Here is a 68,224-nt window from a genome sequence, read left to right as displayed (position 1 = left end):
CTGCTCTTGCTCTCTCCTCTTTCGCTTTGCACGTGTGCCTGTTTCAGTGTAATTTTCCTTGAGAGTGTGATTCAGAATTAATGCGTTTGCAGCGTAGTAGAGGGAATTGAGTTGTCCTCGTGATGCTGTAAATGAGCAGCGGCAGTTCCCTTGAGCTCAAAACAGCTAGAAAGATCTTTATCAGCTTTCTGAGTGGCTTGTAAATCATCAGAAGCCCAGTGAATGGCATATTACCTACCTGACGTCTGCAGTGAGTTGCTTGAGTGATGAGAATGTGAGCGCAACAACTGTGTGACATAAGTTCATTCACTTCCCACAAAGCAAACCAGAGCCAGGTTTGGCTGCCCTTGAGATTTGCTGAAACACGAACATTCCACCTGCAAAACACAAACCCAACCAACAAACAGCCAAACCCCATTAGGCTTGGGTCATTGACTATGGTGTGGGTGGAAAAGCCTTTCTTGTACTAAAGTCACAAGCTATGTAGTGCAGGTGGGAGTGAGAGCTACCTACTAGTTAATGATTTATGTTTGAGGAAAACAGTTCAGTCTAAATTATCTTATATTAACACTACTTGTTAAGGAGACAAGTTCATTCTGCAGAGCTTAGCCAAATCCTGCCCATAGCCTCACGTTCACTGCACAAACCCCTACTTTCACTGGCTCATGTTATGCCTTCAAGACCCGGGGCAACTGGGAGAGGAAAGTGGCAGCGCGTCAGGCTGGGAGAAGAGCTCATCTCCTGGGATCCTCCGGGAACAGCTCCAAGGCTGCAGTGTGCAGCCTGTACACCCTCCCATACACCCTCCGAATGTGTGCTGGGTAAAGCCTGGCTGGTGCTTGGGCGAGCTGGGCAAGGGCAAGCCATGGCTACCACCAGAAGCAATGACCCGCTCCAACCTTCAGTGGAGCTGCAGGGGAAAGAAATGCCTCGCATACGTCAAGCTCCTGGCACAGATAAATTAGCATTACACAAAATGTTACTTTGAGTCTTGTCATGCATAAACCCAGGAGGAAATGCAGGTAAAATACACGTATGTACCTCCAAGTATGGGCAAGTTTACAGCACAAAAACCGTGGAAGAAAATTGGCCTCTTGAGGATTAATTGTATTTTGCTTTGAAGTCTCTCTGCTACTGTATATATGTTACTGGCATTTATGACCAATAGATGTACCAGTACTATTGATCTTCATTCAACTTGCTTTCCAGAGGGGTTACATGATTCTGGAATGAATGCTTGCAATGATCACTGCTAAAACAGGCAATGATCAAAATAAACTGTAGTTCACTTATAATTTTTGTTAGCAATATCTTTTTTTATTTAAAAAAAAAAAAGCTTTAAAATAGTCCCTACTGGCATATTCAATGTAAATTGCTCACAAGTTGTAAAACAATACAAGAATTAAAAGCTCATTTTCTGCTACAAATGAAGTCATGGTTATAGGTTAAAGGGTCAGGACGAGGGACGTTGAAACCATACATTTTAAATTACAGTATTCCTCTTCTGAAAAGCAAAATACAACATATTTATTAATCTGGACAGCCTGCAAGTAAGAGTTAGGGCAGTGAATGTTTCAGCAGAAGCAGAAGTTCTGTGGAGCATCCATCGAGCTGGGCAGTAAGTCCTTCTCCCTGCACCTGTACTGGTTGCAGGAGAAACCATTGGTGTAAGGTGGTGCTGTATGTGCTATACCTTAAATTGTACTTACAGGCTTCCAGTGTCCCGTGCATCTCATTAGGTCACAGGCTGGCCAGGGCAGTGTGATTTTTTTTGAAAACTGATGCTGCATTCAAACACATGAATGCTGTCCTCCTATTTTATTGAAGTGACTGTTAGCACTTTTCTGTCTTTCAAAGGCCCAAGCAAAGCTAAAATGCATCGTACAGCCAGAGAGAGACTTGTCTCAGAGAGCCTGTACACTGAGAGCATTCCTTAGTACTTTTACATTATTTTGGTTTGTCCTTCCCTTGCCTCTGGCCATGCTTGCCTCTTCCTTGGCTCATCCGTCAGCCAGCCATTGTGTCTGCATCCTGGTAAGCATCAACCGTGCTTAATCCTGCTGGTGGGGGACAGGGATGCTGGAGGTCAAGAAGTGAATTCTTCCTCTTCCAGATGTTGCGTGGGATGTCTTCATTCCAGAGTTATTTATAGGCTACGTGGGCATTTATCTTTCTAAGGAGATAATCTCCTTTTTAATGTTTTGGGTTTCTGGTTGATTATTTTTGCCCATAGCAATGACATCATAATGAAAGCACTGAAGGGTAACTAACGAGCAAGCTCTTTTTTATTAGCTTTCTGGTTCAATTGTAATTTTATCCCTCAATAATTCTCTTTTTTCATGTATGGGAATGACTTCACACTGGTGTGAACTGAATGCTGTCACTTACACCATTGTAACTCACACCAAATCAGACTGGGTAATTGACAGTGAGCACAGCCCTGGGGAATGGCAGAGGGATATGCTAGAGCTTGCTGCAGGTCCTGCCATTTCAAATTTTCCATAGATATAAAAACACAATGAGAAATTTTATACACATTGTGAAGTAAACTTCCACTTGGCATCATTAGGGAGTCAATGAAGATCCCTCTCCTCCAGCTGAGGACATGTCTCTATGAGTTTTGTGCCTTCCTCACTGACCTGGGGTTCAGACTTGGGCTGATCAGGTGTTTCTGATCCCTGTAGGAGCCCTGGGATCTCTGTAGGGCTGCTGCTGTTGTTTTGGAAGGAGTCAGTTTTTCTGTCCCCCTCCCCTACTTGAATGGCAACAGATGTCAGAGTCCAAAGGGATTTTTTAAAATTATGAAATAGATTCAGGTTTTCTTGGGGATACTGATTTGAATAACAAATCTCTGTAATCTTAGCAGGCCTTCTGCCTCTTTGCATTTCACATAATCTACAAAATGAGTTTACTTGCAAAAACGTTTCTTAAAAAACAGTGATTTCTTATGAATCCTGGAGAACTCTGGTGCTGGACCTTGACCTGTGTTTGCATTATGTGTAGACAGCCAGGAAGCACCATATGTTTTGAGGATTTTGTCAAAACTAACCTTTGTAGCTATGATTTCACATGTTGAATACAGAACATTTGCGGCAAGTTGCTGATGAACATTCTCCAGACTAAGGTCCCAGTCTTGAAAAACATATGCACCAGCATTACTTTGAACACTGCAGAATCTCAAGGAAGTCAACATAATCCCTTATAGGTTACAGAGAGGAACAATTTCTGTGACTCTGCAAAGGCTTGGGTGTAGCTCTGTGTTTTAACAATATGTAGAGTCAAGTGCCTCTGTTGGCCTTTGAAGAACAGGGGTGAGGAATCATTCATGGAAAGACATCAATGAATGGCTTGAAATAGCAGAGGAAATTTTGAGGTGCGAAGGACATCTCAGGAAATCTTAAAGTATCCAAAGATAGTGCCCACAGAGAAAGAGATACTGCAATCATAGTACTGTTTATTTACTGGAAGCAATCTTTCATCTCTACTGGAAAAATAATACATATCTGTGTACATTTATACCACTGACACTGGGATTCAAGACTTAAAATAAAACTGGGCTAAATCCAGACCTGATATGAGGTGGTTAGTGATCCCTGACTTCAGCAAGGTGGTGATCACATTGCACTCTCTCTGACTGGGCCAAATACTCTACAAACTGGGAAAACCTCATCTAAGGTGAGAAGAGCCTAAGCCTAAGGACATAAGCATGTCCTTGTCAGGCTTCTTAAAAAGCCTTAAGACTATCAAAGCCAGCATGATACAGAGGCAATTTCAGGAGAAAAGTGATTCATCAGGACCTAAAAGAGCCTCCAAAACCGGGGGGGTTATGGGGTTTTTTTAATCCTTTTCATGAAGCCAGGCTCTGCCAGCAGGCTGGGCAATCCTTTCAGCCATTCAGACCTAATACTTTGCTGTAAGGGTGCCTACTGACATTGCAGAGGAAGGGGGGTACAAAAGCAGCAGATGGGTCAACAGCAGTGCCTGCATTTCCAGTGAAACGCATTAAGAGCTTGTTGTACAGATGGTGGGTGCCGAGGAACCTGGCAGGGAAATAACGGATCTGCCTTGCCTATGAGAAAAGCAACTGCGGTCAGGCAGAGCCTAGAGGAGACACACAGCCTACAAAGTGAAAAATGTTACGTAGTGCCAGAGGAGAAGTGGAGCTCACTCAGCATGTGCTTGCAGTGCATGACCACAATGAGATCACTTGTCCAGGACAAAGTCAAAAGGGAAAATGAGTGAATTCTGGGGTACAGGAGGGAATTGAAAGAGATTTAATATTTTGGGAATTTTTGGTTGCTGAAGTGTTTTGTAAAGATCCCTCTGCTACCCAGCTACATTCCTCAATTCTTACACCAAGGTTACTGCAAGGTTCACTTGCTGGTGTAAAAGTGTATCTGCCTTGTACCCAAACTCTCCCCCGTGTGGCTTCACCAGTTAGTTGAGTTACACGGGAGGGTGAGTTTTGCCAATGGAAACCACTAGAGGGATCTCAGGAGTTTGAGCTAAGAACCGGAATAGGTGAGATTTCCACCTCTGATGTGCACACTTCTGAACATCAGATGCACTCAGCACTGAAACAGGTGAGGAAAGAGGCAGCTGCGGGATCAGAGACATCCCCACACAAATACCTCTGGACCGTAACACTCCCTATGGCACTGGCCCTTCAGCACAGGTCACCGTTCTGGGCAGCCTTTCTGCAGAATCCCCAAAAGTCTAGTTATGACCACCAGCCTCAGACTTCATGCATGGCACCTGCTTTGGGGGTCAGCTATTCAGAATTGGTTCAAAGACTTAACAAAATGTGACGGGTGTAAATCACTCATGTCAGATGAGGAAACGCAATTTGCTTGTGCCGTGTTATCTTATGACTCCTTGACTTCCCCATGAAGAGCCACGCTACCACAACTAGTTGTAGCTTCTGTAAATTCTCCCTGAATACAAGATGCATGCACAGTGCTTTATAGACACACAGGGAAGATCTAAGGATACTTTTTATCTTTCTGTTAAAGAGCAGCAGAGTCATGCAAATTAACACCAGCTGAGGGTTTTGTCCATCCAGGATAGAGATTTATTTTAACAATAGTGACTGTCAGGCTTGAATAATACTTTTATTACTTTTTTTTTTTAACATCTTTCTTTGTGCTATGACATTTTCATTGGGTTCTAATACAGCTACATGCTACAGAAGATACTCAGTAGCATATTCTGTGAATAAGCCAGGCTGGAGAACTTGAATGCCCAGAAACTGTACTGATTTTATTGCTCTGGTTGCTCTAGACAGAACAAAATGAATATGTAAGTTCTGCTGATGCTGATACCTTGTTTATGAGACAATGAAAGTTGACTCTTCTAAAAGCTGAGTCAAAAAAAGGTAAATACGAGTACAGGCCCTCAACTTGAGAAGGAGAAAGCTCTGTGTGAATGGCCCTGGACACTGCACTTGGTCATGGTGGGAGACCAGGTACTTAAAGAAGCTTAATTATTCTCAACAAAGTTATTGTTGTCAGAGAAGCACAAATTGAAAAGCGATTCTGTGGGATCCAGCAAACTCTTAGGTGAAATAACATTTTGTTGTCCATGCCAGAAAAAGTCAATCCCCTAAAACTATCTTGGTCAAATAAGCCAGCTGATAGGACCCATTCAGCTCTACAGCACTGGATCATCATCGCTTGCCATTCTTCTCTCTCTGGCACCTAACCCGACTAGCATGAAGCACTTGGTTTGTTTATCAGAATAGATTGTCCTTCCCAATCATTGTGATCTGTATCAAAGATTACTGCCATTTCTGCTTTTGTTTACTTTTATTCCAATTATTGCATCGGCAATGGGTGCTGTACAAACACACAGTGAGAGGCAATCTTTCCCCTGAGGACCTTCTTTTCAACAGTCATGACAGCTGATGGGCAGGAGGAGCACAGAGCTGTCCCCCCCTCCCCAGCTCAGCCAGGGAACGGCTCTGCCACCCCGAGCAAGGAGCACGCCAGAGCTGAGCCAGGGGGAAGCCGCACGTACCCAGACCAGGGTCAGTGCCAGCGCTGGCCAGAATATTGTCTGTTAACCAGATGGTAAAACTCTTCATGTTAGAAAATCCTCTGCAATTGGTTAGAATAAAGAATCATTTTCTGAGCAGACCTGGAATTCTGTCTGCTTTTAGGGAGGCCTGGCCTCAAAGGAGAACATGAATATATACAGCAGTTGCAAGTTTGCATTTTTAACTTTCATGCTGTAAAAACCTGACATGCAGAGTCCTTTTTTTTTATTTGGTGAGAATTGCTGTAACATACAAGCCTGCGATGGTCTATTGGAAACAGACCCCTGACTAGGAAATGGAGAGTTTAGATGTTATAAACTGCTAGTAATTTATTATTTTGAGATTGGCATATATTTTGGCAAAGTTAAAGTTGGCTGGAGTGATAGTGAGTGATGAAAGATGTTATGGCGGTTGAGAAGTGGCTGAATTCCTTTGTTTCCAGACTCTTCACTTTTTTTTTTAAGGCGCAGAATGTTTATATAGAAAGTGTAATATTGTTTTATGAGTATTTGCTGGACCCTGCTAAACCCAAGCATTCAAGCTTTACTCTTTTAACAAAGTGTTTTGTTATGGAATTCCTCTGTGTTTTGATGTTTCTAAATTAGGGTTAAATCAGGTTGGTATGTGGGGGCCATGGGAGAACAGCCCAGAAGTGAGAAACTGTCTGATGTCTAACAGGGTGCACTTCCTCTCCAGAAGGTGATGTGACTGCAGGGAGAGAGAGGGCTCCTCATCTGGACATGAAGAAGCCATAACACAGGGGCACAAAAGGGGGAAAGGGGGGCTTTTAAGCAGTGGGAAAACTTTCAGCATGTTAAGAGTTTAACGACTTTAATGCAAGACCCTGCCTGCCCCTTGTCTGCTTTCTGGGCCACCAGAGCCTGCTTGTTTCCCACATCTCACTTCTACCATCTGGGACCCATGAGCACCTTCAGCCCCATGGTTATAAACTAGCATTCCTCCTTCCTGGTCATCTCTGTTTTCCCCTCCAAGACTGTGGTATACGGTGAGCCATGATATACTCAGGAAACACATTGTTTCTGATATTTCTCTGCACATTTCCTCTATATTTATCTCCTCCAAGTTGGCTACTCACAAAACTTATTGGCTTCCTGCCCTCAGCTTGGCTCACGGAATTCTGGAGTCAGGCTCCGGCCTTTTTGTTTTTACAATAAAGAACAGCCTGCGTACAGAGCTCTGAGCCACAGGATCCCAGGACATTGTAGCAGCATGGATGAAACTTTAAACCATTAAGAAAGGGAAGCTGCTAAAGCAGATTCAACTCAGCATTTTGTTGCTGTGAGCCATTGCATCAGGGCTTCCTTCAAGCTGAGTACAAGTAAAAAGAGCAGAGTCTCTACCGAAGCTAGGGAAAATCAGCTCCAGACTAACTCACAAAGCTTATTAGGAACAAGAGAGTCACATTTTCTGATTGCCTCATGCAGTCTGTGTTGTGATTACTTTCCGAGACCGTATTCTCCCATTTAATGCTCCACTTTAATGAGGACCTCACATGATGCTTCCACTCCGCTCCAGCCTGCTCGCACCGTAATCTTCATAAACTCCTTTTCCCAAGTAGCATTAAGCACTTCCAGTCCTCGAAAAGAGGAAGCAAAGGTTATCTTTCCTGCCCTAGCGATGCTGGAGAGCAAATGAACCAATCAGGAAAAATCAGGGGGAAGATGCAAAACAGCTTGCTTCAGAGGCATTTAAGAACAAGACATATGAACCCTCATCCCTATTAAAATAAAAGACCAAACTGCCAGTGGCTTCAACAAGGTAAGCATTATCCCTCTGAACTGTACAATTATTTGGGGTTTTTTTTTCAAACTCCTAAATATATGTATATATATCGATTTAGCTTAGCACTGTGAGGCCTCAGCTGGAATACTTTTCACAGTTTTGGGCACTGCACTTCAAGAAAGATGTGAACCAACTGGAGAGAATCCAGATGAGAGCAACAAGAATGATCAAAGGTCCAGAAAATGTGATGTATGAGGAAAGACCAAAAGAACTGGGTTTGTTTAGACTAGAGAGAAACAGTCTGAGGGGAGACATGACAACAGTCTTCAGACATGCTAAATACTGCTGTAAAGGAGATAAACTGTTCTCTATTTCTACTGGAAGTAGGCTAAAAGACAATGGATTTAAATTACAACAGCGGAGATTCAGATTAGACTTCAGGACAAACTTCCTATTGGTTACAGCAGATATACCTGAGAAGACATTGCCTATGGAAACTGTGGGATCCCATCGTTTGAGGTCTGGGTACTGGTTTACTGGGGTCTGCTTTGTGGCAGAGGCATGAACAGTAAGACTGGTCCAAGTCCTTTTCAGCTTATTTTCCCCAGTGTTAGGAATGTAGGACAGAGATGCACACGAATAGAACAATTTGGGTTTTTTTTCTGAAGGAATTTGGATACATCTGAGCTGAGTGGTCCATGAACAGATTAGTTGCAGCCTTAATTACAGTTAGTACCACTATTTTATAACCATTACAAACTGTTTGCAACTACCACACTCAGGAAAACAGGGAAAAATAAAGTTCTGATTCTCATCTGCTCTGAAGTCCCTGGACACTATTCTGGCAGTGAAGGCCTGTGTCAGAGCATCTGGGTGTAAATAAGCATAACACCCTAAACATTGCAAAACATACCAACCAGTGATAGATTTCTATAAGCTCTGTTATATAGAAAGATTTAATACAGGAAGGAACCCAAACATGTGACACTTTGTTAGAAAGTAGAAGATTACATAGTACAACATGTATTTTGGAATGAATTTACAATGAATTTTAACTATAAAATAGAGTCAAAGAAAAAACAGGTGAAACTAAGACAAATGCAGGGTGAATTGAATCAAAGTGCCTGACTGATAATTCCAGAGATAATTGGGAATGTAAGTTAGCACTTCTGAGATCCCTTGTTTCAATAGGTGGCTTTTGGTTTGTTTCTGGTTGTTTGTCTGCTTTCCATTTATAATGAAAAAAAAAAAAGGCAAGATTGCAAAAGCCAGCTTTTTCCTCAGTTTCTTTGGTGCTTTTTGCTAAGCAGCCTTGGAGCTACAAAGGTTCACAGTCTTTCAAACATAGACTCATACCCTAGAAGTGTTTACAATGGAAAGAAGAGTCCTTAAAATATACGACCGCATAGAGAATCATACGGGATCTGCTGATGAGACATCTTCAGATCATCATCCTGGTAGGGACTCTGCATGAAGAGGCCTCCCTCCTCAGACAGTCATAGGTCACCGGGTCTGTGGAAATACTGGTTTGGTTTAGAGCTGCTATACGTACTGGCTTCTGAGGAGAGAGTTCTGCAGAGGAGGAACCGTCTCTTTTGTTTTAATGTTTCCAGGGCACAAACTCAAGGTTTAGAAGGAGTACTGTGATACGTATATCCTCAGCCGGATGACAGAGCTTCCTCTGAAGTTGATGACGGTGTTAACAGTGATCATTTCCAAGTCCAAGTCAATAGTACGGGGCCCCTTCACAGGGCGGGTCATCACCAGAGTAGCACTGATCGGTCCTGTTTGCTATGCACAAAACAAGAGGAAACAGGGGAGGTTTTAAAAAACGCCTCTTGAAAACTATCATCTCAGGTGAGACCACATAGTGGCCATGGTCTTTGAGCAGCCAAAATAACACTGTTTTCTGCTGCATTGTTAGAAGCCACTGCAATTCGCAGGAGAGAAAGCTTCGTTTCAGCATTTGGCTCCAGTTCAGCATTTTGTATGAACTGTCACCTTCTATGGTTTGTAAAGCCTTTGGGAGCCCTGCACATAAAAGGAGCTGTTGAACGTGGAAATTTGCTATTGTCCAAATGGAAAAAGATGAAAACATGGATTTAGTGTATGCACAGGTGGTGACACCTTTTTATTTGTGCATAAGATATTATTTTGTTTGAGGTAAAGAGCCCTGTTACTTTGAAACAGCAAACACCAAGAGGGGGTTATGTTAACAGAGCTTGAAGAACAGATGTTCCTCTGTGAACAGGATCAGGGTTTGTTGTATAATTGTGTAGGTTAACATTGCAAAACTTTACCCTCTGAAGAGAGCTTTAAATCTGTGAAGGCACTTCAGAAAAATCTTTTAGTAAGTGGAAGCAGACCTTTGAAATGTCTGGCCAGAACAGTGGATTATGAGCGTTTAAAAATCAGAGCTTCTGATGTTAAAACCAACTGCAATGTGTTTTCCAGCAGAAACACAAAGTGGGACCTGTTTTACCGTGAAACAGAGCGTTTGTGTGATCTGTGATCAGAGAAGCCCAACGAAGCAGTGAGGAGGAGCTGGCAGGGCTGCCTCAGCCCCCGGGGAGCAGCGTCCCAGGGCCCTGCTCCCCACCAGCACCCTGGCTACCAGCCTGGCGCAGGAACAATGGTGCTGCTGGCAGAAGTGGGAAAAGGACAGCTTGTGGAAGCGGAGCATGGTAGGTGACAAGCAAAGGGGTGTGTGGTAAACAAATAAAAGAAAGCTAGTGGGCTTGAGCAATGATGCTGGTTGCAGGAGCCTTAGCATCTGGCGGATCAGCTGAGATGAAGGGAAAAGGTCGGTGGGATCAGTAATGACTTTGCAACAGGAAAGGTCTTATGAGATGTAAATGATCATTCTTGGACCACTTGTAATTTTGGAATTCTGAAACATCTTTTTAGTAGTGAGAATCAGAGGCTCTCAGGAGAAACGTGTATTGGAATCTACCAAAACTGGTCATGCTACCAGTTTCTGTGAGGCATGGGAACCATCAATAGCCACCGAACATCACTTCATGTGAATATCATCAAAGCCAAGTTTTCCCTAGGGTTAAAAATCAACCTTCTGAAAGCCACCATCCCTGGTGGCTGTGCCTCAGTCTGTGCAGACACTTCCCATTACCCTTGTGTGTCAGAGGTGCAGTGAAGGTGATTGGAGAACAGAGATGTCTTCTGAGGAAAATTCAGATTAAAAAAAAAAGTAGTTGTGTTTTCTCTAACAGTGTCTACATAAAATGTGTGTTCTCAGTGAAAAAAATACATAACAAATTAAAGAAAAGAACCTGGAAAGTCAATTCTTGGGATAAAGGGTTTGTTGTGGTTTTTTTCTTACTTTTGGGGTTTCAGTTTTTTCAATTTCTAATGAAGAGTTTAATAAAACAAGTGGGAAACATTGACTCTTTCAGTGACAATTACTGATTTTCCATCAAATGAAAAAGGGTTTGTCACAATAGTTTCTCTTGAGCATGGGAGACCTGAGCTATTCTTAGACATGGGTACAGCCCTGGACTTTCTCGAACCTAATGTCTCATAAAACAAGTGTGTTTGCTTTGGGTAGGCTACCTTCCTGCAAAAGCCATCAGCCCCTGCAGATCAGCACGCTGCTCTGCATGTCTGCATGTAAAAACACCTCATACTGAAGGTTTAAATGATACTCATTAAAAACTGAGTTCTGCTATCAGAATGGTATTCAGCTCACGAGAAGGTACTCTATGTTTTCTCTCAGTGAGGACAGACTTACCCGCATGTAGAATTCCCTGCCCTCGTTCCCTGACTTGATTTGGAAGATGTAATAGGCTCCAGGGTAGCGAGTTGTTGCTTGCATCTGAAAAATGTCAGAAGGCACAGACCGCCCGGACACCATATCCATCACTCTGTACAAGATGGTGAATGGCTGATCTCTGCAACCGGTGTTTTCAGCTGGACACATGCAGCGGCTAATGGTCAGAGACAGGATTGTCATCAGGGGTTACAAATTGCTGTGATATTTGATTTGTTACATGCAAATACAGCTGCATAAATAAATAAACAAATAATGTTGTAGAACAGCTTAAAGAATCAATGAAACTTGTAATGGATTTTCTCACTTCTAGTATTCTCTGCGTTGCTATTCTGGCCTACCTACATCCCTGCCTTCTTTTTCTTGTTTTCTAGGTCAAAACATCTTGGCATCCTTTGCATCCTTAGATCACTTGAAAATCTGTACTTTCTTTAAAGTAGCTCTGCAGGTGTAGAATACCTGGTACATGTTTGTTCTGATAGTAATTTAAACTGAACTGTCCCCAAAGTAATTGGATCATTTCACTGGTGGTGCTACATAAATGTTGTATTCTCTGTTTAACAACCTTTTATATACTACATAAAAACATACAGCGAGCATCCTGGACCAAACCAAAGCTCTAGCATCAAATCCAGAGCCCTAAGGAAGAGCAGGATAGCAAGCCAAGTGCATGACACTTCCACCAAAGCCTCCAATTGTTTGTGACTCAGGAAATTCTTGAAACAAAGACATCTTCTGTGTATTCATCAGCCCTTAATGCATTTCTTATCCATAAGCTTGTCCAGCTTCCCCTTACACTCCTGTGAACGGCATCCACAGACCCTGCGGCCAAGAGCTCCACAGCCCCCTTCACCTCCCTCTGCACGGTCCCTTGCTGGCTTTGTCTGATGTTCCTGGCTCTTCTACTGAAAGGAGAGCAGCCAGTTAATCCCTCCTCATCCTCCTCACACAACTCAGGGCTCCATATTTGACCCTGTTTGCAGCTGAAGAGTCCTAACTTAGTTGTTTCTTGCAAGGAAGCTATTCCATAATTTTGATGATCCTCATTGCTCTTTATGAACCTTTGTCTAGCTGTATTTCCTTTGAGAGGAGGGGAAGGAACTGCACTGTCTGTCTTGAAGACATGGGTACACAATGGCACATGCTCTAAGGAGAGCCTCTACCTATTAGCACCTCAAATTCAGATTGCTTTTCTGACCTCTAGCGAGTACCGCAGATAATGGAACAACCCTCAGATCTCAGTTTGGACGGATTATGATCACAGCAGTGCTCTTTATGTAATTTGTGAATTTGGGATTGTCTTTTCACTTTACATTCATCTACACTGAATTTCATCTGACAATTTTATTAAACAGTTATTGAGACTCCTTCTGCAATTCTTTTCTGCCCGCCTTTTTCTCTACTGTCCTCAGATACTGTTGCAGACTTTGTCCATCTCATGGTTTATCCTTTTTCCCATGTTGCTTACAAATATGTTGGACAAAGTAGGTCCAGCTTAGACCTCTGCAGAACTTTACTATGAAAGCTGACAATTTAATACTCTACTAATTTTTTATCTTTACACATCTTATTCTTCTGTGCCAGGGATTTCTCTCCTACTTATGGCTGCTTAATTTCCATAATAACCTTATGTGAGGCTCTTTTCAGAAGCCTTTGGAAACCCAAACAGACTGCCTCAGCCCATGTGCCCTAGCCACATGCTGCTTATTTCTTCAGAGAACTCTAATAAAGTTGTGAGGCAGGATGTCCATTTACAAAAGCCGTGTTGGGGAATTTACTGGAAAAGAGTTGGGTCTTTTTGCCTATTTTTTCTATAACGTCCGCTACTGACACCAATTTCAGACAGTTTATCTGGTATGTTCCCCATAAAAAGGCTTCTGGCATTACAAACACCTAATTCCTTCCACAGAAAATGCAGATGCAAGGAATTCACTTGGCTTTTATACTGACCACTTCTAGACATAACGCCACAAATTAAATGCAGTCACATCTAGACACAAGCCAAAGCCACCAAACACAAAGCTCAGAGATCAAGAGTTCTGGTGCAAGCTGATCTGTGAGGACTCTACAGTTGGGCTCTGGGGAATTTAGATACAGAGGTTTCAGATATTGCAATTTCCAGTTTAAGACTCTACCACCTCTGAAGGTAGGTAAACCCAGAACCGGAAGAACAGAACATGTCCATTCCTCAGCTGCCCTAGTTCAGAAAGCAATGTAAAGACATGAATAAGTTATAATGGAAAGAAGGTGATTCTTCATCTCTTGCCTTTTGATGAAATACATTAGGCTACTGAGCAATCCCAAGTAATTGGGTCTAGTGCAGACACTATAGATGAAATACTATGGGCTGCAATATACAGAGATCTGCCTGGAGCGGAAATAATTTGAGCCTCAGGCAAATAACCTACAAAATGTAAAAGAAACAGGCAATTTTTAGAAATGTGGAATTTATTTTTTTGCTTGCTCAAATAATTCCAAATTTAGACAGTAACAATGCTAACAGTCCCATCCAGACATACCAAACTTCTGGACAAGACAAACCAGGCTGTGGACTTTTCAGCACTTTTAACCTTTAAGCAGTAGGAAACTACTACCATCTAATGTTTTAAAGTACTTCCCAGACACAAGCTAGTTAATATTTACAGGAAGTACTCATACAAATAAACAGGCTGCATTTGAGCATATATGAAGTCAGTTAGTAATGTAAGTAATTGCCTCTTATTACATTACAAACCCTGCTGCTTTCTCTACTCACTGATAAGTGTTTTTCCAGTCTAACTTCCCAGACATGAGTGTCGTGTCATGTCATGTCATGTCATGTCATGTCATGTCATGTCATGTCATGTCATGTCCCACCTGGTGACCTGGTAAGGAATTGCAATTTATTATTTTTATAAAGCTTACCAATGCTAAATGCAGCAACAGCATGTATGTGTTGTAAAAATGCAGCTTATTTGGTTCACTCTAGATACACTTCAGAGAGAGAGAATTTGCTTTTGTGGTTGTGGGTATGTTACTCACTTCTCGTTAATCTGGATATAAGGATCCTCGCATCTTACTGGGTCTAAACATTTATATCCTCCTGCGATATTGAAACACGTTTGCTGCGGAGTGCAGGTGAAGTTTCTGGTTTCACATTCATTGATATCTAAACCACAAGAAACAAAAGAAAAGCTAAAGCAGGGAAATATGTAGAAGACACCACTCTTACAAACTGGTTTCCATCTTAATTTTCCCCAAATTCGTAACACTCTTCCACCATGAAAAATGGCCTTTTGATAACAGGCCCTTCTTTTAAGATCAGTTTTTACTCCATTCATTTCTGCTTTTTGGAGTGCTCCCACATGCTAAGTCCTCCAAAACCAGAACAGAAAGTGGCTGCTCAAGTTCTCTGACCTTAGAGAATGGGAAAACTAGAGAGAGATGTGCAGCAGAGAGGAGAGCATCTGTTTAGCTGTTTCCTAGTCAGTAAAGTCTTACACCAACACACCAATTCACTCCAGTGGGACTATTCACATGATGACATTCTTACCAGAATTACATAATTGGCCCCTATGTTTCACTGTGCAATGCCAAGACCAAGCATCTCAATTCTTGAAAACCTCTTTCCAGACACAGGACCTATTTTCTGGTCCCCTTGGGTTTTAATCAGCTCAGGAATGTTCTTACCTTGGCAGCTTCTGCTATCATCAAGCAAGTTATAGCCTGCAGGACAGCTACAGTAGTAAGAACCAGGCCCGTTCACACATTCGTGCTGGCAGAGGAACTCTGAGAAGCTGCACTCATCCATGTCTGCAGTGGTAAAACAGAGTTTAGTGTCTTTGGCTTTACAGTCAAAAGAGTAGTCCCACAGGCAGGTGGCCATCCAGACTACATGCCCATCACCCCAGCTGGAGATTGGCACCCTCCAGCTCCCTAGAGCTCTGCATCAACCTGGCAAAATGCTATACAACAAGTTCTTCGTTAAACATTTTTCTCCTAGGGAAACCAAAGCTGCTGCTGAACACAATGCGCGGGTTTTATTTATTTATTTTTATTTTCAAATACCTGTCACCAGTTGGCCATGTTTTCAGTCCTGTTTTACGTCAGAGATAGAGCTACTCCAACAACAAAGCTGCAACTGTAATTTGAAAGGCGAGGCTTGGAAGTGGTTTTCTTTTTTCTGGAGAGCAAACTTCCCTTTCCCAGGGCCACATGGGTCCCAGCAGAACTCCTGCAGCCAGCCCCAGCTGTTTTATGTTCCTTAGCCTCTAGCCAGTTACTTCCAAGGCATTCCAGCAAGACTACAGAGCTCATCCCAGCTTGGGTCAGACCTACTGCAAGGCCAAGCCATCTCCCAGATACCCAGGAAGCTAGGCAGTCTGTCAAATCTCTGACTGAGACCCGAAATTGTGCTCTTTTCCCCTTGCACTCATGAATTGACCAGTCATTGTATTCTGCAGAACTGTGCTCAAGCGAGAAAGACAAACTTCAGAGCTGCGCATGGAGGCATGGCTGACTGAGGGGAAAACACATGCAAAGGCACTAGACTGAGGGAGACTGCAGTTAATCATTTCCTTATTTCCCTCTTCAGGGGAAGAAAGAAACAAAGGCCAGAGCCCCAGCCAGGAACTCCCAAGTTCTTATTCCCAGCTCTGACATGTTGACTCTCCCAGGCAAATCACTTTTACTCCTCAGACTGAACTTCCCTTTCTTCTAAATTGGGCTCAGCCCATTTATCCACTTTTGGTGTTTTGTGCAGATGTATTGGAAAGTATTTGAAGTCCAAATATGTTGAAGTGGCTTTATGGCTGCAACCGAATGGGAGATGAAAGGAACTCTACACCTACATAGTCCTGTTATTGTGTGACTTGCCCCAGTGAGGTCACTGAAAAAAACCACCTTCCTGACAAAACATGGACTGAGGCCTGACTCCATAAAGGGAATGAGATATCACCCACCCCTCCAGGTGTCCTGTCCCAGACTTGCAGCACATGGGATTCATGTAACCTGTACTCAGCTGCTGTCAAGTGCTGGAGGGACCTAAAGTCCCCGAGGGCCCTACATTGCTGCTGCTGAGCCTGCACAGGACAAACACACCTTTGCTGTTCTTAAACAACTTCTGGCATCCTGCTGACTACCTGCAGAAGACAGGATGGTAGACATTTCAGAGCACATCTAATGCACATGCAAGACCTCTGTGATTAGAAAATAATGCTGATGTTGGGAAACCCAGGTTGAAATCTCTGCTTCTCTCCTTGGACTGGGGCAGGGATGCCTCCCATCTTCAGGGTAAGCTGGCTGCTAGGCCATGGATTAATCCAGTGGCTGCTGAAGTACATCTGGAACCTGGGTGTCTCACAGGAGTGTCCTCCTAACCAGGCATTCCCTTTGCGAGCCTCAGCGATGTCTAGTGATTGCTTGTGAAGTGGAAGAAACTCATCCAGAGAAATTTGACCTGCTCTGACAACCATTTTTTTTGCACAGAATTGCCAAGAGAAGGTTTTCTGCTCTAAATCTGTGTGGTGGAAAGTCCCTTTTGCTGGCTTCACTCTCAGACACGAATGAGGTACAAGCACCACCTCATCTGTCTGGCAATTCACTTCTGCCTTTTCTACTGGCAATGTTTATGTGACATTGCATTGAACTTAACTGTCCAGGCCCCCAGCTAGCTCAGGAGCACATAAAAAGGTGCAGGAATCCAACTTAGAAGCAGAAACTCCATTAGAAAGCAGAAAACGTAAGTTGGGTGTTGCAGCTCTAAATGTTAAATGCACAAGACCCTTTAGAGATTGAAGTCTTTGTTCTTTCCCCTTATAATAAGGAGGTTGACAGGGAAGAACAGCTTTGGAAACACTAATCTATACACATGCTGCATATCACATGTCTTCTCTCTCAGAAACAGCATGTTACATCTGTTTACTGTAAATTAAAAAACAAGTATTTTCCAGTACATTTTTCCTTCCAAGAAATATTGGCAGTATTCTGTAATTTTATCAGGCTGTGGGAACATTAAGCACAGAAATAAGTTTTGCCTTCAATTACAATAAAGCAATAAAATAAAAACAAAAACAAGAGAGGAAAAAGTACAGTGACATAAGCACAGTTTCTTCCGCTATGTGCTGAACAGATTAGCAATAGCTGTACTAAGAAACCATATACTGCTTCTGAAGTGTAGCCAGATCTATACAGGGGCAACTGGGGAAGGTTTCATGCCGAAGTGTGCAGCCGTAAGAGCAAGAGGAATACATGCATTCAACATGGAAAAGTGCTTTATGTGAAGTATTTCTTCAATCATGGAAGAACGTTCTAGGACTATCCCTACTTCACTTGCTCTAATAAAGCTTCCTGTTTAGCATTATAAAGTGTTTTCTTATGTTTTGCTGTTATCTTGGAGCTCTTTAATATTTAGCTTATTTCTTTAAAACCATTTGCAGCCCTCCCCCATTGTGCTTTTCTGGGTACTTACAGTGGGCTTTAACTGGAAAGAAGATCATATGAGTTGCAGCTATCCTGCTGCTAACCATGGACCAAGGCAAAAAACTTGTTAAAAAGCATGTATGAAACAATACATTGGAAAAAGAAAGCCTAACAGAATTTAAAGAAACAAACCAAATAAATAACCAAAGACAGTTACCACTGCAGTTAACTCCATCAGCTTCCAGTTCGTAGCCCGGTTCACAGCGGCAGAGAAAAGAGCCATAGGTGTTGACGCAGGTCTGAGTGCAAGGGTTTTGGCTTGTACATTCATTCACATCTATGGGAAACCAATGCCCAATGCATCAGTGACTTCTCCCCAAACTCTATTTTCAATTCATTACTGTAAAGCATTTCAAAGAGATATGCTGTACAATCAGAATGATTTGTTCTGAAAAAGTATAACCAAGTCAGTATTGTTTATTGGGATTCAGGCTGATGCCTGGAAATAGTGTGTTGGAAACACAGCCTGTGTGGAAATGAAGCATTTTGGGAATGTCTTAAATCAAAAAAATAACATGGAAGATGGGGATGAAATATTTATTACAAATGCTTCTGTCTTCACCCTGCAATTTTAAAAGCATTGAACTGATTTTGTCATAACAGACCTGAGACAAAATGCAGCAGGATATTTCTGAGAAAGATAATACAATGAGGAATGGTCCTTATGGAAACCTGGGGCTAAGACAAAACCAATTTTTTTTTTTTTTCCTTTTAGGACATTAGCAGCTTCTGGACATCATTAGCACAGACCATTTCCTAAAGCATGTAGGAAGATGCTCCCTGCCTAACTAGGGAGAGGGTTTATGAAGAAGCAATGCTGACTTTGATTGAGGTAGCGCATCACAGCAAAAGGTGGTCTAATATTCAGGACCCTAGTCTGGAACATGGGAGACTCAGATATAATTTACTGATCTGGCAGATCAGGTGGGTCACACAGCCTCAGATTTTAAAAGTAATTCAGTGCCTAAACTCTCGGTAATTTCAGTGAATTGAGTAACTCTCTGTTTTAGGGGGTTTGGGCCTCTGTGCCTATTTCTCTTGATACACTGGTCATGTTGCACCTGTACCCCTCCAAGGTACTGTGAAACTACAGAAACATCTCAGGCTGACAAACCTATAAACATTTTCAAAAGCGGTGTTGGGAAGGTTACTTGTATTCTAAAAATGAAGTAAGTGTTAAGGGTGTTGCTGGGTCGGGACCAAAGATTCCAGTCATGGTTTGTCATACACAGTACCTTGGCATGATCTTCCATCATCATTAAGGGTAAAGCCTGGGTTGCACGTACAGGAGTAGGAACCGGGCACGTTGGCACACAGCTGCTGGCAGTAGCCATAGCGACATTCGTCTATATCTATAGATGGGAAAGATGAAAAGCAGAGTGGTCTACATTTCCACATGCAGGTACAAAGCAGCAAACACACTGAGTCAGCAGTACCGGTAACACAGAAATAACCCAGCATACTGGCTACAGATGTAATAGCCAAACTTTCAGGAGGTCAGATTGAGATTTATAGTTAAAATACATCTCTACCCAGAAGAACGTAGTAATGTGTTTTTATCAACAGCTGACATGTGTCAGTATGTCCTATGAACTGATTGTCATTGCTGTAATCTGCAGCTTAATGTGGTGTCATCGGGAAGCTCAGAGTCAGTCCCATTAAGGAGCTACCTTGAAGCATACCTGATATCTGGGCAGCCTGTCAGCACAAACACAGCCAATGTTGTAGCAAAGTTTTCTCAGAGTCCAGATAGAAACTTTTTTTACCTCTGCATATACCAAAGCTACTCACTAGGAAAGCAGTATTTGTTACTAAATAGCTGGTTTTTTGAGAGCATATTCTTTCAAGACTTTTTTCAAATAGTCACATTCCCATTTTATATTAATTTTTAACTGACAAGTTATAGACTCTAAAATGTAAACAATAAATTTAATGCCAAAATAGCAGTTTGGGCTGAATTGCAGCATTAGCAATACACGTAACTGACTGTTATAAGCACAAGAAGATGCTGTAAGATACGTATGATGGTAAGTGCTAGAAGAATTTTGCCCCTGGACTAAGAACTGGAATGAAACACCTGGAGTAGTTGTCCTTTCCAAGGCTTTACTTTTCCTTTGGTATCAACTAGCTTTTGATTTACGGAGATTTTTTTAATGGCTACTCTCAAAGCTTTGAAGTTAAGTTTGTGCAGTAGAAAACCAAGTGTATTATCTCCAGTCAGTTTGCCAGAAGGAGCAAAGCAGGAAGGCACAGATTTTTGTGAAATGAGCCCCACGGTAGGTTCCAACTCATGTGAAAATCAAAATGACAGTACTCTCTCTATGGTTCACAAGTACACATATATATCTGCGCTAATTCCAGCAGTTCATTATTTGTTAGCTAAATTGTCTGCTTCCTGTTTTAGTGTTAAGAATGTGTTGGGAAGCTGAATTCTTGAACAACTTGAACATTTACACGATGTGGTAATACCATAAAAACAACAATGCTATGAATCTGTTATATAAGCAGCTACATCCTGCAATTCAAGTTTATGTCATTGGCCTCGCTGGGGCAGTTCTGCCATAGAAAGTCTCAGGAAACCATTCTGAACACGTCAAAAGCCTTGGAAATTCTCTCTCTGTGTAAAGTAACAAGGACGCTGACACTCAGTTTTACCCTTACTAGCTTTTATTTCCCACTGCATTCTAAATAGCACGATAACCTAAAGGCCAGGGTCAGCTATGGTATGTACACCAGCAGTAGGCTTGGCACAAATCCTGCAAGAAGTGACATGGGTTTTAAGTAAATTAATACCTCATTTCACTGACACAATGCATGATTTAAAATACATGCTTTGGCTTTTGCAGGACTGTTATCTCAAGAGTGCTACATTTTGAGGATGAGGACTTCTACAGGGCTGCTTCTTGTGGGTGGGTCGTGTGGATACTGCTGTACTGGCTCCTCCTATATAAACTTTACTGGGATAATTACAACAGACAGAAGTGTAGCTCTTTGCAAGTGTGGTTTACTAACAGTGCACCAAAAAAGCCTGTCTAAAACCCAACCCAGCCCGCTGATTACAGTAAATGGTCTTTTACTGCTTTACGCCAGCAAAAATCACTTCTCTGAGGCCAGTGGAAAGTATGGAAAACAGATTGTTTTGACACTTAGGAAAAAATATAGCAAGTCTAAACACAAATTGCTCTTAGCTCTTTGCATTGCCTTGTAATAATCCACCCCATGATTACTTGAAGTGGGCAACATGTTATTGCCTATTTTAAATAGCATAAGCAGATACTCTAATCAATTCAGCAATGCAGCCATTTCAGTTCTCTGGTATATCCATCAAGCAGTAAAGTACTTTAGATTCACATCCAGATCCTGAATGCTGCACATGACCCTTTCATTTGGGCTATAACTGAGAGAAGTAGATGGGTAACAAAACAGGTGATACAGAGCATCACCTGCCCTCCCTCATCCTCACCCCATCATGTACACCTGTACAACCCCTGGCACAAGCCTTTTTTCCCAAGAGAAGAGGAATTATCAGAGATTAAGGAGCAGGGGGCTTGGAGACTTCATATACTAGGGGACCTGCAAGGCAGTGACTCCCTAAAGCAGCTATGGCCGCACAGACCCCAGCTGGGATGGGACGCAGCTCTGTCCCTGCCAGGTGAGTTACACAGCAGCTGTTTAGTTAGGAGAGCAGCCGTGAGTCAGTCCTTCACTGGAATCGGTGCTTGGGAGGAGAAAGCTGGAAAATAACTGGAGAGGCTCCAGGGATGAATGGGCAGGGAAAGCCCATTCTCCTTCCAGCAGAGGTGTTGTGATAGGATGGTCCAGCTCCACAGAGCTGGCAGGCAAACAGCCTGCGCCGAGGGGGAAAAAAAAAAAGAACAAACTTAAAAAAAAAGTTGTATCCTCTCTCCTAGGTCCTATCTGTGTACCTAAAATTAACACCCGCTTCATCATCCCATGGGCATGTCAAGTAAGGGCAATGGGCTGGAGGAGAGGGGAGCTGGAAGGTTTTCCCATGCTGTTTGTTGAGGGATGTTTTTTTCAACAGGGCTGAGCTAAAAGGATGAACAGGACGTTGCTGCAAAGAAAATAATAAAATCAAAATAAAACTGCTTGGAAGGTACCAAAATGGTGCCCCGGTCAGAGGTAGTTTTTTTCTCACCCCCAAGCAAAAGGGTTGGTTGAATCTGAGGATTTACTGGCCTGTTTCTTGGTATAAAATACTGATCCCTTTGGGTCCACATGGTATGGAAAGGACAGGTCTGTTTGAGAATAAATCTTTTTGTGTATCTGCTTGCTATTAATCTTATATGAAAGGGAATCCTTCAGACTGGGAATATGAAAATCCCACGTGTTACATGGATGCTAGTCATATGGCATTCACATCTACATTTTTGTTCCGCAAGGGAGTCTCTCTGCCAAGTGTACCATTGGCACTCACAAAGATGAAAGACAGTTTCCACGTAGCCGAAGGTTTAACTGTGTACTTGACAAAGATGATCAGTGACATTATTTCAGCTATTCACAAGTACACATACACAGATGCTCAAATACCACGTCGCATGAGGTTTTTACCTAAACACTGGCCTTCTAATAGCCAGTAGCCTTCAGTGCAGGAACAGGTATAGCCCCCCTCAGTATTTATGCAGATCTGGGTGGGGTTACACTGGTGAGAATCCGAAGCGCATTCATCCACATCTGCAACACAGAAATACAACAAGAAAATATTAGAAATGGCAGCGATAAAAAATTGTTCACACTGTATGGGGACTTGCACTCCCAATATGTACACTGGCTCTGTGTGAGGAACCAAAGTGTGGTGGAGTAGGGAGAATGACCATAACCTGAAGTAAAATTCATAGTAACAAATGTCAGAGGGCAGCAAGAACTGACGGTGCTCATAAGATCTCTCCCTTTTGCAGGTGACCCAGTGTTTCTCAGAGCTCCTCAAGAAAGGGATCACATTTCCTTGAGCTTTTTATTACTTCCACATTTGCTTTGTCACCAAACTGCGATTTCCATGCTATGGGGCAGTGTTCAGCCCTAGGGCAAGGCTGCTGAAAGGGCTATATAACCCCACTGCAGAGTAAGAGATGAATGGGAGTTCAAGAGATGTACAAACACAACTCAGACATATAAAAAAAATTACTTCCTACCGCACCAATGCGGATTACCTCACTCTAATTTTTCTGACAGAAGGTTCAACCAAAATCAACCTTTACCTGAAAAAAACCCCATATACTTCCCTGGAATCAATTTCCTGACAATAAAATCCTTTTCTTTTTAATTTTTTCACCATCCTTATTGTTTTTAATGTATTTGGTTTTTTATTACAACCCCTTAGGGTATTTTTGTTGTGGGCTGAGGGGTTTTTTGTTTTGGTTTGGTTTGTTGTTTTTTTTTTTTTTTCCCCACAAAGGAGGTGAATAGCATTCCTAAATTTATATAAGCCAGGATCCTGGAACCTAACTGATTAAAAATGCCTTCAGAGTCAGAAGTTCAGTTTGAATTCCTTCTTGCTCAATCTCTTCCGTGATGTTTCTGGCGTTGGGTTTGCCTCTAGATGTCAGAAATGAAAATATCAAAAGATAAATTGTGTCATTTTTTCAGCCAACTCAGATTTCTGCATTTTATTTATTGATACCTAAACTATTTTTTATTCCAGCATACTGTGCACTGGCCTTTGCTGAAGTACTATATCATCCAAGCAATGCTACTCCCTTGATCCCCCCCAATTCTTATTAACCCAGACATTGTTGGGTCATGACTGAAAGCATCTCACTGGGCTGGAGCAGGCAGCAGAGGGCAGAAATTACGCCTCAATATCTGCGGCTGAGGCACCTGGCACAGCAAGTCAACTGTAAAATCCCAGCAGTCATGAAATAACTGAACCAATCTACCACAGCAGCATATCTAACATGTTCAGATACATAAATAAATACATACATATTATATATATATATGGAGTGAGTCTAGAGTTCTTATCTTGCCAACATCTGTACCAGACCAATTTATGGTGAGTTAAAGCTGGTAAGATAACAGGAGTGGCACAATTAGAGGTAATTAACTCTGTCAGAAATCAGTTCCCATGTATTTATTGGCTAGATGAAGGTTGGCAAAATGGTGAGGGAAGTGGGAAAGGGGCAAGATAACAAGTCTAGACTATATAGGTACATAGATACATTGTTCAGTTCAGCTATTGCTTCTGTGATTGGGCTAAAAGTTCTGGATCCTCCCTTCATACAACGTATCACGCAGAATTGGTAGTACTTGAACACAGATTTTATCTAACCATAAATTTAATAAGAATGATGCTAATGTTTTCTAAATGAAAAAGCTTTCTATTTGTCACGTTTGCTTATTCCTTGAGGAGTGGGACCTTAGGATCTGGCCAATTTTGCTGTTTCTAGCCTACCCTGAACTTAAGGAGATTTTCACTTTCCATGCTCACTGCTTCCAGTAACATTAATAGCTGAAGCACAGTGGAGACAAAATGAGGGTCAGGGTCTTACCACCACATATGGTAGCAATGCTGTTTGAAGACTATAGATCCTCCACTCTTCTGGGGTGCATCTTTCTTGCAGGGATACAACATGCATCCTTCACCAAAGCAATGGGTAGCTACGGGATCAGTTTTGTTCCTGACTCATCTTTGTAGCAGTTGCGTAAGCAGTAGTACAATAACTCTGGTAAAGCAAGAGATCGATCCTCTTTTCTTTGTTATCTACCAAGCAGATTTCTTTGCTTACTTGTAGTCTTCACCTTTAGTGGTGGTATTGGAGACATATTTCCATTTGAACGCAGAATTTTTTACAACAGAGGCTACCTGTGAAGTTTCTGCTGTCCCTAGAAAACCTGGTCAATCTGAAATTGTCTATGCAGAACACCTTGTCTCCCCACATCTTACACTGAATAATACCTCACTGACTTCATTAATGAAGTTTTATGCAACCAACAGGTATAAACAGCTTTACTGGTAGCATCAAATCTTTTTGCTTGGGCCTGAGTGCACACACCCAATTCTATATTACATGTCTTCGGCTTTCTCTAAGATTGCTCCTTACCATGTTGCACCGTTAAACTCTGAAAGACCCAGCCAATGCAATCAAACCAATTATTTTTGGCAAGCAACCTTCTCAGTTCACACAGGTAGTATAATCCCAGCCTGTCTGCCAGGGGTTATTTACATTACATGGACTCACTAAGTGAAAGCTGATACTTGCACACTGAGAGAAATGTCAGTGCAACAATTGGCTAACCATTAGGTATCCTCTTGAAGAATATCAGCGCTGGGAGACAGAGGGTGCCTTGCCCAGCCCATTTACACAGTGTGGCATACAGCGACAACTCATATGGTTGATAAAGTCAAAACTAGACATTTGACAGGGAAAGGAAAATAAAAAATCCAAATTATTTCCACTGGGGAGAAAACTAGCCATAAAACTTTGAGAGATTTCCCATAATGGATTCACTAGACTTCAGTGCCAGCGTAGAAACTGTATCAAAACACGCTTAGGGCATTTTTGGTTGAGTGGAAAATTGCAAGTGGAAACAACCTTACAGCTAGTCAATAATCTGTAAATAATTTCTTATTCTGGTGGCACATCTTATTTCTGTCCCCTTCAAATGTAAATCTTAGGTGTGTTCATCCCCTGGGAATATAATTTCAAAGCTCATTTGTACCACCTCTGCCTATGATGCTAAACGTACATGATACTAAATTGGCAGTAGTTTTGTGGGTTCAAAGCAGATAAGACAAGTTCAGAAAAAAAAAATTGTAAGGACTACTCAATACAAGGATAAAACATGTGGCTAAGAAGTCCCTGAGATGAAGCTTTCTGGAGCGTGGAAGAGTGCCTCTGACCCAGCATAACCTGTGTGGCAGTCTTCACCATGGAAAGAAATACTGCAACGAGTTGTCTGAGCCCCAAAGTAAAGTCTAATCAGATGGAGAGCAGAAGAGTTACTGAAGTGAAGCAAGCTAGCAAGAAACCCTAGAAACCCCATGCCCGCCCCATGCAAGGTGTTAACAGATTGTGATATTTGATGATTTCTACATCAGTATCATGAAAGCATTGGATGGTGTCACTCATCACTGATATACAAAGATGGTTTTCATTGTACTTAACCTGCTTTTAGTACCTTTCATCACCAAGATCCTTAGAAAACATTACCTGCATCCCAAGAGCAAGTCTAGGTTTTACTAATGGCTGGTGTTATTGAATACCTCTTCTTGTGATTTTGGCTAGGTTACTCAGTATGTGGCTACAAGAAGGATAGCCATGAGGTGAACTAGGAAGCAAATACAAATTAGATCTGTCCTCAGTGAAAACAGACTAAGATGCCTGGTAGTTACTATGCAGGACAAGGCACCGGCACAGCGGCAGTGACCACACCATAACTCATGTGCTGAGAATATACCCTGTGGGAACTCATCCTCGCTTTTTATCTTCCACTGGCCTGCTTCCTATTTGAAAAAAAGGGATAACAAAATCTCTGTCTTAATCCAGCCTCCCTCACTGTTTAGCATCTATTCAGGGCAGGGCCTGTCCTCTTATATAGAGCCAGTTCACAATTAGTCCATTTTTATTTGAAGCTTTCCAATCCTAATACAAATCAAACTGTACTATGAAACGCTGCAATGTCCCACTTGGTGACAAATATCAGTGCCCTTGGATTTCAACCAGGAAATTCAAGACTAAGGAATTAAAGGACTAGCCTGCGACCACTCAACTATTATATGAACACTTAAAGATGTGACTTTTTCAGAAATTTTGTGCAGCCTCTACACTGGCTGATGAGATCTAAAGTAAATATATTAACCATCATTCTGAAAGCATTGTGTTCTACTAGGAGGCCTCAGAGGCATCAAAGGCTCTTTCAGCTAAACTCTAGGCTATTCACAATGTTACTGTTCTACCCTAATGGTGCATTGAACCTCAAAGTTTCCAGTAGTTACTGAAATAGAGAGAGAACTATTGACACAGTCAGTGGCAAATTGGAAGTTATCTACCTACCACACCTCTTCTTACCCCTACAGACAAAGACTGTTGCCGTGACATTATATCTGGAAACAAGAGGATATTAAAAATCGTCATACCTAATCATTTTGAGTAAGTAGTCCAAATTTTCCCAAGTGACTAGTGGTTCTGGGTGACTCCTTAGAGGTTCCTGATTTTGAGAGAGCAGCTGTTCAGCACTTAAAACCACACTAGAGAACCAAGGCAGGGCAGGATGTGTCCCTGTTCAAAACTTCTCTTGCCAAGGAGTGCTTGGTCCACACTCACCCTGGATGTCTCGGCTCTTGATTATGCTGCTGTGTGCTGTCAAATTAGCAGTCATCTATATTCTCTCATCCATCCTTCCAGTTGAATTCACATTACTGTTCCCACAGCTAGTTTCAAGGGCAGAGGTTCGGGCAGGATTTCAGGCAGAAGTCCAGACTGAAATTAAAATTTGACCTGGAGTGGGAACGATTCACTTTATTACTTCCCAGCTGAATACTGAGAGCAACCACACGGTCCATCCAGACCACTGCTCTCTGCCTCCTAAGAAATATCACCTACAACGAACACAGAGCTTGAAGCCATGAGTTTTAAAGTTCTTTGGTTTACTGACTGAATGAGCGAATAGGTAGGCGGCATCTCCTTATACATTTGTCAGAAAGCCCTTGCTGCAAAGAGCCTGAGCCCAAATATTCCAAAATGAGCCACACCCCAATCTCTTAGCTCAGTGTGTCTGCCTTAAAAATTTTTTGCTGTGGTGGTTTGGTCTAGCAACCCTGGGGTGTGATGTTCTGTTTACTTGACATTTTGACAGAGGTGAGGTGGCTGGGGCAATGGGGTTTCATTTGGGGATTGGAAGGGTGGAGAAAGGGGGGGAGGGGTAATATTTCTGGCTGCCTGGCTGCCTTTGTGGGATGTGACGTGCTGATGCTTTGTTTTTATTGGTACCGATTGTATTTTTAATGGATGGCAGGATGCCTGGTGACTGGATAGATATCATTTACAATGTCAAAATAAATAAATGAACTAATTGTGTTTAGCATGCAAATTACTGGCTTTGTGTTTTATTATCTGTAAAAGCTAGCAGTAATCTTCATGGATTCTTCAGAATTCAGCCATGGCATAGAACAATGAATGACATTTTTAATTCATTGCCCATAAATTTTTAAAAAAGGAAATAATTTTAAAGCCATGCATACAAAAAAAACAGGCAGCAGATTAATATAGTCAGAAAGAAAACCTAGATGTGAAACTGTGGTACAACAACACATCTCACCAGGAGGCTAATTCTCATCAGAAGATATAGTGATCTTTTGTACAGACTCACGTTCACGAAGAATGCAGGACTGAAGCCACTCTCATTTGTATCAATAATATTGCAAGAAATCACAGCATAAAAAGAAAACCAGTACTCTAATCTGCTGAATTAAGACCAGACATATTCAATACTGCTCAAATGAAAGAGGCTAAAACTAGGAGACCAGAAATCTCAAGAGAGAATCATAAGCGTGGAATCATTCTGCGAGTGTCTACAGGATCCTGAGGATCTGGTTTTGGTCCACCGATTCCACATTTGGGATAAAATGCAGAGAATCACAAGGTGGTGGAGTTACGAACTAAAAAGTGAGCAGAACTCTTATATAAAAGTAATTTGCTAGGTATGGTGGGCAGATTTGAAAGCACATTTCAAGGCAGACAAATGAGAGGTAATATATCAAGAGTAAGAGATGTTGGTCATGAAAATAACTCTGGGGTCATTAAAGATAACCACTTGAACATGAACTTTTCCTGACACAGTGCTGCTGAAAGGACAAGCATAAACATGCGAACAGCAAGCAGACACAGGAAATTGTTCCTACCACTGTATTTCGCATTAGTAAAATAATTACTGAAATACATTTCTGGTGTCAACACTTCAAAAAGCAATATTGCAAAGAGATCAGGAAATCTCCAAAGAGTAATTCCAAGTCACGAAAATTTGTCTCAGAGCAAAATAATGCTCCATTTAATAATCTATTTAAGAAAAGGTTCAATGTATATTTGCCTGTGATCTATAAACATCTTCATGGAAACAAAGTTTTTAGCTGGAGGTGGTCACTAAAGCTAGCAAAAGACAATGGGATGAACTTCAATGTTTAGAAGATGAATTCAAAACAAAAAAAAGACACAGGTTTTAGTAGTACTACTGATTAACCATCTGGAAAACATAATAAAGCACATGGTAGATGTTCCCTTTAGGGCCTTATACCTGAACAGTATTTCTTCTTTGAAATATGCTGTAGCAAAAAAAATGTGTGCTTGAAACAGCAATGCTGGGTAAGGTTCTATGGCCTGTGTCACGAAAAATACAGATTATATGGTCGAAGTGGTGTCTTAAAGTCTTCATTGAATGATTTAACATCATTCAACATTTAGTTATTTTTACCTATATCCATAACCATCACACTTGAGATTTTCTGCTTACCTCACATCTTTTTTCATTTCCTAGGTCACTGGGAGGTCTATCTTGTCCACTGAAACTACTGAAAATGGGGGCAGGAATTTGTAGAGTTCTTCCAAGCAATTTCTCCTTTGCAAAGATTTAAATGTACACATGTGCAATTTTTCAATATTTATTCATACTTTTATCAATAAATTTTATTTTTATTGAGAGATATTGTACTTCTAATGTTTGTAATAACTGCAGAAAGAATATGGAAAACTTAGAAAATGCTGCTATCATTCTTATGCTAGAAGATGTTGAGTCATCAGCCTACAGATGTTGGGCATGTCAACCACCTTCCTTTCAGGACACATAGAATGATTGCATCTTTATGAAGCATGAAGCAAGACAAAGAGGAAGAATCCAAGTTACTACCACAGACAATCTGTTGAATCAAAGAGCCCAGAGAGGGCTAAACTGCAGATTAGGGGACGTGGACATGCAGGAAGTAGGAGATTGTTTGGAAAGCTAAGTGACTTCAAGAGGTGGACAGCCAGGGAGAAAGCCAGCAGACAAGAGGAGAAGGAGCAGAGGTGCTTAGGAACTGGACGCGTCTGCCCACTGGAAGGTGATGTTCAAAAACTGTAAGTAAAGTCACTGTTTGCCTTTCTTCTGCTCAGAAAAACAGGACTTTGTGCATAAACAAGACTTTATGCATTAAAGAATACAGAAGGAAACAAAGTCCTTAAGATCAGCTCATTTGTTCAGAGACAATATTAGAGCCCTTGAGGAAAAGACTTTCTTGACAAAAAGCTACTTTTAAAAGAAAAAAAAAGTAAATATATTGATGAGTTTCATTTTGATATTTATGAGCATGTGGTTATGTATGACATAACAGGGTGCTTGTGGAAAGCTTACCAAAGAAGCTCCATCCCAAGATGATTTGCACCTGCCACTACAGGAACAAGGGAGGCTATTACCTTGTTAAGTCCATCTGTTGGTGTTGAAAGTGGTGGGATCCATGACTATGCTTATCCCTCCACAGGTGTGGTCCATGCTCAGGGTGCTGTGACCGCTCCATGACAGCTCCTTTCCTTGCTGGCTGGCACTGTGGCAACGCCCCTAGCACAGAGCATGGAAGGACGTGGACTTACCATCTCTGAGCTAGAACCAGATTCTTGGAGACTTTGGCGATTAGAAGAGAAACTTTGCTTGGATTCTGTATTCAAGAGGGAAGCCAATGTGGACAGCAGATTTCCAAGACGATATGCTTTTGGCAATGTGCGCTGTTTCGCAGATGGACTGTTACATTTTGTTCTATTTGGAACATATTTAGCATGCTTGACTTCCTTTCTTAAGTAATGAATTCTGATAATCATGCCACAAATTTCTGTGGGTCGCAGTAGCAGCTATGGCTGTGTTTCCTTCTTCTGATCAACCATTGACAAAAGTGGGTGTGGTTTTGCCATCATGATTATTTGAGAGCCATTAGCACCACAGGGTTCAACACAGTAAGGCTAAAGATTAATTTGACAGTGGTGAGAGCACAGGTCTTGCAGATCGAAAAAAGTTTGCCATGGAAAGTGTTCTTCCCCTTCTACTAGGAGGTGTGGGTGATTTTGGGGCCCTAATTCTTTCTTTTATGCTGTCTGTATTTTAGTCCCGCTGTTGTGCCATCACAACCACTGGAGCTCACCCCACTCTCGAGATACAAAGTTCTTGCAGGGAGGCTCAAGGCTGCGAGTTCATTCCAGCCTTCCAGAATCTCTGTCTGCTCAAACACTGAAACTTGTTCAGTCATTTATAACCCTCGGGGCTCCATTTTAAAATAATACAAAGATTGGATGTCTATTTTTTACAGGAATAATTGCAGGCCAGGACTAAACATCCGAGCTCAGTAACATGGGTATCAGTTCCAAGATTACTTGGAACACAGCGCTTTCCCCAAACTTCTCCCCAGTCCTTATTTGGACACTGAGAAATAATTTCCTCAGTAGTAGATTTTTACTCAGTGAAATCACATGTTTTCTCAAAACTTTTTTTTCTCAAGATAATTACATTTGATAAGAAAAGGGGAGAAATAACAATGCCGCATTCCTAAAGTGCAGAATGAAGCCAAAATCAAACTGCTGCTGTGTGGGGTCAGTGTTTTTTTCCAAGGACGACTGACCCTGCTGAGCTTGGACACAATCCAAGATCAACTCCCTAAACACCTGTTTAATTGCATATTTCAGTGTCTGAGGACTGGCCGTTGATTGCTGAATCCATTTTCTATCTGCATCCCATATGCATTATGTTATCGATTGATTGCTAAACAAGGATTAAAGTGGGTTTTTTTTCACATAGATGGTCAGCCTGGAAGTGGATACTAAGTAGTGTGAGGCATGAATCTGTAATGCTGCTCCTTCCGCCTGGTATGAAAATTGCTCAACATGTGTCACAGGTTCTAGATCTCCTGCCAGCTATCTGAGCCTTTCCTTAGCTAGCACACTTTTAACATTACTCAAAGATGATAAACAACAGCTAAACTGTGAAAGGGCTTTGCTCTCTGAGCACAGTTCTAGTCCTGCTTCTGTGATTGAGATTTATAGGACAGCCATGCAGATAAGTGCATAGCAAGGGGACAAAAGGGGCAGTGGCCTCTCCCCCTTCTGCTCAGAACTGACCCATGCGTGGATCGTACACTTGGCATCACCTGCATGACCACAGCTCCTCACTCCCACCAATTACCAGGGCTGCCTGTTGGTGCAAGATCACACGCAGTTGTGTGGACTATTTCCAGCATCCCACGAGAGCTTTTGCACAAATGCATAGTCTTCATGTTAATTCTGGGGTCAGAAATGAGAAAAACTACCAATTTCAGTGAAGGGCTTTGCTTAAACATGGAAGCTCCATGGACTGGAGCTTAACTGTACTGTCTGAATTCATGATTTTTTGTTGCAAGTTCTGCACAACTTAAGAAATCCATGGTCAATGCATGTGATTTGGGAATCTCAGTTATTTCCCCGCTACACTTACACTATTCCAAGTAGTACAGCAGAACAAGAGTCACCCAAGTACCCTGCTGGCGTGGGGTAGAGATGTGTTAGCATCCCAGTGATGACACTGGGTCTGCTGAATTACGAGGTACATGGTTTCATCTTCATCAGCAAAAAACATTTTTCAGCTGAATAAATGGAGCGCTACTGTTGTACTACCCATTTCTCAAAATTACCTATTTTGTATGCTCATATGCTACACTGAGGTCTGCTGATAGGGTGGTGAGAGGAGCTAGTGAGCACATACTGAGAATGCTCCCAGCTGCTGGGAGGTTATGCAAGTGATGCTTTCTATTGGAATAGAAATAAAAAAGATGTGCAGTCAGAGCCAGGAAATGCACACAATGAAATTAAAACAAACATACCTCTAGCAAAAGGTCCTTACAATCCTCCCTTTGCAGCATGGTATGAAATAGTCTCATGCAAGAACCTCTAAAGAAGGCTTGTAAAGTTTTACAGAAGAGGAGCAGAACCATTAACGCTGGAAAAGTGAATTTTCTATGGCTGCATTGAATATTTTGTCTGCAATTCTATGGGATAGTTTAAAAAGACCCTGTAACAAGGAATATATTAAAAATACAGGAGTTTAAAGCACTATTTATAAAGCTTTTAAACATGTCTGTGAAATCCAATTGGCTTCTCCTCCAACGAATTCTTTCAAAGACTTTTCTGTTAGGGTACAGAGCATGAGAGAACTAAAAGAAGAGAACTGCTATTCCCACTTTTGCTCCCCAGGGAGCTTTGAGAAATCACTAGCACAAATAGTCCAGCCAGCTGGTTTAGCCAATTGGTGGTCAGTTTACATTTCCTCTAATAAGTGAACTTCTTGACCGTACTTTTTAACTGAGTCATTAAGAGCTCTTTTTCCAAGTGTTTTGGCAGGCTGAAGAGGCCTGAGACTGTGAATAGACCACAATAACTAGTAAAGAAGAGAACAGCCCTACTTTTAATACGGCGAAAGGAATTGATCCAAATGGATCCAGAAATTAAAGCTGCAATGAAAACAAAGGGATGCAAATATCCACCTGCAGGATATAACAGAAACTTGGAAGGCTTGCTTCTTCCATTAAAATGCAGCCGCTTTGGATGTGCAACATGACAAAAGCTTTAACCATTGCTCAAGCATGTTGTACAAACAACCAGGGGAGTGAAGTGTTGAAGACCTGAAAATACAAGAGAGATTCTAGGTATGCAAGATGTACATACCCCTAGAGAGAATTCAGTACGGATGCTCTAGTCACTCTCATGGCATACCTTAAAATCTTGAATATACATGAAAAAAAAGAGGACCCCATGCATGTGTATGAATAAGGTATCCCCATTATGGGAAACTGGAATAGTAATATAAGATTCATCACTAACTAATCTCTCACAAAGCTTCAGCAATCACCACAAGCATTTTGTTCAGGAACAGACTGGATTCAAAGCTGCTTGGCTTGAGCGTGCAAGGTGGCTCCAGAGGTGACACGGCTGTAGATTGCCTCATGTCACTTGGACTGCATGAGTTGAACACACACGCAATGGAGACTACAGTGCTTTTCCTTTCTCCAGGAATCTAAGACCTTATTCCCTGAACCTAGCTGATAAAACCAGGGGAAAGAGCCTGGCTGCACCAACAGTGCTTGCAGAGTGTGTGTCTGGGCAGTGGGGCAGTTTTATATTTGCTCTAGAAGCTCTGTAGAGCTGACCAGCTATGCATGGCTCAACACTCACATCACTGGTCTGCTCAGGCACAGCCACAAGCTCTGCAGGCAGTGGGAGTTAGAAGTCCTTCCCTTAAGAAGGGAGAGCTTCAGATCCCTGCCCATGGCAGCAACCCCTGCCAGATGCTCTAGGAGATGTCATGATTGACTACAAAGACAGTGTTATGCTTGGCACTAAGGGCATTGGGGAGCTTATCAGGGGAGAAAATTGTTTTTCATATTCATCTGAGTTTCAAAACTGTCCATTTGTCAGCATGCTTTATAACAATCTCAAAAGCGCCACAAAGCCAAGGTAATTCTTGTATAAATGTTAGGGCTTTTGGGGCTCTTTTGTAAGTAAAGAATGGGTAGTGGACAAAAGCCAGTGGAGAAGAAAAATCTTTGAGAATTATCTTCTGCAAATACTGGCTTCCAGGCTCAGACAGCTGTGTCCTCATTACTGTTAATAGCAAAGAGCTATGCATGTTAGGCAACATTCCCCTTTGAGTGTATACATAGCAAGCCATCTATTTATTTATTTCTGTGGTGGTGATCATTGGAAAATGCCTATAATCCCTGCTCAAATAACTGGCTTTAACTCAGATTTGGCATTCACTGGTTTATAATGACTGAGCCACATTTGCTTGCAATGTTCCAAAAATTGCCGCCAGCCAACTGGGTTGCAAACCTTCCTGGATAAATGAAAACTGTATGGATACGGGAGGTTTACTTTGTTCCAGTTAGTGTGTGATGTGGATGTCTACTGGCAATTCTCCTGCTCTCCTTACTCTCAGTTCATGGCTCCCTGGAAAAAGAGGTGTTTCATTTCAAAGGGCTTTCTCCCTTTCTCTCTCTCTCTGTTTTAAAACCCATGCAGTTACCTCTAACACATAAATTAGGATAGAAACTTTCAACATTTGTGAAATCCTGAGATAACAAGCCCTCAAAGCAGATGTGCTGAGCCTTTAGAGGCAGAAAGGGTGTTTTGTTTAGCTCCAAGAACTGCCAGTTTTGAGCAAGACCACAATAGGTTCTGGACAGCTGTGAAACTCCCAGGCAAGACAAGATACGAGGCTGAAACTGCAGCAAAGAACATTTCTAACAGAAGTTATCTAACACTTGCAGGAGTCTTGGCCCCCATCTGTCAATTAATAAATCAGTCGAGATAAGGGCAGATCTTCTTCCCCTGTACTAATCCTGGCATAAAACAAATGTGTCGATCTGGATGGTCTTGACTGAATTTGCATTCTGTGAAACTTAAGATTCACTTCACTGAAAACTGGGAATAAAATCCTTCACTTCTGATTATTGCTTCTACTTCATTATATCAGCTTCCATCCAAAGATCTTACAGCACTTTAAAATCAATGCTAAAACTCAAAGTCTATGTGACAAAGAGAATATCACTTACATTTGATGGGAGTCTTAGATAAATTAAAGGCAAGAACCAGTATCAGACACAGGCTCCTGCACTTCAGGCACTGCAGTCTCAGAACCATTGTATGAGGCATGTTGGAGTTGACCTCTGGAAGTCATCTGGTCCAAGCCTCCACTCAAAGCACTCAATTCAGTCAGAATGCTCAGGGCCTTCTCCAGCTGGGGTTTGAATTTCTTCAAGGATAGCCACAAACTTTATGAACCTCTGTTCCAGTGTTTGACCACCTTCACAGTGATAATGTTTCTACTTATATCTAATAAGAATTTCCCATATTGCAACTTTTGCCTGTTCCTGTCCATATTCACCTCTGAGATGAATCTGGCTTCATCTTCTCTACATGCTCACATTAGACAGTTGAAGACAGCAACCAATACAATTCCTCACCAGCCTCATTTTCTTAAGACAGAGTAAATCCGCTTCTCTCAGTCTCTCCTTGCACATTATGTGGTCCCACCCTCTAACAACCATTCTGGTCCTTTTCTGGATACCCTTCAGTATGCCCATGTCCTTCTTATCAGGCGACCAGTATGACTGGAAGAACTGGGTGCCTGTGAAGGCAACAGGAATCCACTGCACTCTGAACCCTCTCCTGGAGGCAGCTAACAGAAAATATTTAGAATGCTTGTATATGCAGATCAGTTGTAAACCTTGTTATCAGTGTGGTTCATCACAGTGGCAATATTTTGTGAATCTCTGCTTAATTTACTAGAAACTGTTGAGGTGGGAGAACTATTTCATTGGATGATGTACAAACACAGCTAGAACCAGGACTGCCCTACTCACACATACAGATCTGCACATTTTTGTCCCCAAAGTTTCAAGGTAAGCATACCTTCTTTGCCCCAGAATACAGAAATTGCTGACTAGTGCTAAAGTCTGAACACGTGGCCAGTCATATTGCCAATGTCTCAGGCAGTCCCACCAGCTCTCACAGTACCCAGAAAGCTCAGAAAGACACATGTTCACAACGAGCATTCCCAAGGCAAATGATTAAATTCCAAGGAGCCTGGCCTGAAAAAAACATGTTCTGTTTAGGTAATTAAAAAAAAAAGTAAATAAATAAACAAAAAAGGCAATGTTCCCAACCAGCAGGAACATTTAATGTCTGTGGTTATTCCTGGAGCAAACTCTTACTCTTACTCTCCAGAAGGCACATCCCAGTGAATTTTCCATCATGTGGTCCTGCTCTAGTGAAAAACTAAATTACATTATTTCCTTTATCATAGTACTTTCCTTTATTAGCCTGTTATTACCACAAGGTCTCTGGACATGCTCAGTCATGCAAGAGGGCAGGCACATTTTAGAAGGCACAATCTCCAGCACAGAAACATGTCTAGCAAATCCTCAGCATGACTAGCATTTCATCATTTGTAGTCTTTCTAATGATCTCCAATCAAATACTGCAGACAGTGCTTAATTCAGCACTTCACGTCCCTCCCCAGATCAGAGGGAATGAACCACAGATGGATCATGCATTTCTGAAATGGTTTCATGTCCCAAGCTTCTAGATGTCAGCTTGAAATTTTGGTGGAGCAGAGTGTGATGGTATTTTGTATCTTGTGACGGTATACATCCCTTATCAGTTTCAGAATGCACATGACCTGCTGGGCCATTAATGGGTATACTGCAAACTGTCAGCTGCTAATTACATTCAGAGGTATTCTCCAGTCCGTGTAGGACACATCTATGCCATAGCTCTCTGGGCTCAAATCTACACTAAGATTTTCAAAATTGCCTGGGAAAGATGGAGATAAAATTTTCACTTTTTTCAATTAAAACCATATGCAGTGTTGGAAGTCTTATGTGTAACCCAGTAAAAAAAGTCTTATTCTCTTATGCCACTTTTCAGCTATGTTCAGCAAGAGTTAAACCTCTTGAAAATGTCAATGAGCCAAACTGTCATGTTGCAAGCCAAAAAAGAAAATAAAAAAATTCACAAATTTCACTGAGAAATTTGTCCCAAAATGCAATGTACTACCTGAATAACATAATACAGGCTTTACAAAACCATTATCTTCAAATAGCACTGATTTAGAGGGGAAGAACACCTCCTTCCTAAAGCTGTCATGCTACAGTTGTTTGGGATGACTGCATGAAACCAACGGATCGCTGTAAGTGCACAGTTCTAGGCTATTCCATCACAAAGTCAGCCCTGCTTTTAATTAAAATAATTCAAATCTGCTTCTGAATTAAAGCTCCAGATGCAGCGCTTAGTGGTTTGCTGGCAACAAGTGTTGTATATATTGCTGCAGTCTGCCTTTGAAACACATAAGCATGATCCAAGGCTGCTCCAGCCTATGCCTGGTTTGGGATTCCCCACAGGGGTTGCGATAGCAGGAAATTAGCAACTTTCAGACCACATCTCCTCTCCCCGGCCCTGTTCCTGCTCCAGGAGTAAGGAGTGGCAGTCTGGCAAACTGACTCTGCACTGCTCCAAGATTCCTCCTTCGGAAAGGGGATGTCAGGCTACCCCTTTAAGCTATCTCAGCTTTGTGATGCTCCACCATAGTGACAATAACTGTTATTTAATGGGTGGAGGCTCTTACCCATGCTATGAACTTTTAATCTGCAGCGTTAGACAAAGCAAACAGTTTGCTTTTGTGCCTCTGTGCACACTGGAAGCTGGAAATATATCAAATATATCAAAAGTACAGCAGTTTAAAGACACCTGATAACATTGATCCTGTCCCCAATTTGTGAAAGACTCTTCCTTGCTCACAGTTCTTCTGTGCTTTTACATGCTTCTGCTGATACATTATGTACTATTCCTCTGCTACAACATCCGCAGTGTATTCTCGTATAACCTGATACACTGCACTGTCATAAAGGGCTTTATTATGTTCAGTCTAAAAGTAATTTTCCTTCATTTCAGCAGATTATACCCTACTCAGGAATAATCATTCTTTTGTACCACTCACCATTCACAACTTCTGCTTCTCTGACATTTACAGTTCCAGTTGCTGTCATCTTACTCTAAGCTTTATAATACACATAACTCTTTTAATCAAAGTCAGCCTCAATAATGCCCCCAATTTACTGTTGTTCTATACTGAGATTTCCATGAACTTACCTACATTTATCTGGTAGTAAAGTACTTACACTTAATGCCAGTAGGTTGGATCCATTCTCAGCAGAACATATTAATGGACTATTCCTTCTCTGTTCTGCGATGAGAAGTCTTAGTGACACTTCCAGAAACTGCCCCATGCTATGCTGCTCTTGACATCATTTCCTTCTACTGTTCATCTTCCATCAGATGTCCATGCATTAGGTTATCTTTTCTTCTACTGCTGGGTTTCCAGTCCCTTAATTTCCTGACCACAACTATAGCTTTTCTAGACTTCTGTGTATTACTGTTTTTATAATCTTTGTGTCACCTATAGATATGTTGAGGTTGTACCACAAAACCGGTTAATGCCTTTGATCCAACCAGCAATTTACTCAGGGGGCTGGCTGGAAAATAAGAATTTTACTTCATCAAAAAAAAAAAAAAGAATTAGAAAATGGAAACAAGCTCAAAATATTATAACGAAGCAGATATTAAAATTAGTTCTTTTTGTGGAAAACCAAAACAAAACCCAAACCAAACAATGCAGTGTGAGACTAAGCAGCAGATCATGGATTCATTCAGACCCTGCAAATTTATGACGCACCCCTCAGAAGGACTTTTGAGTTTGTATATACACACTTGCAGGTGCCCAAATGAAGGCAGCATACACACCCTGACTTTGAGAAAGTGCTGAATGTCTCTGTGTGAAAACCTAGACCCCTCAAGGATTTCCAGCTGACTGCTCAGATATTGAGATTCCTCAGATAAGCAGACAATTCTGAAAACAATATTGATCAGAGAGGTCTGAGGCCATACTGGCAGCCTGTGGCAAAGACTGCAGACCAGGTCAATGGGCATTTGCATGCTCAAGTTCCATTGAGGATGAAGGTCAATGAGAGCACGGAACCTAACTGAGCTTTGGGGACCTGGGCCTTCATTTCAGCTGTCCTCTCACCTATACTACTGCCTTATCATCTGGACCATCCTTGTCCTCACACTGCAGTGTAGCCTTATACCACAGGGCACCTGCAACCATGAGTTAGAGTTGAAAAGAACGAAAAGCAGAGAGGGTTTTGCTGGTGTTAAAACTGAAGATGAAGTTTAGCACATCCTGTCATCCCCAATGGGCAGCACACCCCAGCCAAGAAGAACAACATTGATACTACTTCCCTGAACTGGGCTGGTGGTGTGTAACTCCCATTCATCTTCTGGTAGCTTTATTTTCTTTGAAAAATTCTCTCATCTCATTGAAACACTAAAATGGGAAGCCAGTCAATTGGCAGATGAAGGAGTCAGAGCATGTTAAACTCCACACAACACCAGACAGCTCTTCTCTTTCAGCGTGGCAGCTCTGTCATATATCTGGTGTCTTAGGGACAAGACAAAGGAACACTGCCAGCACATTACCTCTGCCTATAGAGTCTGGCAAAATGTACGGTCCATCTGGCTGATTTATATTGGCAAAGGAGCCAATTCATATTTCTATATATTTTGGCTTAACATCTTGATTGTGACATACAACCGTGGCCAATTTCAGGCTGGAACCAAGCAAAAAGAAACAAATCTGACCCAAAAAATATAAAGGAGAGGCCAAGAAAAATGGTGACTTTTAAGTCACTGAGAACACTGCCATCTCTAGGTACTGTGGGTGCTGCAAATATATGCAAAAATTAGCGTAGGCCTGAGCAGAATGCTGGTGCTATGAAGGGCACTGAAAACAAATAAGCCTTTCAGGTAAGGAGAGACACTCTTATCACGTACTGAACTCTGCACATTATGCCACAGGGAGGTAGAGAAGGTGTCATTTATACAACCAAAGTCTCTGAGGGTCCCAGCAGAAAGCTAGGCATGGACTGTCATCCACAGCCAAAACAGACACACATAGGAAAATGAGAGAAGAACAAGCAACAGAGCCAATGGATTGGGGACGGGTACTCATGAAGTCTATCAATCTTCCAGCACCTTTAGGTGGCTTAATTTTATTTTAAGCCTTGTAATTGTCTAGTTGGCAGGACTTCCTTGCGTGACAGATATCCCACAAAGGAAAGCTCACAAAATCTGCTCCAGAGCAGACAGAGCTAATTGGTACATAGTGGCTTTAACTGATCTGGCACTGCTGAAATCCCTGGAAGTAAGACATAATAAAGGCAAGGCAGCCACAAAGCCCCAAGTATCAAACTGCTGTTAGCAGTGAGTCTAAGGAATCATTCAGAGATTAACAGCAGGGGTGAGAGCCCTACCCTGGCCAGCACATACCTGAGGATATGGCAGGCTGGGCACGATTACTGGTCCTCTGAAGTGAGTCAGATATAACCTCCTGCCAACTAGCTCTTGGTGACAACTGAAGTCTATGTATTATCTGGCTCAGAGCCCAGTGACCAATAACCCCCAATTCAGAGACCAAGCTTAACCGAGGCCATTAAACCAACTGAACCCCAGAGCATCTGTTAAACCTTTCCCCTGCATACCCTTTCCCTCTGCAGTCTACAAAGCACAAGGGAGATGGGATTCCTGGGTTCTTGCCACCTGGTATACCAAAGTATCATACAGTTCCAAGAAAGAGGGAAAACTGAAACACATCATGAATTAGAGAGGTCACAGTCTAGAGAGATTTTAACCTTCCTGTGTCTACACTGTGGCCTGCATATCTAAGAAGATATGGGCATTGTCCCTTCTATGCTTATGCCCTGTCTCTGCATACAAACAAGTTATGTTTTGTAATGTGACACATTCTCATTCGTCTGTCTCCCTCCACATGCCACTGTGCTTCCCTCATGGCTCCCAGACTCTATACAGAAGAAACCAGAAAACGTTTAATCACCCCTAATAAACAGGTGAAGACATTTCCACAGACAAAATCAGATTAGCTCAAGCTAAAGCTGAAAGCAAATTCAAACACTCCTGGTGGCCATGGTTTTTACTCATAAAGTGATTTTCTGACCAGCTGTCTATTCTTCCCTCACAATGTCTAGGAAATCATTATCATGGTATCAGGAGTCTGGCAGGAGATGGTACCAAACTCCCTGACCATAAGCTACTTATGGTCAGTGGCTTAGGCTCAAGACAGATTAACTTCAACCTAATAAATTCACTGCAAGAACTTCTGCTCCAAGATCCTAAAATCTTCACTGAAGCCAAGAGGGACTGTAATCAGAGGTCTAAGAGTTTTTGATCTCCAGTTGACTATCCAGCTATCTACCCAGTACAGCTGTAGTTCAGTCAAGTTCAGTTGTGGCTATACTGTAGCTAAGTTTATTTTATTTCCCCTTCTCACATCATCACACATAAATACAGTCTGTCAGTGATGCTTGAAAGGCACTGACATGCAGCATGATGGACTTGCGCTTACTGTTTCACTTTGTCATACCCAGGAGCCTGCTATTTTTCATTCCAGTCCACGGAGATGCCAGTTTTCTCAATAACATGCCAGTCTTCTTGGCTTGCATGTTATATTTCTTGGTTTAATTTTAGTCACTTCTTTGTGAGTAGTAGAAGCTTCACAAATAAATGAAGCACTCGCCTGTGCTTTAACCACCAGACCGTACTCCTCCCATGCTGCACTTAGTGAAGAATGAAAGAAGGAATAATCCAAGCCACAGAAGGCTCAATTTACCCTGCTACAGACAGATATGCACAGCAACCTTTTCTATCAAACCAACTGCTCCACCACAAATGGATTCACTTCAGCAAAAAGCAGCATTTCCACCTTCATTCTCCTTGGTAAATTCTGCTGGGGGAAGATACGTTTATTGATGGTCAAATTTCTGTAGGAATAACCGTACTGTGATGGACCCTGCTGTAGGGACTAGCTGAATCTTGCCTTTCCTCAGCTCTGGCCCATCCTCTGTGCTGGTGCAATGGTTTCCTGAGGGAGGAAGGAACTCTGAGTGTTTTCAGATGTGCCTTTTTGCCCAGGAATATTTTACGGTCAACTCATGATTACCTTTATGAAGACTGTGAGGCTGTGAATAGATCAGGCCATCAGATCAGAAGCAATGAGGCTGGACCCAGAAGAATTATAGTTATGTTTGTTTAGAACTGTACAATGTGGGTTTATCCAATGGGACAGGGCTATACTATGTATGTTTGTACTCTGTGATGTTAATGATCCTTCTTCCATTAGTCCCCTGGCATATGGCATTCTGTCTTAATGCACATAGTTTGTATTTTCCATGTCTTTATTTTAACTGGCTTGTCTAGTCTCATTACATTAGATAATCAAGTGTCAACCACCTTGAATTGTGCTAAAAAAAGAAATGAGCACAGTGTAAGTAGATAGTGACTGAAAAACCTCAGGATCAAATAACCACTCCAAGCTTTTGTAGCACAGGTATTCCTGAAGCAAATGAGAGATACTGGTAAAGTTCTGGGACTTTCCCTCTCCTCTGATCTATGCAGAAACACAGACAAAAGTGCCCAGTGATTTCCAAGCAGTTTAGTGCACTAGGAAAGTAAATAAGTTCTACGTATCTCACTTCGAGCTTCACTGTTGTAGGATTATTAAACTGGGCCTTTCTCCTCCTGGTGACATATTTTTACATGATACTTCTCAGGGAGTTATCTCAGCAGCTATCATCTACTTATGAAATTACCCTTGGTACAATCCTGAAGCTGAATTATTATTTCAGTTTACACAGAATGACCTGAAGCCCCAAAATAACCAGCACGTTTATCTGTGGCAAAGTCAGGAACTGAATGCAAAAGGCTCCAACCCAAGTCTTAGCCATTAACTATAGCTTCTTCTTGAGATGCTTCAGAGGCAACCTTTCTGTTGCTATGGCAGCATGAAGTCCAAATTTATATTTGCCCATAAAAAACCCTACAGGAAAACCATCTTATGAATAAAGGAGATGTCATCAATTACATATCCTTTCAGGAGGCTGTTCTCAACCTCTTACAGAACCTATTCTCATGCAATATTCCTTTTTTTCTTTCTAGTTAATTTGGACATAATGGCAGTCCTGCCCTAACAGGGACTTATGCATAGATTTTAGGAACTGGCCCTCTGGAATAGCAACAGATTGTCTCACAGACCAAGAGGAGAAGGGAAAGACACAAGGCTGAACCAAATAGGGTTAAAAAAGGCAATGGCAGGAGTGGATTCTATTTGTTTTTCCTTTACACAACCCCTTACAAGGGATAATCTTCTTGCTGCATTTCCCTCCTTTTCTTCCTCCTGTTTCTTTATGCCCAGAGATGTCACTAGGAAAGTCACTGTTAGGAGGCAGCCTGGCTTAGCGGCTAAGCCATTCGGTAAGGAATTCTGGGCTCTATCCCCAGCACAGCCGTGGGCCTGCTGCAAGACCTGGGCACCTTCTTTCAGTTCTCTGTATCTTCATTTCCCTTCCCTCTCCCCAGACACGCACATCTGGTTCCTTTATTTTGCTTGAAAACTCATCGAGGCATAGGCTGTTCTTAATGAGGTTGTGCACAGGGCAGGTCAGTGCGATTGCAGGCTTGGATGTAGGTTTTAAGGGGTTTTTATCCCTGCAATATAAATGATAATGATCTAAAACCCATCTGTGCAAAGGTAGCATTCTGAAGGAAGGAGTTTCACTCCACAAATATAGGACTGGGGACCTGTAGATGGGGGATGTATGAGGTCTTTGAGAAATGAGGAAATGAGGAAAGCTGAAGCAATGACTACTCCACAGATGAACTCTCTTCTGCTTGGAGAGAGCATCTTGCCATTTCCCTCTGCTTTCATGCTTCTTCCTTTTAGCTTTTGTTTTAAAAATAAAGATGATGCGTTTTTTTTTTTTTTTTTTTGGTTAAACCAACTCCTCTGGCCTCCTCCCTTTTTTCTGTCTCTAGGCCATACTCGCCTTATGCTTATACCTTTCTTACAATACCTACTTCTCTGCTGTTACAGTCTGCTTTCTCCAATCCCTCCATTCAGCCCTCTTCGACACCTCCCCACCCCCGTCGTCTCCTCACATTGTGCGTGTACATTAATGGGAGAGAAAGCAAAAATAAGAGCCCACCCATTACAGTTCTTTCCACAATGCCCAGAAGGATCTGTGTTTGAGGCATGTTTTAAAGATCATTGTAAATCAGGAAACAGCAAGGTGGAGTGAAGGGAAATTGGAAAGGGCTCTCAGCTTACGAATGTATAATGCAAGAACATGGGCCCTCGCTCCAGTTTAATCTTGCCAACAGTTCCTAGACCAAGTTCCTTGAACAAAAAGTCATTATTATGACTAACCATTCTGTATTTATAGAGAAGTAGTGTTAGAAGACAAACAATTCAAGCAGCGCTCTAGTGCTAGATGTTCTTTGCTTTTTCCTGTATGTGGTCCTTTATTCCAGCGTTAATTGTGGTTATAAATCATTCCCAACCTGCTTTGGAATGAGTTTACACAGGCTTCGTGCTGTTGAAAACACAGTACATTTATATGTACAAGATATAAAGCATTCAGCAACTCCAGGGGTAAAAATACCATGTATCAGGAATCAAACCCACAGAAGAATTAAAAACTAACTATCACTAAAATATTTCTCTGTCTGTGGCTACAAATGGCTACAGCTACTTCTGCACCCCACAGAGTGGGCAAAGTTGTCACTGACAGGGCACTTTGAGGGGCATTTGTGCCAGGAAAGGTTTTGTTTTCACAAAGGACGAGATCTGGAGATGGGAGTCTTGTTCAGACTGAGTGGCAAATGGGATGGGGAAGGAATGTGGACACCTAACACCTGCCTGTGACCATCCAGGCCAGAAAAGAAAAAGCCAAAAAAGCCTGAAAGGGAGAAGAATGGCTTTTTTTTTTTTTTTTTTTTTTTTTTTCTTGGTGGGGAGAATACACGGCCCCGAATGGCTTTTTTTTTTTTTTTTTTTTTTTTTTTCTGTGTTGGGATATATCAGCCCCCACAAGGGGGAATGTTATTTGAACCACCCGGGGTGCACATTCCTCTGAGAGCCAGGGAACATGGAGCCTTGGCAGGCAGGCCAGATGCCAGGTCGGGACAGAGCGACCCTCTCAGAGCCTTCCTACGTTTCTGTCAGCTCTAGCAAAGGGGGGGATTAAAAAAAGAAAAAGAGCTTGTTAAGTCTCATACAGCTTTCAGATCAAATTTTTATCCTGTTGCACTTTGGAAGTCTCTTGAACAAGCTCAGTGCTTCAAAGCTGAGGCTGCAAATCTCCCAGGGAAGGTTCCTGTGTTTAATAAGCTGTTTTGACTGGAATTCAAAGAGAAAGTAAAGATTTCTGTTGGCCTAGGTATGGAAAATGTGGCCCAGACCTGTAACCCCATATCTGACCAGACAAAAATGTGCACTCTGTTAAAAACTGGAGATTTCTCAGAAACATTGGCATTAGAATAGTTCTGATTCCCCTGAAGTCAACAGCAAAAAGTCTCATCATCTCTAATGGAAATACCTGTGACTAATTTTATTTGGAAAGAAGGTACTGGAAGGCGGTGCCAGAACACCATCATAACAAACCTGTAAGTTATATAGTGGCTCAGCTACTGGGCAAAATAGCATCCAGTTTACTCTTTTCAACCATTCCACCACAAAATTAACCCTTGAAGGGCTTTGTATCCTAAAAGCATGCTGAATGCTGACAAGCAGGGAAGCACCGAGCAACTGAAATACTACTAACATGCTGCAATGCTTATAATTAACTTATAAGAAGATGGAGCCATGACTCATGTGATTCAAACTTCCTTGATGATCCAAGTGACATTTTGGTGGTTCCTGAGGACCCTGTCAAGGTTCCCTGGTGCCTCGTCTCCAAAGCCTTCAAGCACAAGGCTGCACATCGCCCCTGTTGACTACACCAGAAGTCCTGGAAACAGGGGTTCAGTCCTTCCTACCATCACTGCAGTGAGACCTGTACTCCTACCGCTTCCCTTGGCGCTCACACGTTCCATCCTAGGGCACACAGATACAAAAATAAATACTGCATCAAGACAGCGAACATCTCCAGTGGATTTCCCTAAATGAAAAATGAAATCTAACCCCAGCAGAGACCCCTTCGCTCTGACAGGTCTTGTTTTCTTTAAGTTTTGTTTTTCTTCCTCTAACACAAATATGATCTATCATCTGCCAAAATTCAAACCTGATGTAGACTTTCAAAAACTGCTTCCAGATAACTGTGGTACTCAAATGGCAGTCAGTCCTTTCTCATCTATTCTTGTTAATGTCTCTATTTGCCAAACTTTCCCTCACAATTAAATTCCCGTATTTGAAAGTTAAAGTGACAGAAGGGAACAGCCCTGACTGAAGAAAGCATTAGTCCTCATATTTCTGCCAGCTTGGATAGGAACATATATGCCATTTGCAGGCTGGAAGGCCCACTGTAGAAGTTTCCAAAAGCCACCTGTTTTGATTAGTACGGTTTGCGTGTGGCAGGCCAGAGAGAGTAAAATACAGGGCTCTCATTTCCCCTTTGATTTCAGCGCTTCTTTTCCACTAACTGCCCCATTTCCTGATTCTTCTACATCAAAGTTAGCAAAATGAAAACACTCCTGGAAGCCTACAAGTCAGTAGATTAAATAACTGAGGTTGATCAATTTGCTAAGATCAGAAGTACTAGTTGCAATTTTCAAAGGACTGGATAGTATACATGCTTATTTTTACATAAACTCATCAGTTATCCCAGGTTTTCAAAACTCCTCATTAAAAAAAACCAGCTTTATTAATTTTCCAGTAGGTATTACTACTCACGCTGGTTAGAAAACACGTTTTTCCCACCTTGGAATATAATGACGGCAGTGATTCAAATACAGGAAAATGCGCCCCAAAGTATCTGAATTTAAATCTAGACTCTCACAGCTCCCATGAAGCATCATGGTCCCCTCACTAGGGAAGCAAAGTACATCATCTGAAACCAAGTTCTGCCAGAAATTTCAGACAATAGGGCAGAATCGGCCCAAGAGACAAGTCAGTTTTAGCTCTTGTGTTGTTCTGCAGCACCATTCAAAAAATAAATGCTCTGAGTTAAATGCAGTTCCTTAGTCTACAGACAGGCAAAATTCTCTATTGAAAGCTCAGAACTTCTGTAGTTTGGGCTTTTATTCTTGTCAAAGACCAGTCCTATTTCAAAAAAGGTTTTGATAAAAATCTTCATATAATAACAGATAAAAAAAAAAATTCACTTTACAACTGAGGCACAGAAATAAGTTGTGGTTATACATCAACTTTGTGGTAGACCTATGGGCTGCATCTCCAGCATTTAACCTGAGCAGCTGCCAATGATCAGTTTGGACCTGATCTCTTCATTTCAAGTTTGGCCAGTGGAATTTACTTCAATTTAGTTCAGAAGTTTTTTCTCCATTCCTTCATAACATGACATTACAAAAAGCAAGCAAACCAAAGGGATATAATCTAAATCACCCTTAAATTTGAGTAACACAGGAGCAGCTTATATCCAAGTTAAACACAGTATAAAATGAAGTAAGTGGAATCAGAATCTAGCAAAAGATGCAAAAGTAGAAAAACTACCAACATAAGAAATTTTCTGTTGGGTTATTTGGTTTTTGTATTGGAGACTGGGGAATATCAAGGTGCTAAGACAATGTCAATGCTCTGCTGGGGCAGTGATTCTTTCCCTGTGTTTGTGAAGTGACTTGAGCAAGGGACTTCCAGTCTCAGCTGGTAGTGCTAACAGTTGTGTACCACCCTCTAGATAAGCAATGTATGTCCTCCAAAGGTCTCACAGTCTAAGTGAAGAACACAAAACATGGAAGGAAATAACTCTTATTTATACCATTTAAAGGAGGAAGACCAAGGTCCAGAAATCTGAACAAGGTCACATACTGTCAAGGACGGAATCAAGTTTCCCCAGTGCCCACCTAATGCTTCAAATGGAGGGCCACCTATCTTCTCTCTCAAGGAAAGAGTCATAAGCATAAAAGGCATGCCTCTGAGGCATTGACAAATCACCTGCCAGTAGATGGTTGTTTATCTTGTAAAATCATTACTTCTCTCATAAAAGTGGGTTTCCTAATTAAATAATAGGACTAAATCATATATTAGTTTGCATTGAATAACGACTATATGAAATGTAGAGCTCACATCCTTCAAAAAAAGTAGCTGAACTTCAAAAGACAATAACTAAAGGACAATTACAGGACAATTGTTTCTCCAATGTCAGACAAGCTTTACTAGAAATAAAAATATAGATTAAATATTTCTACTACTTACCAGCACACTGATTGTTTTCATCCAACTGGTAACCAAATCGACACATCAGAGGTCTTGTAACAGTAGGGTAGTTAGGAACAGGGCCTGGTGCTGGGGGCGGTGGATAAATATTTGAATAAGGATTCAGATATGGTGACCGATACACTGGGTTTGTTCGGGGTACGCATAAATAGCCACCATTCTGGTTGACACACACCATATCTCCTCTGCAGGCCTCAGGAATAGTCCGGCATTCATCAATATCTGGAAGGAAATTGCAAAAGCTAAATCAGTGCTCGCTTCTTAATGGGACTTATCCAAAAAATAGTTACCATGTTTTTCTCGAGACTTTGCTAAAAAATTTGACACTCTCTTTGAACAGAAAAGCTAATCTTTCCCTGTGGAGCCTCACTTTGAAATCAGATCACACTAAACCAGGAAACATCCCGTATATTCTACATAGCCTCTCTTCTACTTGTTTTACTTCACTATTAGAAGGTAGAGTGAGAGGGGAAAGCCTGCTTTGTTATTCTATAAATGTTCGGTTTAAACACTGATTTACATATGGCTACAGCATGCTACTGCCTATTTCTGCTAGAGGGTCTATCCAAACCACAACATACAGATCAGGATTTCAAACATTGGTGGTTTGGTTTGCCCAGCTGTGAAACTTGGATCCCGATTTGGAACTCCCGAGCTCCCTCCCACAGAAAAAGTTAGGGATGTTCTGGTCCGGGGATATGGTTCAGGCCTCTTTCTTGCTCTGATTGAGATAATTGCTGAATTAAATTTAGAAAGATACAAATGGTTTAGCCGAACAAACCATTCTCTCGGTTCTCAGAGCACAGAAGCCGTAGGGTGCTATGATAGTACAAGCAATCTGTTGCTTGTTTTTCCCTCACTGTTTGAGTGACCTTAATGCACGCAGAAGATGCTGCCCTGGAGACTGAATGCCACTGATAAAAAAATGCTATAGGGCAAAGTGTGTGTTTCCCTATATTGCCTCAACAATTTACTTGGAGTTTCAACCCTGAGCAGTGGTAGGCTTTATCTGACCCTCCAGGTGGACACTGCCAAAGACAGTAAATAGTCCTGGAGGACAAAGAGGAGGGTAAATAACCCTTTTCATTTGGCAACTAGGGTGAGCTCCCAAACTCATCCCAGTGCATCACAGCTATTTGAAAAGCACTGTCAGCCAGTCAGGATCTCAACAATGTCAAAGATCATTATACACTTCTGCTTTGTAAACACACACAGGTATTTATATATATACATATGTATTTTTGTATGTACAGATACACAAACACACATATTTGTCACACAGCAAGAACTTCTCAACGAAAACATACTAACAGCAGCACAAAGTTAACTCAATAAGCCAGTATTTCTGAACCCCAATTTAAATGTATTGATTTAATTAAGTCCTACCTAAGCACTGCCCAGAGGCACGGTCCAGGTCAAACCCATTAGTGCATTGTTGCTAAAATGAGAAAACAAAGGACAGTCAGTGACTGAAATGAGAGGGTTGCAGAGTCAAATGCTCATCTGGGTTATGATGCTTAATACAATCATTCAGCACTATACAGTACACCAAAATAAAGTCCCTTCCCCAAAGGACAATCAGGAAGGCATGAACCTGAGACCTCAGCACATACACCATGAGCTCCATACCAGTTGTTAACACAAAGTACATTCTTCTGTTTTGGGGTCTTGTTCTTGCCAGAACAGGGATGCTCAGTTAAAAGGAACTAGCTAACTTCTCTAACAGGCTCTAAAATACCACATATAGACAATTCAATACACATGTCTCAACATGTCGCATGACAATTGGCTTATTGCACACTGGGCTACGAACCTGCTTTTCGGACAACAATGTTAGTCATCTAACTGAATTGAAGCCATTTTTATAACAAGTTCAATAAAAATAAGGCTTTTACTTTACACCAAACCTTTTGATTTTTAGAGGATAAATCTTTATGTGACACATGTTCTAGGCCTGCAAGGTTACTTGTTCCTTCCTACCCTATGGTGCTGGTTTTTATCAGGGCTGCAACGTGGAGTCTTCAGCACCCCATCAGTGACCCTCAGCAGTTTGAAAAAAGTGACAGTCCTGGTGTCGATTGTGTCAAAGCCCATTAAAATGATACCCTGCTCTCCCTAGTTTTTGACTGGGTCTCCACCTATTTAGCCACAGGCCAGGCAGTTTTCACAAGCACAGGATCCTGGCAGTGAATAGGTCATACTGAAGAATGTAAGCAAGAGATATCCAGAAAACAGGAACCACTGAAGAAACTAGAGGGCAGAGGGATGGAGCGTGTTCAAGATTCTTCCTTTTTGTGAAATGATAAAGGCACTTATTCTTTGACTTTGTGGAATAAATCAGTGGAGGAGTAAAGTACTTGGTTCATTTTTTGATAAGTAGTAAGTTGTAGATAGGAGACAAGGGGTGAGATGGATAAGTCAGTGGAAGCGGGCCATTGCAGGAACTAGGGATGGGACATGAAGTGAAACACACGGCACTATTTGGGCTGCACCTGCCACTGGCACACATCAATACATAAACCCACTACTAGAAGTGTCAAACAACTATGAAGGAATTCTGCCTTCATTTATTTTGGCATTCTGAGATGTTTTGGTATCATACTGTGGAAAGCCAAGATATTCTGATGGGAGAACGTGTAATCAGCCTCATGTTTTGAAGAATGTATGTACTCCACTTTTTGTTCTCTTTTCTGTACTGCGGTGTATACACTACACCTAGGTTAGCAGGAAAAGTTAAGATTTTTTTTAACAAACATTTTCTTTTGGACAGTAAGCGATGATTCAGAAACACTGAAACTACTGTAGAACTGGTTTCAACTTCTTAGAACTTTATTCTAGAAAAGATTACAATATTGTTGAAATGACCGGTTTCAATATCTTCAGAAAGAATTTGTTGCTATCATCTTGGTTTCAAGTTGCCTTTTGCTTAGACTTCAAAATCAATTTACGGTACAAGTTTTATCATCAAAAATGGCAATGGAAACAATATCTTTTAAATTGTAAAAACAAACCCTTAAAGACATCTCAAAAATTCTCCAGGGGCATGAAAAGCATTTCCCATACAGATCCAATGTTCACAAAAATATCAATAAGCATGCCATGTGCAGGAAATTTTCAATATAATAGAAAAAAAACCAACTACATTTCAGAGTCTTTTGGCAAAGGTATTTAAAAACACAGCTCTGGACACTGAGTATATCTGGATTATCAACTAGGAGTTCAAACTCAACATGCCTTTGGGAACTGTTTTTCCTAATTTAAAGTCCACTTGGAGCCCAAGAACACAAAGAACTAATGCTTCTGCTATTTCAAGAACTGGACTGCTTTACTTCCATCCACCCTCAAAAGCCCTGCCTCTTGAGCAAAAATGGTTTTGGGCATAAATTATAATGAAAACTAGGATGCAGTCATTCAGGATCACAGTCCAAAATTAAACAGTTTTAAGACAAAATCCTGCTATACACAGAAAATAACTATTTATATGAATAAGTTTTCCAAATGTGGATGTTCCCTACCACAGAACTGAGCTGTCCCTGCTCTTGTGGGATGGCTTTTCGTATTTCCTTTTCCAGAAGTGTTCAGTTCAGAGGCAGAATCAGGTTTTCAGTGAGGTCCAGGTTTCTACAGGGATATTTTGCTGAGCTGGCAAGGATGAGTCAATAAGCTCAGTCCATGTTCAACTCCAGAATCCTGCTGGCTCCAGGTTCTCCCCTCTAAACCCTTAGACCACACAGCTTCCTTTTCATGTAAACCCCAGACCACAGAGCTTCCTATTCACCTGCTAGCCAGTTAAGTCTCATGCCATATAGCGCTTCAGTACAAAACAGTACATAGATCTCTGCGTGCACCTCTCACCTGTGCTTTTCCAGGGCTTGAAAGGCAGACGGCCAGTGTGAAAGCAGTCAGTATCCTGTAATGTGCATAGAAAATAGGCTGAAAACCTTCTGATATCCAGGCTCATTATATAGAATTAAATACACATGGACAAATTAATTTCTAGTGACACTTCAGTGTACTCCACAGAGATTTGCTAACATGAATTTGGCCTCTGGAATGGAAGCAATAAAACTGTGGGCCAGATTCAGATCTCAGAGTCACTAATTTTGCTATGGTTTTATGCAACTGGGATCAGGATCAGACTGAACATGTCCATTAACTCACCTATTTTTTATGATACCCCATGCAGCAGCTGCTTAATGAACCAGTGTGTAATATTCCAGAAAGTATTTTTGTCCCTCTCCGACACCTTTCTTTTGAGAATATCAAAGTTTTTCTTGCACATTATGCGCATTTTACAGATGGGTAAATCAGAGCACAGGCCCTGCCTAAGCTCACAGTGCAACGCACTGGCAGGGCTGCAGACATGTCATGCAGGAGGTCCTGAATCCAAGCCAGTTGCTCTAACCGCTAAACCGCATTTCATCCTCAGGAGACTATATCTGAGATTAATACATTTTCTTAGGGCCAGATTCTGTCCCTTTAGTCAGCCTTGAGCAATACGTTGCTCTGCAAGTAGACACACTGTGCCAGGTCATCAGCTACTAGAAGTCGCTATCTTCAATGGAGCCTTCCCCAGTTATGTCATCTTAGCACCTAGTGGGACCTACTGGGTCTCTTCACTGCAACTGAAAGAAGAGGATACCTCGCTAACAGAGCTCTGTGGCTGTATTTGGAACTCCTTACCCAGAGCATGAAAATTCTGGTCAGCTACGCTCCCACTTGCAAGTATTTACGAACAGACAGAAAACCAGGACAGTAAGAAATCTTTTTTTTTTTCAATGTACTATGGATTTCAGTGCTTTGATACTGCCTTATGTAACATTTCTTCTCAATACAATTAGACCCACATCTTGCTTATCTTGGATTCTAGTTCTGAATGGCAACTGTATACAACACATTCCCACAAAACCAGTACAGGAAGCAAGGGATATTTCAGGTAGCCTTAAGTTCTGCTACACAAGCAAGCTGCCAACTTTCTCTCTTAGAGCTGTCTCTGATTTCCAATGCAAACTGAGCTGCTGAACAAGACCTACAAATGCATCAGACAAAACCACACACAAACAGTGACCAACATAGTTGAACAAATTTTTTTTGAATGAGGAGACAGGCACAAACTCTGAAAAGTAAACATACACCCTAAAATGGTTGTTCATAGTGCTGCAGAGACAGATCGTGCTTCTTGGCAGCTTTTGAGTGACAAAGGCAGGCAAAATCTGCATAGACTTTTCCTTAGAGTCAGATGCAAAACATTCAAAATACAACGTTATCTGTTTAGGTTTGCACTTTGTTTATTGATTCCCCAAATATTTTTGAAGAGTTTTTAAAGCATGCACTGGTATAAAGACTGCATACTCACTTTGTATATAGCAAGAACAGCACTAGAAGGAAATAAAGCAGGTTATAGCTGAACATTAACATACCTAGGAACTGGGCTATGCTCTACCTTATTGCAGAGTGGTGCACGCTAACAAAATCGCATACAAAACTGGTCAGACAAAACTCATACATTTCTAGATGGTCTTTAGTTTCCATTGTTACAGGATGATATATTCTTTCCTCTTGGGGGGTGACCTTACTGCCTCGTATGTGTTCTGCATGCAACCACCATCTCAATTTGCTCGTTACTTTAGATCTCAAATCCCCTCAAGAATTATTAACAGACATGCAGCACAACCTATCAACACTACGTTCAGCTGGTCACAGTAGCTTGCCCAGCAGGCAAAATATTTTAAACTAGTAATTAACTCTGCAATAGTAACTAATTAGTTTCAAATCAATCACTGTGGCCAGTGGGATCGTTTGCTGTCACAATTCAGCACTCCTGCGGATGAGGGGGTTTCTAAAGCGCAGAGTATAAGCACAGATCAAGAAGGAATTCGTCAGAGACAGCACAGCTTTAGTAACAGACGGATCGTCTTTCCCCACCTCTGACCATTGAGATCCTGTCTCTTTGCAAATGGCTTTAGCAAGTGGATTGGCATACCGAATCCCCGCCACAGATATTTTCCACAAGTAGGTTTCCCTTCAGTAAGTAAAGAAGTTTCATGCATACCGCTTACCTTTTTAATCCTTGCATGTCCAAAACCGTTGGGGAAAGGTGGAAAAAAAACCAGAGTCTGCGCTGATGAATAACTAGAAAGTTTTTCCAAACATTACCCTCTGCTAGCACTTCAGTTCCTCAGTCATTTATAGTCCAAAGAATGAAATAGCAAGTAACGGAGAAGATCAGGAGCCGTCTGTACCTCCTCAGACACTGGAGAGAATACAGAGAAAGCACCTGGTTTTGCTTAGTTCTCTTCTGTAATTCAGCATTAAACCAATTGGAGGAGGAATGTTAAAAATGAACACTTCATTTTCTAAGTATGTTAAACAATGCAAATGGGGGCCTCAGCCTGGGACAGCTGGTTTAGATTACAAAGCTCACCAACTGGCTAGACTCCTCACAACAACCTCGAGGAGCCTGCCAGGATAAAACACTAACAGCTTGAAGGAAAGCCTCTCCCACTGCAAACTTCACAGTTAAATGTGCCTCAGAGCAGAGAGCACCGTTATTGGACAGAAACCCTTATCAAGGGACTGAAGAAGGGAAGGGATTGTTTTCCTTGCTCTGAGAACCAAAAAAAAAAAAGAAAAAAAAAAAGAAAAGTCAGGCTTTTTGGAGGCCCTCTAGCCGGTGTCTCGGACAATGAATATGCAACACTCACTGCTTCGTGCCAATGGCATACTGATGAAAGTTCTGACCCTCTGGGAGGTGAATAACTTGAATTCATGATGATCGCAGCTACAGGAACTGTATTGTTTGGGGATTATTTGGAAACAGGAATAAACAAATTAAACGTTCAAAGGAAAACAAATGGCTTGTCTACAAACACTGGCCCTTTTTAAACTGACCCCATGCTTAAGAGAATGGTTTGTGAATTGAAATATTTCTCAGGAAAGACATATCTTTGCAGATCTCCAGTTATGACTGAAAAGGAAGGAAGTAAAGTACTTTTTCAAGGTGGCTTGCAACTTCGCCACAGGCAGAGCTTTAGTAGGTCAAGCAGAACATCTATGAGATGTGAGAAGTAAGCAATCAGACGCTGCAAAGATTATGCTACATCTAAAGATGAACACTGAAATTAAATACAGACATGGACATTAAATGAATACTTTGAATTTCTGTTGAGTCTTCCATTTGAGGAAACCCTTTATTCCTAAGGAAGTCTAAAAGTAGCAGTGCACGTTAGGTGTGTGTTCTACTGAAACGATGAGAAACAGCTCTACAGCAAAGCAGATGCTCTGAGCACCCACCAGTCATATCGGCACCAGTGGGGGTGAGATTAACATTCTACTTCACAGAGACAAAGGCAAGTGATGTAAGCAACTCACCGAGAGACAAACTGTCAGAAATGGCACTGAGCTAAGGGGCTCCCTTAAGAAGGAATACTGTACAAATGTCTTGATTTCTCCTGTCTCCATCTGACAGCTGGAGTGGATAAAAAACAGAGTATAAAACCTGTAGCTGGGGTTGAAACTATAGCTCTAATTATGCTTGAGCCTTGGATTTCAAAAATTGTGTAATATATGAACATAAGGGGCACAAGCTATGTCTTATAACCTTAACTCTAACCTCCTTGGATGAGATGACTGAATGTATGAATTACACCATGCTCCTGCAGATAACGCACAACACTCGGTTAGCAGGGACCCTCAGTACTGGAGAACATAATCTAACAGCTTCTGAATGCCAAGACAAAAGCTGTATTTAGGTCAGGGAACTCAATAAGAGTTAACTACACTCAGCACCCCTGAAAAAAAGTCTGCTTCACAAAAACAAGTCCTCATCTACTAACTACAACACTTCAGCTCCTTTTTTAATTCTATCTGAAATTATACTTACACTTCTCCAGGACTACATCTGCCAAATACCCTTCTTAGATGTTCTTGTCGGTTTTTTAAAGTTCTCAAGGACATTGTCCAACAGCTGGAGCAGAGTCAAATCACACAGGGCCGTATGGGGATAAGCATGCAAGCCCAAAGTCATTGGAAGTGACAAGTCTTAGACATCTTTTACACAGCCACACAGATCTGAATTCACCAAAGGCCTTTGCCAATAGCTGACACTTTATGACCAAGCTTTAGATGCTTAAAACATCCATTTTGCTCCTACCAAACCAAATTGTCTACCAGCAAAACTGGTAAAACTCTTAGAGCACAACTGCTGGGTATTTGCAGGAACAATTGCATTTTGATAGCACCCCTAAGCTCCATGAGATTCACAAGTTGGGCTTTCACCTGATTATGGAGATTGATCAAAGTGTTCTTGGAGACAGCCAGATAAGCAAGCTTTTGATACTGTCACATGTTGATATAACGCATGACAGGCAGTAATCTGAACTACACACATCACCCTACTGCCACATCAATAGCACTAAGCACATGGGAAACTTGGTCTCAAACCCTAATTCTGCCTGAAAAAGAGTAGGGCTTTTTTCTTCCACCTCCCAGGACAGAATCCCAACTGCAAACTCCTGGTGTCTGGGGAGGGTTCCTTCTCCTTTTTCAAAGATGGACTACCTTACGCCATCAGCTGAGGCCTGCTTCGTTCAGAGTCTGAATTGTAATTGCCATCTCATAACATGAACGATGCAATAACCTGTTCCAGATGGATCTGGCCAGAAGCTCCAAAGTGCAGTCCTGCATATATTTTCCTTTCCTAGCCAAACATAACACAAGCAAGAATTAACAGTGAAAATTAACGTAATATGTAATTTTAAAAACATTGCTAGTGCTAACTAAAATGTGCTGCTAACACAGAGTCTCCGAGATGTCATGTTGTGTTGATTTGCAGGTCACACTGCTGCTGTTAGGAGGGAGAAAGTGAAACAGTTCCTGCTGTGCTGCTGTCTCTAGGGGCTCAGTTACCACCTGTGTGAGAGATCCATGGAAAAAAGAGCCAATACAGCATGCCTTCCTTCCCTCCGGTACAGGGATGTCACCCATCTGTCTGAAGTATGCATTCCTTTGGGATGACACCACCACTGATGCTCTCACTGCTTCCCCAGAACAAAAACCAGAGTTGCCCCTTTAATGTCGTAGCAGATGTTCTGAGAGTACCCTACCAGGCAGGCTGCATAATTTAAAGGTTTTGTTTACCTTATCTAACTCTACATCTTACAGACGTAACTATCTTTACAGGTCTGTGGTCACTCTGATACTGGTTTCTAACAGCACATTTTCTTTTAGGAAAAAAGATAATCAGTGGAAAACCCAGGCACCGCTGGATCCATTCTGCAATGTAACAACACTAAACACGGACTGGTATCTGATTCCACTTTACTGCTGTGAAAATCTGTTCATCATCCCATTAAGTGAGGAATAGTAGGATTTAGCAGATACATACTGAAATCCCAAACAGCTTAAACCTATGGCCAGTGAACTGCATCTGCTGCAAGACAAAACTGTTCCCAGTACAGTTCCTTTACTGAGATCAAGTTTGATGTTCATGATCGCCTGTATAGCTGTAGTGTTTTCTAGGAAGGTTTAGGAAGGCTGCCTGAGGCAAAAAAAGCAATATTCTTTGAGGAATGCTTCAGTATGGTTCAGGGCTTTTTTTCCCCCCAACAAAAGCAAGGTAAGCAAACAAACTAAAAGCTTTTTATAACTTTCCCAGGAAAAATACAGAGCCTTTCACAGCATTTTTGGTGCACGTGACAACTCTCAGCATGTCCCTTCATATTATTATTCCTTTACAACAGTGTACAACATTCTTCTAGATTTTTCAATACTTAAATGACCAGCATTTGTGACCTGATCTAGTTAGCGGTGTCCCTGCTCACTATAGGAGGGTTGGACTAGATGACCTCTAGGGTCCCTTCCAACCCAAAACATTCTATGATTCTATGATTTATGCTTTTAAAACTATTTTCCTGTAAAAAATATATAGAACATCATCCTGTAACTAAAACCAATAGATCTCCCTGAGAACTCACAGCTCCCCCTTGAGTTGTTGTGAGACCATGGTGCCCCAGCCCCTGTCAATACTTATACTTTTTTTCCTGTTGAATCTCATCCTTGAGCATAATTCTGGTAACTGCAGTTCACATTTTGCCTGAAACTAGACAGACAACTTAGTTTGGTTTTGTTTATTTTATAAGATTGACATGTACATAAGCTAAGCTGTGGTCTTTTCTCCTCTGCATTTTTGTCAAATGGTCTAGACAGTGTGGCTGAAAACAATGCTCTTTAATCTCATGACAAGATGTTTACCAGCCCCCTTTAATAACAAGCATAAATCCTTTATGGCCAGTTTCAGCTAAGAATGACCTTCCATAAATAAAGACCTCAAATTCTTAATATTTCTGGACCAAGGCTAAAGTCTGTTTCACTATCTGAACAAGCCAACTTTCAGTCTTTGCAAGTGCCTGGGATACATAAGCCACTGGTCTCCAATTATGACCAGACAGTTAGAAGTATGTACTAAAACCTCCCCTAGAAATATTCAGGACCGATTTATTTTATGCTTAAATGCCTCAAGACTGCACTGTCTTCTGCATTTTCTCGAGTTCTTTAGTAATTTGTGCTCCACACCACACACTGGGCAGTTCTGGCACAAGAGGATCAGGCTGCATGTCAGAGCAGGACAGTAGTTCACCCTTCCAAGTTAACCTGGCAGCATTCCCTGTCTGCTAGGGCACCTGGGATAGTAAAACATCAGCTTCACCTGTGCTTCCTCTTCTCCCAGGTACTTTATTTCCCATCACAGGGAATGTACATTTTGGATGGGTTTTCTTTTTTTGTTCCCCAAGTTTAGTTGAGCATCCTTTCTTCTTTTTTTTTTTTTTTTTTTTTTTTAATATTTCTTTTAGTCTGTTCAGGCAATTCACTTTGTTTTTATCCAGAGCAAAAAATTACCCTCCATAGCATCAAGCATATTCTGCATTTTCCATTAAAACACTTCATGTTCCGAGCAAACCCAAACAAGTCTGTGGAAATGCCATCTCTCAATGGGGATGTTTGAATGTTCACAAGTATGTGCACTATTTTTGTAAGGGCACCTGCCAGAACCCTGCTGATGAATCCAGAGTAGAAAAATATTTGACATCAGCCCTCTCTTCCAGAGCTTGTCTCTTTCCAAGTGGTGGAAAACATTCCCTTTTTAAACATGTTTCACTCTTATAGGTGCACATACAAGCAAAGACTTTTGGTTTCTTTTTTCAATAAAAGTGTCAGCAAAGATGCCCAAGTTTTTGGACCTTTTCCTTATGATTTTCAGGGTTATACGTTAGACAAATACAGGAACAGCAGAAAGTTTCTGAATGAGAAGAGGGATAATTTTGACTGTTTTGTACTTACTCAACTGCTTTCCTAATCCCAGAAGACATTTATAAACTTTTCCTCAATTTAAAAACTACTACACTTAATTTACTTATTCCTATAGCAAGGATTATGCCATTGCACAATTTAGCTGTTCACTTTTGGGATTTTGTAAGTTAACCATGCTGTTTGGAAATAAATTGGGCTATGAAACTGGGTGATAAAAATGATGTGTGTTGTCTGTTTGTTTTCAGACTCGTTATTCACTGCTCTGCAGCAACGAGGGCTGCTCTAAGGAAGCGATTCAGAATGCTATGGGTAGCAATCCCACTGAGCAGGGGCTGTACTCCCTTTTGCTAGTTCTGCTGTATGTGCACTGCAGCGCTTAAGAAGTCTTGCAAAAGGATGTGGGTTACAGCACAGATTAAAAAAAAAAAAAAAAAAAAAAGAAACAACCTGTCAACCTTTGCTTTGGCTTGCCCTGGTTGTCACAGCACAAGGAGCTCAGCGGTACCAGGAGCTCCCCCCTGCAGAAGCAGCCTGGCTCCCAGGAGCTCCAGTCTGTTCAGGTGCTGGGGGAGATCAGAAGATCAGAAGCTCAAGCAGCCATCTGAAAAGTCGGTGGAACTGGACCCTTCTTCCAACAGAGGCATTTGTACTGCCAACAGAGCCCATAGCTGGAGCCTGATAAAGCAATCAGTCCCCATTTTGTCCACTGCTTCAGAGCAAAATTCAAGAAGCCGAAGTTGTGCCAGATGAAGAAAATAGAAAGGAACAAAAACTCTGACAGGTTTAAATGTAAAAAACAGAAAAGCAGGCCAAGAAAGTTTGAGAAATGAATTGTAAGAGGCACAAAAGCTAATAATAAATTCTTTTTCAGACACACCAAGAGTGGGAAAACTGCCAAGCAGTCTGCAAAGCCAACAGATGAACAAGGTATAAAAATAGTGCTCAGAAAAGATAAAATCACAGTAGAAAGTTAAGTGATTATTCTTCATCTGCATTCGCTAGAGAAACTTCAAGAGGTTCCCACAGTGAAATAAAAAAAAAAAAAGAAAAAAAAAAAAAAATCTGCCGAAAATTGAAGTGCCAGAAGAAAAGGTTGCAGAACAAATCAAGAAAATGAAGAGTAACAATTCATCAGAACTCACCTGACCTGTAGAAACTAAGTATTGTAACTGAATTAAATGTGAAGGTATGTAACAGCTGAATTATTTGTCATAAGACTAACACCTCACAAAATTGCCATAGTGCTAGAAGAACAGAAGGTACCAAATAAGATACTGTATTTAACAGGTTTCCATATAATGCTTTATAAAATACAGAACAGCAAATCCAATATAGCAGGCAAATCAGTAGCATAGCACAGGAGTCTTGATGAGTGATGAGTGTTGATCTTTTAGGCATAGATTTTCTTGGAGATTATCCTTAACAACTATGTATCTCAGAAAACTAGCTCTGATCCATGGAATAAATCCATATACGGATTTATTTTTACATTTACTCCGTTACGCCATGCAATCGAAACTAGCCCCAGCCAACTCCTAACTGGCACGAACATAGCAAACGTGAAATTTCCGCAGCAAAAACTTGGGAATTTGGGTATAATAGCTGCCATTTCTTTTTAAGTCTAAGTTTTCATCTACAGCCTTTGTAGCCACCCTTGGTAACCCAAGAAAGGGACCATGGAACAGGCACTGAAGCTGAGTTAGGTGGGGCTAAGACTCCCAGGGGGTCTTGGAACTGGAACATGCCATTAGGAGGTCTGCTGAGACACCTTCAGAAGACCAGGGAGGGGCGAAAGGGGGAAGGACCCAAGAAGGGAACTCCAACTGCTTTTTGAAGTGGAACTTCTCAGCACTAAGCCCATCTCCTCTCCTCTGCACTCTATTTTTGGTAGCAGTCATAAGATGCATCAGTACCCTGGGCATCTGGGGGACTCAGTGCCAAGCACAAAGTCAAGGCCATGTCACTGTGACAGAGTACACATAACCTTTTTCCTTTGAGTTACAGGCTCAATTCAGCCTCTCCAGTTTTGTTTATACCTCCAGAACTGGAAGGGTGGCCCTTCCAATTTTGATCAATTGCAATGATTTCTGATGTTTCCCTATTCCATTTTATTTTCTAATGCAAGTATTTTCTTTCATGAACTAGGTTTACTAGTCACATTTGGCCAGGGCAGTGCAGGCTTCAGGTTGCCTGCAAAGCATCTGACTATTAGAAGTACCAGCACAAGGAAGTTGGAGCTGCGGACTGAGTTCAGGAGAACATCACAGCCAGAGTGCTGAGGGCTCCCTGAACCCTCATTCCAAGTAGGCAGGTTCTGGGCCAATAGTCGTCGTTCTGTCAAGAGTCCAGTAAAGACAAAGGTACCATCGACAAGATCTTTGCCCGCAGGTGGCGCTCTGTAGGCCCTTGATCCTGAGTACTCTGCAGACAGTGTGCTATTCAGAGTCTGGGTTTGGGTCCAGACAGATCTGGCAAGCCTAGTTATGACTCATTCGTTTTCTTTAGAATCCTGTACTCCTCAAATTTTTGTAGTTTCATAATAAGCCTCCTCTAAGTTAGCTGAAAACTGTTAAACACATCTGTTCCTGGTCCTATTGTCAAAAATAAGGCAGTCTTCTGTTTGCCTTCATTTTTATTGGCACCCACTTCTTGAGCACACAGAGCAAAGTGCAGTCTAAATATTTTCCAGTTCTATTTCCAGAAAAAGTTTCAGTTTTGATGACTATTTTTCAGTGCTCCAGTTTACCATTCAAGCCACTTTCTTTGCTATATTTTTACTCCTGGTACAATTTAGTACTGGATCCATGTAGACTAAAACATATGGATGAGCCTGAATCAACTCAGTGATTTGCTTGCAATTCTGAAAACACCCTTTTATTACAAACAAAACCGTCGCTCAAGTACTTTCAATACCTTATAACAATAAAGAAAACTGCTCCAGGAGACAGGGAATCATTTTTACATAAGGTTAATTTTACAACCAACATTTCATATCATTGGCTCCCCTCAGGACTAGCTGAATGCGGAATCCTTTATTTCCCTTCCTATATGCAGTTTCTCAGACACCTGCACCTGAAAGTGTTCGGGATCACTCTCACCATCACTACTTACTCTCCTGAGAAATAATGTTTGCAGCTCTTGTCTTTTACACATATTCCTGTTTAGGAACTAATCATAGAATCATAGAATCATAGAATGTTTTGGGTTGGAGGGGACCACTAGAGGTCATCGAGTCCAACCCCCCTGCAGTCAGCAGGGACACCGCCAACTAGATCAGGTTGCTCAGAGCCCCATCCAACCTGGCCTTGAATGTTTCCAACTCTTCCCAGGATGCCTGTCCCTGCTTCCACTGCCTGTGCAGTTCCCTCTTCCTCCTTAGCTTGACCAGCATCTCCTGTCTCAACCACGCTGGTCTCTTCCCTTCTTTGCTTGATTTCTTACACCTAGGGATCGATAGCTCCTGCGCTCTGTGGACCACTTCCTTAAAGATCTGCCAGCTCTGTTCTGCTCCCCTGTCCCTGAGGGCCGTTTCCCAGGGAGTCCTACTGACTATCTCCTTGAGGAGCTGGAAGTTGGCTTTTCTAAAATTCAGGGTCCTGACTATACTCTTTGTCCTTCCCATTTCCCTCAGGAGCGTGAGCTCTACCAGCGCGTGATCACTGCAGCCCAGGCTGCCTCCGATCTGGACATCTCCGACGAGCTCGCTTGCATTGGTGACCACCAGGTCCAGTATCGCATCCCCTCGGGTAGGGGTGTCTATTACCTGGCTTAAGAAGTTGTCCTCAATGCATTCGAGAAACCTGCTGGATGGCCTACATCTTGCCGTGTTGGTTTTCCAGCAGATGTCGGGGTGGTTGAAGTCCCCCAGCAGGACGAGGGCCTGCGAGCGCGAAGCCTCCCGGAGTTGGAGGAAGAATGCTTCGTCAGTCAGCTCCTCTTGATCTGGCGGCCTGTAGTAGACACCAACCACCAGGTTCCCTTTGTTGCCTCTCTCTCTGATTCTTACCCATAAGCTTTCGACCTGCTCGTGGCTATTCTTCAGGGACAGCTCTTCACACTGTAATGATTTCTTGATGTAAAGGGCAACGCCCCCGCCCCTCCTTCCTCGCCTGTCCCTTCTGAACAGCCTGTAGCCATCAATAGCTACATTCCAGTCATGGGATTCATCCCACCAGGTTTCTGTAATGGCAACCAGGTCGTAGCTTTCTAGCAGCATGATTGCTTCCAACTCCTCTTGTTTGTTTCCCATGCTGCGTGCGTTTGTATAGAGGCATAATAATATTCTTATCCAACTTGCCTTATTTGCTCAGAACTGCTACTACCTCTTACTGTTGCGCTATTTACATCCAGTTACCACTCTGTTGCTTAGGCTAAATATATTTTTATTGAAAATGCTATACTTAGGGTTCAGGAACCACGTGGATTCAGGGTACCTAAGTTGTATACAATAAGGTACCTGTATTTAGTTGCATAAATCCAAACTTAACATGGGCTTCTTTCCCTCTGGGCAGCATTGAAAGGTCAAATTCTCAAAACCTTAGCATGTCCTCAGCTCCCTACTCCCTTATTTACAAAAGACAGATTTGAAGCTTTATAACTCTTGGCTTCCTGTTCTCAGAGGGTTGTGTTTAGCTGTGCTTCCCATTCAAAGGAGTCAGGAGCTATCACTGGTCTGCTTTTACTAGGTCAAGATGAATCATCTGACTTTGCTTGCCTGATAGAAAAGCCTTTGCAGAAAGCTGCCAAATGATAAAATACACACCATTTTGAGTGTGTTATGTGCTTCTTTTCCCTGACCCCTTGGACTATTAATTATTCCATCAAGAAACATTAGATAAGGAGTGGCTGTACTACAGGGACAGCTAATAGTTACTATTTCATAATGACATAAAATAAATAGTTCCCAGCTGCCTCCAATCTGTAAAACCTCTGTGGTCTGCACCCCAAAATGGGTCAGGCCGCAATTCAATCCATCTTGCATGACCGTCTGGAAATTCACTGGGGGGAAAACACAGGCAGGACCTGATGTCGCAGGTGAAAAGCTTAGGGTTAACAACGCAGAAGTATTGCCAAATTGCCCTTACCTTGGTGGTACTGGTTGATAGTCAAACTGTATCCAGGCAGCTCTCCAAAGAATTCACGTTTTTTTACACCAAGGGCGACAGAACAACATTCTACATTGTTGGTACAGCAAGGATCAGACTTACTCGCTTAGTTAACAAACACAGAAATCAGGCATAAGTAGTTTGTTTCCCTGATACCATTGATCTGTAGTCTGTCAGTGCTTCTTGAAATGCCACATGTCAGGACTTCTAAAGGCTGTTCTGTCAGTCATTGACAAAACCCTCTAATAATAGTTGACCATAACTCAGATATTATAATATTTTTCCACTTTTCCCACAGACTAATACTATAAAACGGTTCTCCGATTAAAACAAATGGTTAATTGCAAGCATTGAAAACTAGATTGAGGCGTGGGGAAATACAATTTCTGATCTATTCCCTGTCAAACACCGCATACGATTTCTTTATTCATTCATAACAATTCCCACCTGGTACACATGCAAAACTCAGCAGCCACATGAAGTACCGAGACTAAACTGCAACACTGAAGCAACTCAAAGGGTAAGATATTCATCCTCCTAATATTTGACAGCAGATTGATGGTTTGTGGAAGACTAGCTCCATGCGGTATGATCCAGAGTCTGCCAATGGCAAGTTATCTCTCCCAGCACAAATCAAAACACAAGAATCCAAGGGATCCTTTTCCCTGTGATCCCAGGTAAGGAAACAAAGCTCAGGCCATGACTTCTATTGTTGAATAAGAAGAAACCAGAAATTGCCTACTGAAAATGTGATTATCTGGGCTGCTGTCAGTTGGTGGGGCTCAGCTCAGTTGGCATGGGGCTGAACAGTCTTGAAGGCATAAGCTTAGCTATGAAGTTTCCTCATTTGTGTATTCAGCAAAGTTCCTTCAAGTTGAGAAGATGTTCAATTTGACCTTTTTTTAAATGCAGCAAAGCTCCAATCCCTACCAACAGACAATGTATCTCTAAAATAGGAATGATTCTTTCATCTTATGAGCATAATGAACAATTTTGAATTTGTCAGGGTCAATGGTAATTTATTCTCACTTCACTCAAACCCAAGTCTTCTGGGACCACGCTACTACATTAATGTGTTTTTCTAGTCCACCTAATAAATGAGAAGAGAAATAAGGCAAGAGAAAGTCACCTGTGATGTCCCATCCCCCCTTTCTTTTTCCTTGAACTTTTGACTTGTGGTGAATCTGCATCTCTCTCCCAGCAATTTCAGATGTCACTCCATTACTACATGCAAACATTTGAAAGACATTCTTGTCTCTACTCAGGTGATCCAGAAGTGTACATTCTCAGCTTCTGCAACCACCAGAGCCATCCCAGCTGCGGTATTATGACATTCGCAAGAATTTATAGTTATAGGAGGAAATCTAATGAGTGTACATTCACAAATATTGCTGTGGTAATAGGAATGAAACAGAATTGGCAGAGCACACACAAAAAAAAGGGGGGGGGCGCACCTTCTTCCTGGGTGTAACATCCCACATAGCTGGAACTCTGAGTAGCAAGGGAACTGCACTATGTTTCCTCAAAGGGGGAAACATTTGCCTGTGGTTCCCAAAAAGAACAATAAAAAACCCCCACAAATGAAAAACCACAACAATGAACCCAAGGCCTAAAAGAACTCAAATCTAAATGGCCACAAATAGAGAAAAAGGGGTGTTTTCAGTCTGCCTAAGAGGCCTGGGAATTGTTTTTGGTGTTACTGCGGATATTCACAGTAATATTTATTAGCTGACCATCGCAGACCAAAAAAAGCTTTGGCATAGACTGCCAGGAACTTGAGTGCAACCAATACTAATTTTAAAATCTAATCTATGAGAAGCTGTTTAATGACTATCTTAACACAAGAGTAGAGAAAGATTCACTATCAGTGCTCAAGGATGATGTACAACATCTGCAAACATTTTAAAATAAATTCCATTTAACCAACAATGCCACAAGCTGAATAAGGCGGCAGAGTATGACCGCAAATTACTTACTATGGTCAATTATTGAATGATAAATACCCCCTTTTACATATGAAAAAATTAACAGTTATCTTCCAATTGTTATTTCCTACAAGGAAAATAAGCCTTTAATTACTTGATACAATTTTCTTCTGCTTGGCAAAATGAGAGTTTTAGCAGCACAGATGAACTCCCAGTTTGGAATAAATTTGCCTGAACTAGCCTTTCAACAGATCTAACACAACTGGCAAAGAACAGGCACATTTCTTGCATGCTTAATGCTGATAACATGCTTTAACAACTACTTGCTACAAAACGTACTTCAGCGTTAGGTAGGTGATGCTTTCAGATACTGCAATTTAGAATGCCATACTCTTCTATAAGCTTGAGACACAGTAGTCCAAGACTCAGTGCTGCTACCGCTGTAAACAACATACCATGCACAAATTATTGTTTCCTTTAAATAAAATGCCAGCAGCTGTCTAGTCCTTTATTTTTTTTATTGAAGGCTGGTTTCCATACTTAAGCTTTGCAGGGCTGCAAATAAATTCAGCAGTATATAATAGCACAACACCATAGGCTGGTAATTCTATGTAGGCTGGTATGTAGGCTGGTAATGTATTGTAGGCTGGTAATTCTATGTTATTTTCTAAGAAAGGTAGTTATAGAATCATTAAGGTTGGAAAAGACCTCCAAGATCATCATCAACCCAACCATCAACCCAACACCACCATGCCTACTAAACCATGTCCCAAAGTCCCATGTCTACACATTTATTGAACACCTCCAGGGGTGTGACTCCACCACCTCTCTGGGCAGCCCGTTCCAATGTTTGAATGCTCTTTCAGTAAAGAATTTTTTCCTAATATCCAATCAAAACCTCCCCTGACGCAACTTGAGGCCATTTCCTCTCGTCTTGGCATTGTTAAACCTCACACAATGGGCCTCGGCCCATTGATCCAGTCTGTCCAGATCCCTCTGCAGAGCCCTCCTCCCCTCAGGCAGATCGACGCTCCCACCCAATTTGGCATCATCTGCAAACTGAGGGCGC

General features: G+C 41.7%; 1 protein-coding gene across 1 annotated transcript; it reads right to left on the bottom strand.

Annotated features, from left to right (window-relative positions):
* Nucleotides 1-9,406: 9,406 nt before the first annotated feature.
* Nucleotides 9,407-54,955, bottom strand: FBLN5 (fibulin 5). Its single transcript, XM_009648976.2, has 11 exons — nucleotides 54,878-54,955; nucleotides 52,674-52,728; nucleotides 50,205-50,256; nucleotides 48,798-49,040; nucleotides 22,593-22,715; nucleotides 19,256-19,372; nucleotides 18,178-18,297; nucleotides 15,231-15,353; nucleotides 14,583-14,709; nucleotides 11,523-11,718; nucleotides 9,407-9,568 (listed from the first exon to the last, which is right to left on the bottom strand). Exons 1-11 carry the CDS (start codon nucleotides 54,892-54,894, stop codon nucleotides 9,407-9,409), a joined length of 1,335 nt encoding a protein of 444 aa, XP_009647271.1. The 5' UTR covers nucleotides 54,895-54,955.
* Between the last annotated feature and the right edge of the window lie 13,269 nt (nucleotides 54,956-68,224).

Source organism: Egretta garzetta, unplaced genomic scaffold, assembly GCF_000687185.1.
Source record: "Egretta garzetta isolate BGI_Z169 unplaced genomic scaffold, ASM68718v1 scaffold361, whole genome shotgun sequence".
NCBI classification, from domain to species: domain Eukaryota; kingdom Metazoa; phylum Chordata; class Aves; order Pelecaniformes; family Ardeidae; genus Egretta; species Egretta garzetta.
Note: the sequence above shows the minus strand (reverse complement) of the source record. Positions and strands in the feature narration are given on the sequence as shown.

What these genes read in the sequence shown, in the direction of transcription:
- FBLN5 (XM_009648976.2), bottom strand. An exon ending in CAAGCCCTGGAAAAGCACAG is followed by an intron (nt 50,257 to 52,673) that starts GTGAGAGGTGCA and finishes TTCTCATTTTAG; the next exon opens with CAACAATGCACTAATGGGTT. An exon ending in TGATAGCAGAAGCTGCCAAG is followed by an intron (nt 14,710 to 15,230) that starts GTAAGAACATTC and finishes CTTGTGGTTTAG; the next exon opens with ATATCAATGAATGTGAAACC.